The 57,652-nt window shown below is 34.1% G+C and overlaps 3 protein-coding genes and 1 pseudogene across 3 annotated transcripts; 3 read left to right on the top strand and 1 right to left on the bottom strand.

Annotated features, from left to right (window-relative positions):
* The first annotated feature begins 9,432 nt into the window (after positions 1–9,432).
* Positions 9,433–14,217, top strand: LOC114758977 (probable LRR receptor-like serine/threonine-protein kinase At3g47570). The gene is made up of 6 exons (XM_028948072.1): positions 9,433–10,117; positions 10,602–10,688; positions 11,605–11,748; positions 12,012–12,155; positions 13,371–13,413; positions 13,791–14,217. Exons 1-6 carry the CDS (start codon positions 9,433–9,435, stop codon positions 14,215–14,217), a joined length of 1,530 nt encoding a protein of 509 aa, XP_028803905.1.
* Positions 14,218–14,793: 576 nt separating this feature from the next.
* Positions 14,794–17,597, top strand: LOC114758976 (LRR receptor-like serine/threonine-protein kinase EFR). The gene is made up of 3 exons (XM_028948071.1): positions 14,794–15,376; positions 15,749–15,879; positions 17,505–17,597. Exons 1-3 carry the CDS (start codon positions 14,794–14,796, stop codon positions 17,595–17,597), a joined length of 807 nt encoding a protein of 268 aa, XP_028803904.1.
* A 554-nt stretch (positions 17,598–18,151) lies between these two features.
* On the top strand, positions 18,152–43,604 carry LOC114758974 (uncharacterized; annotated as a pseudogene).
* An 8,934-nt stretch (positions 43,605–52,538) lies between these two features.
* On the bottom strand, positions 52,539–55,167 carry LOC114758973 (uncharacterized). Its single transcript, XM_028948070.1, has 8 exons — positions 55,021–55,167; positions 54,627–54,900; positions 54,422–54,533; positions 54,222–54,330; positions 53,507–53,664; positions 53,292–53,412; positions 53,113–53,154; positions 52,539–52,814 (listed from the first exon to the last, which is right to left on the bottom strand). The coding sequence occupies exons 1-8, from the start codon at positions 55,165–55,167 to the stop codon at positions 52,539–52,541; spliced, it is 1,239 nt and encodes a 412-aa protein (XP_028803903.1).
* Positions 55,168–57,652: the final 2,485 nt, after the last annotated feature.

Genomic DNA, 57,652 nt, shown 5'->3' with positions numbered 1-57,652 from the left:
AGGTATTCTTCCTAAAGCGGTTGTTTCAATTACTGCAGCATGAATTTCAGATATTGAGGTCTTTTAATCTTAACTAGAATCACAACGTATCTAATAAAATCGTGCGTCTCAAATCGAAGGCTTTTAATAACGCGGAGAAATATGATACACGGGAATAACAAGTCGAAGATTCAAATGTGAATCAAAGCGTGTGAAGAAGCTTCCCGTTGAGTTCACTAATTAGAATAATTTCAAATTTTGTTGAAGTATCTTGAATGAAATGACTCGCAACAACCACCTAATTAATGATAAAACTTAAACAAGTATTATAATGACGTGAATAGTAACAACACAGGAATTGTGACATTATAAAAGGGCAGCGCTCGCACCTGTACTCTCTACACCAACAGATGATCAGACCAATATCTGAAGACATGAGAGCTCTAAGAAGTAAGCTGGTTGCCAAGTTGTTAGTTGTGCTTTTCATTGCTGTTGAGTTTCTGATCCCAATCTTTCTTGCTGATGCGGCGGAGCATCAGGGATTCTCCGACTGGCCACCCCGAACTCGAAGATATTATATTCGTGAGTCACAAACTGAGGCAGAAGGCGGACTTCCTGAACTTTCATGCGGACAGTATAAATCTCCACCAAGAAGTCCTGCTAATTATCACGTTATAAGAGATCAGGTCCTTCTGCTAGATCCAACCCCTGTTGGTAGGATAAATATAAATTGTTAGTTAGGATTTCATGAGTTCAAGGCGTGATTGTATTCCGTTGGACTTGCCTATATATATATATATTGTTAGTTAGGATTTCATAAGTTTAAGGCGTGATTGTATTCTGTTGGACTTGCCTATGTATAAATAGCTTAGTTTGCAAGTACGGACGTGAAGTGTAATGAATTTTTCAGCTAAGCACAGAAATCCTGTTTAAGATACGGGCACTAAATATAAGCATCTGTAATGAATTAATGAAAATTCATTCAGGAATTATTTTGGGCCTGTGCAAATTATCAAGCCCACCACCCTCACGAGCGCCAAGAAGAAAGCCACCAATCATGCTTGAGAATGAGCCTCATGACGAAAGAATAACTCCTTGCTCTTGTGTAATGGGACTGCTTATGGTTAAAGTCGTTTCACAAGTGTGCTTTTTAAGATTTTTTATCTTCTGTTTTTATTCTTAGCAAAAAGATTGTTTACCATCTCAAATAACAGTTTGTCACTGTGTAATGTTCTTCATATATAAATAAATATATATATATATATAAAAGTAGTGCGTGCTAGTTTTTTCATTTTAAAGCTATGTACATATTTATTCTCAACAAGCTAATTTGAACACACATAATAAAATTAATAGTTAGCATCATTCTAAAATTATCAATCTTGATAAGCAATTACAAGAAATTAAAGAATAAAGAAAGAGAAGAAAATTCAATTTCAAAACACCCTAATTGGCCCCAAAACCTTAATTAAAGTTGAAGTTCTTTTTCTTTCGCGTTTGCTGTGTGCTGCTTTTATCTTGCACGGGTCCACGCGACATATTTTCTATTCCTTTTTAATTATAAAATATGTACTTAACTTAATTATAAAATATGTAGTTAACTTATACGCAAGCAATCTGCATGATCAGTTGACTGAAAAGTAAACAATGATGCCTCCCGTAATTAATGTAAGAGTTAAATAATCAATTTATAAATATTAAATAAATTAGTTAAATTAGTTATTTGTAATAAATAGATATTGTCTTTCCTAAAATACCCTTATTAATCATATGTATTAGAACCACTTCTTAATAGAAACTTCTTAATATATGTAATAACCCTATGTTAATCGCGTTTGCCATGTGCTTCTTTTACCTCGCACGGGTCCACGCGACATATTTGTTCTTCCTTTTTAATTATAAAGTATGTAGTTAACTTATCTGCAAGCAGTCCGCATGATTAGTTAACCAAAAAGTAAACAATATCGCCTTCCATAATTAATATAAGAATTAAATAATTAATTTACAGATATTAAAAAATTAGTTAAATTAGTTATGTGTAATAAATAGATATTGTCTTTCTAAAATATCTTTATTAATTATGTGCATTGGAATTATGTTTTAATGGAAACTACTTAATATATGTAATAACCATATGTTAATCGTGTTTGCCATGTGCTTCTTTTATCTCGCATGGGTCCACGAGACATATTTGCTCTTCCTTTTTACCTATAAAATATGCAGTTAACTCATCCGTTAGCAAAGGAGTCCGCGTGATAAGTCAACTTAAAGGTAAACAAGATTGCCCACCCGTAATTAATATGAGTTAAATAATTAATTTACAGATATTAAAAAACTCAGTTAAATTAATTATTTGTAATAAATGGATATTATTATTTTTTTAAATATCCTTGTTATGTGTTCAAAGATTGTTAAAATAACTGGATAGTGAACTGGTTCAAGTCTTGCTAGTATACACCATCTTTAAGAGTTATTCCGCCACCATAGGTAAATGTGAATATGGCACTCTCCATGATTAAACGAATCCCTCCTGTAGCAAAAAAGGTGACAGAAGAGCATAAATATAGGTATAACTCAACAGCAAGAAAAATGAGAGGAGAAAATCGCAGGGGAGAGGATGAATGCTCAAAAGCTCAAGAGCGGTGCATTGAACACTGTATCTTGAACCTCTTTTTATAGGCCACAGAGTATTTGAATAATGGACACCAACATATGGTAATAAACATAGTTAAATCTCCAATTTCAGATGTTGGTAGAATAAACACTATTTATACGTTCAGTTATAAACATTAGAGGCACTCGAAATTGAATTTTTGTATATTGGCAAGCATTAACCCATGGAAAACGGTTTAAGGATTAATGAAGGGATAATCTCGATTTAATAAGGAAGAAAACTCTAATGTTTAGTAACCTCCAGGTAATAAAATATAAACTGACAAAACAAAGGTTTCCTAGTAAGCTCTCTCAACACAATTTAATAATTTATTTTTGCAAAAGTGTTCTGTAAAAGGTGCCCAATGTTGTCTTGTGCGCTGGGGGGGATTGCCAGTTTGGGGAATTGCCAGTTTTCAACTATGTTTTCCCCTGACAGACTGTTGTCCTGTGTGTAGGATCCTTCTTCTCCTCTAGGCCTATTTATTAGCCTAAGAATATGAGATGGTTTATATACACTTAAACCTTCTCTCTCTTGAGCAATGTGGGACTTCACTTTTGACACACCCACTTATATTCACAACAATCCTCCACATGTGTCAAAAGAGAACACCAATAGCTAAGTTACACATGGATATACCTGCTTCGAGCCTAGTGGCTTTCAGACTATGAAGCTAACCTAGACCAATAATACTTAGCATATAAAAATGTTAGTGAAGCCTGCTTCTATGAACTAACAACTCTTGGTGTGTACTAGGGGTATTAAGAGGTTCACTATTGATGGTGTTCTTGCACGTTATGACAACCATGCCCGTGCCCAGTTCTTAATGAATACTCTAGAGATTTTGCCACGATTTCATGAGAGCAGCCTCACTCCATATTTGTAGAGGTGATTTCATTAAGTATACCTGTAATAAGCACACCATCCCGTAGGATTATGATGTCATTAAGAGTTTTCAATTAGCCTTACTAAGAAATGCATCCTAGCACTTTCTCACATCATAGGAAAAGACCGTGATTTTATATTAGTGCTAGTGGAACTAATAGACGACTTGTTTTTCCCATTTAAACCTTCTTCATGAGGTCTCCAATCACAAAGATCAGGTTTCCATTATTGTTAATTTCATGTTGGCTTAAGTCACATTCCCCTTGATGCTTCAATAATATGTTTCTTCCCTAGGGGTTTCGCAAATAGATTCGCTAGATTCACTTTTGATCTCAAAAAATTGATTAAGACTACTCCATCTTTCACCTGCTGCCTCATAATATTATGTCTCAATCGTATGTGTCTACTCTTACCATTGAAGGTTCTTGCTTTTCACTATAGCCATTGCTGATTGGTTATCACAATGCAAAGACACTAATAGTAGTGGTTTTTTGCCTAATGGGATATTGGCTAAGAAGTTTTTCAACCACTCAACATCTACACCAACTAACTCCATAGCAATTAACTTAGAATCCCTTAAGGACTTAGTTAAAATATTTTGTTTGACTGACCTCCATGATATTGCACTACCGCCAAGGGTAAATATATAACCACTAGTGGATTTGATCTCCTATGAATCTGACATCCAGATAATATCACTGTACCCTTCTAATATAGTGAGAAATCCACTACCATAACTTATGGTACCTTTCAAGTATCTCAATACTCTCTTACCAAGGCCACCTAGTGTTCACTACTTGGATAGTGAGTATATCTGCTCAATCTGCACACAGCGTATTTGCTATGTCGAGCCTAGTGAAGTCTTTTAAATGCAATAGACTCTCAATGATCTATGCTTATTTAGATTGAGCAATTGGTTTTCCTTTGTTTTTGAATAAATTCACACTAGAATCATAAGGAGGACTCAACGGATCATCATCACACCCAAATTTTCTAAGAATTTTCTCAACATAGTACTCTTGAGATAGTATAATGCCATTTTCATTTTTTGTTTTCTTAACACTCAAAATTACTTTTACTTCACCCAGGTCTTTCATATCAAAATTAGAAGCAAGGAAATGTTTAGTTTCAAACACAACATCTAGGCTAGTACCAAAGATAAGCATGTCATCCACATACAAACAAAAAACCACACAGTCATTGTTCACAAGTTTGGTATAGACACATCTTTCTAGCTCAACAGTAGAGAAACCATCATTAGTTAAGACTTGTTCCAATTTTTCATCCCACTGTTTAGATGCTTGTTTCAAACCATATAAGGATTTCACAAGTTTACAAACTTTGTTTTCTTGCCCAAGAGCAATACACCCTTTAGGTTGTACCATATAAAGCTCTTCTTCTAAATCACCATTCAGAAAATTTGATTTAACATCCTTTTGGTAGATAAAAAGCTTATAAACCAAAGCTAACGCAATAAGAATTCTTATGGAAGAAATTCTCATTACTGGAGAAAAGGTATCAAAATAATTAACTTTTTTTTTTGTGTAAAAGCTTTTGCTACTAGCCTTACTTTATACTTATTGATAGAACCATTAGAAAAATATTTTTCCCCTTAAAAACCCATTTGCAATCAATTGGTTTTGCTTCTAGAGGCAAATCAACTAAAACCCAAGCTTTGTTTTATTTAAAGAATCAATTTCAGCTTGAATTAGTTCTTTCTAAAAAGATGCTTCTAGAGAAGAGGTCAGCTCATAAAAGTTTATGGGTTCATCTTATACTAAATAAGTGTCAAAATCATCCTAAAGGAGATTTCTTTTCTTTGCCTTTTACTTTTTTTGTTGGTAAGCTTTTTGCTACATTTTTATTTGAATTTTGCTCAGAAGAATTTTCAACAACTTTAGAAATATGTCCAGCTTTCAAAGGAAAAATATGTTGAAAAAACTTTGCATTTTAGTTTTAATAGTGGTGTTTTAACCCAAAACATCACTTTTTAAAACTATAAAATGACAAGCTGTACTTTGCTGGGCATATCCGATAAGCAAACAATCAGTAGTTTTAGAACCTATTTTTTGCTTTTTAGAGTCAAGTAATAAAATCTTTACAAGGAACCCCCACAATTTTAAATAATTAAGATTTGGTGCAGATCCTTTCCCTGACTCATAAGGAGTCTTATTTGTTTTCTTATGAGATATTCTATTTTGTAAAAAATAACCAGACAAAATGGCTTCACCCCATAAGTTATTTGATATAGCAGAACTTATAAGTAAATAATTCATCATTTCTTTTAAAGTTCTATTTTTTCTTTTCCACAACACCATTTGACTCTTATGAATACAAAGGGGTCACTTCATGAATAATTCCCTCTTTTTTGACAAAAATCATTTAATTGCAGAAATTCTCCTCCTCTATTAGATCTAACTCGTTTATTCTTTCTTTCTAATCAATTTTCTACTTTAGCTTTATAAGAAAGGAATTTTTCAAAAGTCTCATCTTTATTTCTTAACAAATATAATTTTGCATTCCTTGAAAAATCATGAATAAAAGTTACATAATATTTTTTTACCACCTCTAGTCTTTGTTTGTTTCAACTCACCTAAATCGATGTGTATTAAGGATAACAGTTTAGCTTCTCAAAGTAGAAAAATATGAATTTGTAGTTTGTTTTGTTTTTGCACATACTTTGCACTTATTAAAAACATTATTTTTAATTCTTGATATTAGCCCAAGATGATAAAGCCTTTTTATGTAGGATTTACTTATATATTCCTAATCTAGCATGCCACACATCAAAAGAATCAATGTAAAACATAGGCAAGAAAGTAGAATGTGTATTATCATTCATTTCAACAATGGTTAGTACAAACAATCCCTAATTATAGTAACCCTTCCCAACGAGAACATTATTCTTTATCATTATGCGCTAGATTTCCTAACAGAGCTATAGAGATCATATTAGCTCTAACGTCAGGTACATACAGAATGTATTTAGTGCTAAGGTCTTTCCACATGTGAGTTTTTGGACAACTTTTCCTTTTCCTAAGACTATGGTGGTTATGGACTTAGCTAGATAGATATGATCTCCATCTTTAAAGGAGGTGAACATGTCCTTGTTTGCACAAATGTGCCTAGTAGCATCTAAGTCTACCGCTCAATTTTTCACATCAAAGATCACAAGGGGTGGGGAGACAACAACAATAATCTCATCATTATCTCCTTCAACCAAATTCACATTTAGCTTAGGAGGATTTCCACCCTTACCATTATTGTTTTTACCAACTTTTTTCCCGCACTGAGCTGCATGGTGACTTGGCTTTCCACAAAAAACAATTTCTTTTCTTCTTGAATTTGAGGTTAGAATCATCAGGCTTGTAATCAAAGTTTTTGTTTCTAGTTTTAGGGTTATACCTCTTTTCATGCAGATTTACTTCTAACAAATTAGAGCCTTTGTTGCCAACTCTTTTTCTTTAGTTGTCTAGATTGCTTTCTAGCTTGTGTCCTTGATCATGGTGTACGTGATTAGGTCTGATAGTGATAATTGCTTTTGCTTGTGCTTTAGTTGTTGTTTATAATCATTCCATGAATTTGGCAGCTTCTCGATGAAGAACTTAACTATGAACTCATTGGCAAATTGATCTTCTCAGCTCGAAGCTCTTCCAGAAGTTTGTGGTATTCATTGATTTGAATTTTTATATCTTTATCATCATCCATCTCTTATCTGTAAAAGTTTCCCACCATAAACTTTTGCTTCCCAGCATTCTCAGTAGTATACTTCATGATCAGTGACTCTAGTACCTTATATGCCTCTTTGTACACACAATAGATATCGAACAAATCATTAGATAAAGTGCTAATGAGAGTGTGTTAGCAAACCTTATTTGCATTCATCCAAGTATTCTTTTGGGCTTGTTCAGCATCTACATGAGGCTTAGGCTAGGTTAGAGTAGTAGCAACTCCATGCATGTTAAGAATAATGTACACACGTTCCTGCCACCATCTAAAGTGCTTTCCATCAAACACATCATTTTTGGAGACATCTGGAAATGGTTTGGGAAGCAACACCATAGTGAAGAAGGAAGCATGAGCAACATTGATGTTAGGATTAGTATTCCAAGTAGCAGCATCATTATGGAACTCCATAATAATTCTTAAGATTGTTGGAAGGTCATTGAAATAACTGGATAGTGAACTAGTTCAAGTCATGGTAGTAGACACTGTCCTTAAGATTTATTCCACTGCCTTAGGTAAATGTAGATACGACACTCTCCACGATTAAACAAACCTCTCCTACAGCAAACAGGATGACATAATAGCAGAAATATAGGTATAACTTAGTAGCAAAGAAATGAGATTGGACACCACACTTGTGACAATAAACATGATTAAATCTTTGGTTTCAAATGTTGGCACAATAAAACACTATTTATACCTTCGCTTATGAATGTTAGAGGCACTTCAAATTGAATTTTTGGACGTAGGCAAGCATTAACCCATGGAAAATGGTCTAAGGACTAATGAAGGAATAATCTCAATTTAATTAGAAATAAAACTTTAACATTCAGTAACCTTCGGCTAATAAAAATAAACTAACAAAACAAAGATTTTCCTTAACTGGAGTTCCAGGTGGGGATCGCTAGTTTTCAACTATGTTTCCCCCCTATGAGCTGTTGTCATGTGTGCGAGATCCTTCTTCTCCTCTAGGCCCATCCACTAGCCCAAGAATATTTATATTCACTTGAACCTCCTCTCTCTTGAGTAATGTGGGACTTTACTTTTAACACACCCACTTATATTCATAACATCATATGCATTTCAACTACCTCTTAATAGAAACTCGCTAACATATGTAATAATCATAGAGATTCTTGGGAATAAAATGAATAAATATTGAAAATAAAATGAATTGGGATTTTATGTTTATAACTAAATTGAACCTCCAACTAATTATTATATCAAATACGGCATGTAGCAGAAAAACAAAGATACAGGAGGAGAGGAACATGAGTGGTGATATCTTACAATGAAATTGCAAAATTATAGTAAGTGAACATAATATCAATAATTACTGATAGTTTTTTTTTAAAATAAAATTTCGGCAATTTTACTCCAATTTAAAAATAAAATCATGAATCGAATCTTTTGAGAAACTTTGCGAACTATTCTTAGTCAAAAGATTACTCAAGATAATCGTGAGATTTTTTCACAAAAAGGGATGCATGGACTTAGACTTGAAAAAGTTATGTAATATGCAAAGAGCCATAAAGATAAGACGGTGTTTGTTAGGAAAGGAAAAAAAATAGGGAAAACCAAAAAAGCATCCTCGACATGGAACTACAATACTGGCCCGGATTATTCTCAGACGTTAAACTATGGAAATTTTAATGAAATTTATGGATGCAATAAAAGTAGGTGGATGGGAAGGACACGGAATTTCGTTTTCTCAATTTCTTTTGACCACTTGAATGAGATATGAAAAGATGTGGTGGTCAAAAAGAACAATGAAAAGATGTGGTGGTCAAAAAGAAATATGAAAGCATGATATGAGAACATGTTTGAATAGGATTCAAACATGTTCGATTTCTTTAAAATCTATTTTCAATAATGCCATCGCAGGCCCCCACCATCCCTTTTATAATCAATCTGTGTTTTGAATTGACTAATAAATTAAGGGGTGTTAATGTTATTTTAAAAAAATGGGTTGTCAAACAACTAACTTCCTGTTTTTTATAATCAATTTGTCTTCTTATTTCATGCCCCGTCCACTTAATATAAAAATTACTTAACTAATTTGGATTGATTGAAAAGGCAAGATAAATAAGCTACTTATAATAAATATGACATAATCTCCCTAAAATAATCCTGTCTACTAATAAATGTCACGAGGAGCATTTTGAATTATGGCTTCATTACTAGTTATCATGGGAAACCTTATCTTTCATTTCTCCTTCATGCTCTTCATGCTTTATCTCATGCTTTGCCCATCTTTATGTCACTCCAATTTTACTTGCGATGAATTGGCGCTTTTGGCTCTCAAATCTTCTGTTAGGGATCCTTACCATCGCTTGGAAAACTGGTCCAGTTCCTCTTCCATATGCAATTGGTCTGGGGTTACATGTGATTCCAAGCATAAGAGAGTTAGAATACTGAGTCTTGCTAAAATGGACCTCAACGGCACCTTACCATCGCAGATTGGCGATATGTCCTTCCTAGTAAAACTTGATCTCAACAGCAACAATTTGTATGGTAAGTTGCCAAAAGAGTTGTTTCAGTTGCAGAGGTTAGAAATTCTGAACCTAAGCTATAATGCATTCAGTGGAGAAATCCCAAGTTGGATGGGAAGCTTATTTAATCTTCAACAGTTGATTCTTGGCAATAATAGTTTTGGAAGTATCATTCCTCCAAGTATATCCAATTTGTCTATGTTGGAGACCTTGGATTTGAGCTCTAATTCTCTCCAAGGATCTATTCCGTTTCATATTGGAAGGCTTCAGCATCTCAAAACTTTGCGCCTTTCTGTGAACAAGCTTTCAGGAATCATACCTCCACCTATTTCTAATATATCCTCACTTGAGCTCATCTCTCTGCCTGTCAACGTCCTACAAGGTATGCCTTGCATAATTAATACTCATCTCGTCCTTAATGTAAAAGCTATTTAACTAATTTGATTACATTAAAGAAGTTAGATAAATTAGTCAATTATAAGAAATGTGACGTATTTTCCTAAAACACCATAATAATTGTCCTTAATATCTTCTCTCTCCTTCCTACTTGATTATGGTTGAGTGAATATCAATAATAGTTTAAAAAAAATGATAAATATGAAAAATATGTCTTATATTTAATACCAATGTTAACTCAACAATTAAATCCTATACTAAAGATAGGAAGAGTATGTGATATAAAGCATTTATTCTGTTTCAAAATTTATAGAACGTTGTCTTCTTCAACATTCATTTTACACCATTCTGTTTATTATATCAAGCACAGTTCATTCCCTTTCCTTTAAGTTACAAATGAGTTAATATGAAAGAGGGGGGGGCGGGAGTACTGTACTGTAGCAATCATGTAATTTTTTGTCCTATTGCAGGACCTATTCCCATAGAAATGAATAAGCTCACAAAGCTGAAAATTATATACTTGGAAGATAATAAGTTGACTGGCCAAATACCAAGAAGTATTGGAAGCTTGATCATCCTTCAAGAAATATATCTTTCAACCAATAACTTACAAGGTAGTGTAAAATTTTTGACTCATCATAATTTGTCACTATGGTTTTCTTTTCCTTTTAAGGATTTTCTCTATACATGTCCTTTTTCCTTTTCCTTACTTTTTTTTGCCAACAACTCTGCACATGCGTCGTTAGGAGCAAATATACATTGATCTTCTTTAATAATATGTGGGAGTTAAAATATATTTATTTAAATGACAATAAATTTTGGTGATCAGCATCCCTTGAAATACATGTCAAGTTGGATGCTAGAATGCAAGGAATTGGGGTAATTATTGACCTTCTATTAGATTTACTAGACAGAATGAGCTTGAATGCTCATCAAGATGAACATCCCAAGCTCATTAGATATTGGCCATTCATATCTGAATTGGACAGTCCAAATTTGATGACTTTTTTATTCTTGTTCTTAAAAAATAATTGTTTTGATTGGCATAGAATCTAAATAAAGGTAATCTCTTAACTATTATTTTTTTTCAAAAATAGTTATTGTTTAAAAAATAATTAATGAAAAATTTTAAATCTAGCAAATCTGATGAGTTTAGGGTGTTTATTACCTTGATAAGCACCTAAACTGGTTCTTTTAGTGGACACACCTCTGGTGACATTCCAAATTTGACTATACCTGGTTATGTATTAAGAAATTTAATAGATAATTAAACAAATTCCTCCCTCCCACAAAAAATATAAATGATAAACAATATTAAAAAGCAGTGTGCATATATATAACTAAATATCTCTTCACTATCACAAAATAGTTATTAAATTACAAGATTCACATGCCCTCACCTTTGTACAGATCATGAACTATCATAAATTTACATATAGAAACTCAATGTCTCTTATCGTGGTCATACTGCAGGAGATATTCCCAAGGAAATTAGCAATATTACAAATGCTAACAAAATATACTTGGATAACAATCAATTGTCTCGTCACATACCAAAAGGCATTGGAAAATTGACTATGCTTCAAGAGCTATCTCTTGCCAACAATAACTTTGAAGGTACGTGTGTGTGTGTTTTTGTCAAACTGAAAGCGCTCTCCAATTTTCTTCAAGAGTTAGTGCTTCTGTAACATACTTCCTCTGATCCTATATATAAGATATAAAAAACTAAATTATGTAGATAATAAAGTTGGTTAAAAATGATTGAAGATAATAAGTATGTAAAAAAATATTTTATTTTTAAGAAATATCCTTATTCATGGTGAGAGTAAAATGAGAGATAGAGAATGAGCAGAAAAATGAAGTTTTTTTTTGGCTTGCAGGAAATATTCCCATTGAAATTAGAAGCCTTACAAATCTGAAAATTATAGACCTATCAGTTAATCAACTATTTGGCCATATACCAAGAGGCATTGGAAACTTGACTGTGCTTCAAGATTTAAATCTTGAAATCAATAATTTGGAAGGTACTTTTACACCCCCAATATAATGTGCTATTATCATTTTTATATTAATATGATATTCTAGGCGTTAGCATCATATCAATAGTGCTTTTCCTTCTTTTCTTTTGTTTTTTCCCCCCATAATGCAAGAGATGTTCATTTATAAATATTTTTTGGGGACTATAATATGAGGACTACTTTTCAATAGTTACATTTCTTGTAAGAGATATAGTGGCTGCATGACTAAGACATTGATAACATATATACAGTACTACTTAAGTAATAACAAAATGAGTAGCATATTGTTCCACGAGAAAACAATTAAGTATAGTAAGCATACAAGTTGTGCATTACAAGTGGCTGGTGTAGAATATTCAATTTCTACGTCCGTTATACAAAGATCAACATGTTGGCAACATAAAAGTTTTTTTTAATTCATAAAAGGTATTATTTTTAATATGTCATCATTTGCTTTGTTATTAAACTACTCTGCAATTAACCAACAATAAAGCTAGCATTCGGAACCAGCAACAGTGAAAACAAACAATATGCATCAAACCAGCAACCAGCAACAATAAAACATATGTGTATCCCGGAAAAAAAAAAACATGTTTTTTTACAAAATCAATAACCAAAGACTAAAATAGTATGAGGTGAAGAAATCTGTAAATTATACTAAAAAAACCAATTATATTCTAAACCATATACAATATCCAGCAACTTAACTAATTGTATTTCACTAGTCGAATGCAATATTTTACTATACCAAGATCAGTTATTGTCCTCTTATACTCATGTTTGTAACGGTTGAATCCAATAGTTGTTCCCCACTTAGCAACACATATCTATCTTTAAGATGTCATTTCATTCCCAGTATTGTCAAGATGAAATATGTCAGGTTTTCTTCATCTCAGATCACTCAAACTGCTCTTTAAACCCATAACATCCTATCGAGGGTCAAATTTCTACTTCTGACATCGGACACTTAAGAGTGTTTATCCAATGCCACATTGAGCTCCACTTATTGGGTTCAGGAGCCCCACCAGGCTCACCACTAACCATACATTAACAGCTCGACATTAGTGATAACATTAGAGAACAATCACTCAATACCGATTATCGAAAATAGGAACATGACATCTTAATAGCTAGACATTTTAATTCTATTCACAGCTTTAGTTTTTTTTAACTGCTTCAAACATTATTTTCACTGGCATTTCAACTAAAATTTGTATTCAGGTTCAATATCTATGGAAATAGGCAATCTTCAACAACTTGAAACGTTATTATTATCTCAAAACAAGTTGAACAAATCTATTCCATCGGAAATTTTCAACATCTCAGCTTTGAAAGTCTTGTCTCTCTCAAACAATTCTCTATCAGGAAGTCTTCCATCAGATTTTGGATATGGCCTTCTTAATCTACAGAGTTTATATTTATCGGGCAACAAACTATCTGGAAGGATCCCAATACTATATCCAATTGTTCCAAGTTAACCATTCTAGAATTAGAGCAAAATAATTTTGAAGGGGTTTTGCCAAGCATAATTGGGCATTTAAGATGCCTAGAAAATCTCTGGGTGCACGATAACAATTTCTCCATAATAGATGATGATTCAAATTCTGAAACTGGCTTTTTTAGCTCGTTGTCAAATTGTAGACATTTGGAAACCCTAATTCTCTCAAAGAATCCATTGCAAATGAAACTTCCCAAGTCCATTGGAAATTTGTCTGATTCTCTGCAGACACTGATGATTGACTTCTGCGGGATTAATGGTAGCATACCATTAGAAATTGGGAACCTGTCTAACTTGGTTCAACTATCTTTTGCTGGAAATGTTTTAAATGGATTAATTCCAACAACAATTAGCAACTTACAGGATCTTCAGTATTTGAATCTCGTGGGCAATGAGCTAGATGGCTTGATTGTTGATGAGCTTTGTGATGTTAGAACAATTGCATACTTATATTTATCTCAAAACAAATTTTCTGGAGCAGTGCCTTCTTGCTTAGGAAATCTTATGTCCCTGCAGGAGCTTTATTTGGGCTCCAATAAGTTGATCTCCGAAATACCTTCTTCCTTTTGAAATTTAACAGGCATATTGAAAGTAAACCTATCTTCCAACAAGTTAGTTGGAAATCTTTCATCCAACATTGGGAACACGAAAGCTCTCATTCTATTAGATTTATCAAGAAATCATATTTCAGGCACCATTCCGACGACCATTGGTGGCTTGCAAAATTTGCAAGTTTTCTCCTTAGCACATAACATAATGCGAGGGACGATTCCGTAATCACTTGGGGATTTGCTAAGCTTAGTAAATCTAGACCTTTCCCAAAATAAGTTGTCTGGTGAGATTCCTAAATCACTAGGGTCAATTACGTCCCTTAAGTTTGTCAACCTCTCATATAACGAACTACAAGGTGAGATCCCAAGTGACGGGTTCTTCAAAGATTTGACAGCTGAATCTTTCATGGTGAATAAAGCACTTCGTGGTGAGCCAAAAATGCAAGTGCCTACATGCAGAAAAGAGGAAAGAAAAAGGTCAATAGCAAAACTGATTTTGCTGAAATTTATACTACCCATGGTTTTGTCAACAATTTTGGTTGTTTCAGGCATTATCCTCTTTCAATGTAAACGAATGAATTCTAGGCATACCATAATGAAACAAGAGTTATCAGCTTTAGGAATGCCTAGAAGGATTTCATATTTTGAAATTTTGGATGCAACCAACAAATTTGATGAGAGTAACTTACTGGGAAGAGGAAGTTTTGGTTCTGTATTTAAAGGAAGGCTTTCAAATGGAACAATGGTTGCTTTTAAAATATTCAATTTTGATTCAGAAGCATCGTCAAAGAGCTTTGAACTGGAATGTGACACGATGCGTAATGCACGTCACTGCAATTTGGTGAAGATCATAAGTAGTTGTTCCAATCTTGATTTCAAGTGTTTGGTAATGGAGTTCATTCCCAATGGGAGTCTTGAAAAATGGTTATATTCTCATAACTATAGTTTGGATTTTCTGCAAAGGTTAAATATAATGATAGATGTTGCATCTGCTTTGGAATATCTCCATTGTAGCTTGCCAACACCAATAGTCCACTGTGATTTGAAGCCAAGAAACATTTTGTTGGATGATAACATGGTTGCTCATGTGAGTGACTTTGGAATTGCAAAATTTCTAGACAAAGGAAAGTCTAGTAAACTCACAGAGACAATACCTACAATTGGTTATGTTGCACCAGGTAATAACCCAACACATTTGCTTCTTTTTTTCCCTTCAATATGAATAATCACGAATTCTTATATAACAAAAAATCTTGGCTCTTGGGTATTTACTTCATTTTTAGTATATGTCCTTAAGGCTTAATCTAAGATAAATATAACTTTTGATCTTTGAACTTTTTCTCAATTATTGATTCTGCCTTTAAACTTTAATCTGAAATAACTTAGAACAAGCCAATTCTTATGAATTTTTTTGACTCGAACTAGCCTAATCCTTGCAAATCTTTACAGCTCAATAAACTATAACGGCTGAATTGATTAAATTCTTATTTTGCAATTTTTTTTATGAGATAGTTGATTTTTTCTACTTGGTAGAATCAAATCATATGCAGAATATGGATCTCTTGGAATTGTCTCAACAAAAATTGATATGTACAGCTTCGGAGTAATACTAATGGAAGTATTCACAAGAAAAAGGCCAACAGAAGATATGCTTGTGGATGGATTGAACTTGAAGAGTTGGGTAAGTGAATCAATGTCGTCCCGTTCACTAACTCCAGTCATAGATTCCAATTTATTACAAGGAGATCATGATGAAAAATATATTGCCAATACTTTGACAACTACATCCACTATTCTTGAATTGGCCTTGAACTGTTGTGCCAACTTTTCACAAAGGCGTTGCAATATGTCAGGGGTTGTGGTATCATTAAACAAGATCAAGAACGTGTTTATTCAAACATGCCATTTAAAGAAATATTGAACCTATTTGCAATTAATTTGCATTATTGTCTATCTCTCATGTTTAGAAAATGCTGGATGCGATACCTAGTAAGAAATTAATGGACATACACTGAAGACAAATATATGAGCTGTAAATTTAATTTATTGTTTTTTTGGATGAGCTGTATTATATGGATTATGAGTGTTTTGATCAATGAGATGTAGGAATCCATATTCTCAAGGTCTCAGAGAAGGTATTGAAGTATTTATGTTCTCTCTCATCATTCCAGTATATTTAGTTCCCTGGCTCTTTTTTGAGGATGTTTCTTGATGCTACATTATATGGTGATTTTTTTTATATTTATAAATCCTTATTCGCATTATTATTTCATATTTTGATTATAATACTTTTTGCAAACAAATAACAAGGGTTATGGGAAAGCACTTATAAGTGAGTTTGACAATTTTGACGAGTTAAAAAATGTCATTCAACAACTTTTAAATAATGTGCTTATCCCTACATTATATATATATATATATATATATATATAAAACTTTGTAATGCACCTACGTAATTGTTCTTTTTTTTTTGTTGTGCGTGTGAATAAACAATAATAATATTATTTCTTTGAAAAAATACATGTTTTCTGTCAAACAAGATTTTTTCTATTAAAAAATTAATATAAAGGTTTATAAACCTGAAATCATTCACCATAATCAATATATTTTATCATATTATTGAGGTGATTGTAAATTTAAATTTTTTTAATGATTACTAATTATTTTTTAGTTTTGCACTACTTCTGTCTCTTTATGCAAGTAAAACGCAGTTGTCAGACTCCTGGATGCCATCAAGTTCGTAGGTGTCTGCTTCTTTTCCTTCTTCTCGTTCCCGCCCTTAATCATTTATTGGGATGTATGGGTCATATATGATCAAAAAGTTGAATGTACAAGCCTTCTAATTGTACAATATGACTTAAAATTTGGATGAGAAATGAAAGAAAACCGCTGTCCAGGAAAATCCCTCTGGTCTATTAAAAAAAGAAAAACATCATCTTGTAAATGAAAATACAATAGGTTGATTACTTCTGCTCCATGGAACCAGCTTCACGAAATAATTTCAACTACATGTAGAATTCTAACATGTAGGATTGTGTTCTCTATAGAGGCAAAGCTAAGAATATTTATTACAAAACTTATTACTTAGGCAACTATTTCGAAACAAGTCCCACATCCAGTATCATAAAAAAACAAGCCAGACGATAAAACTCATTAAGTCGACGCCGGCATGAAACTCAAATGGGGGTACGGGGATGATGGAATATGGCTTTGACAAAGAAACCAACTGCTGGAACCGTCGCTTTTTTGTTCTGGCCACCTGCAATGTTATGATTAGTGAATATTTGAAACACTGAATGTTGTTAGGAGTTTCTCAAGACATGGAGCGTTACACCATTTCATCATGGAAAACTGAAGTTGGAATATAAGAATGGTAGCCTCAAGTGTTACATGCCTTAATACAAACGAATAAACTTAAGAAGCTAATCACATCAGGTTTTAGATAGATCACCGTTTATACCACTGGCCAGTTCTCACCTCATATTCCAATTGAAGTAGTTGCTTCATCTTGTCATCAACTACTATTCGATGAATAGATGCCAAACAGTCGTTCTCAAACCCAAAAGACCCCAATTTATCACGCAGATCTTCACGTTCCATTATTATTGCGTTTGCTGGTTCTGATTTTAAAAATCTCTTAACATGTCAGCTAAGGTTTTGTATTGATCCCTCTGTCCCTTTCTGTAAACCCCAGTTTTGAAATTCATCAATGCCAATGTCCTCTTTTCTTCCTTTTTCATTCTTTCCTATCCTACCCTTGTTCATTTTGTAGGAGTTGGCAAAAAAAAAAAAATCATTCCAGAATTATGAATGGTGTTCTCTGTATTTAAGCATCAAGAACAGAGCAATAACAAGAAGCGAAAACCCAGAATCCTAAAAGTTATGAACCGACAACAGCGAAGCATTCCATGTCAGAATGTGTCGTTGAAGTTAAACTTATCTCCCCATTGATAATGACCCGTTCCTTTCTGCTTGAGGTATTACCATTGATTCTGCCAAATGAGCCATCTTGTTCGATAATAGAAGTTGCGATTGCAAAGGGACTGAATCTGGCCTCTCTGGCACAGGGAGGAGAAAAGAGAGAAGAGGAGGGGGAGGAATTCAAAGAAGAAAATGCCAAGACCGAGTCACTTACATCCGAAGGTGGTCGTTTTGGGGATGAGCTAGCAGTTGTGATCCGGCGTTGCATATTCTTCTTGCTCATGTTTTTGTTGTACTTCACTTTAATTGTAGCATCTCCCCTTCTTACTACAAAAATTAAATAACTAATTTAAGAATATTAGGGTTAATATAAGTTTTTATCTTCAAATTTACTCTTATTTTAGTTTTTATTCCCCAACCTATGATTTGAAATGTGAAGAACCAAACTAAAATGAGAATAAATTGAAAGAGAAAAGATTATATTAATGCTAAATATGATATTACTGTGGCATGCGCGAATTTCTTGGTCATTGGACTGCATGAAATGAAGGAAACTATTTACAAGATATTCATTATGTAAAGTTCTTGAATCACACCTAACCATGTATTGTATTTTTTTTTAAAATTCTTTTGATCCTATTTATAACAATCTTAAATTGCATTAACTCTTTAAAATATAATAACTTTCCAAATTAATATCTACTCAATATAGACACCTTTAAAAAATAATTATCTATATTGTAATAAATAAAGGACAAAATAATATATTCATATTAAAAACTTAATGAGGTGACATATAAATAGAACAGAAAAATATTTTTTCTCTACTTTATAAGTAGGACTAAAGGAGTTTGACCATTTGTATACAAGTAACCTGATGACCTAATGGTACTCAAGACCTTCTTTGAAAACTTAAAAATAAGAACTCCTACTTTTTTTTTTTTTGGGCCAACAGGACTCACACATGTCATTGACCAAAAAGTCCCACAATCCATATATTACAGATCATCCATATCAAAAAGCATATCCATAATTTCTCGCTAGGCGTTGCATCCATACATTTCTAAGTGACGACAACGCAAATTAATTACAAATAAGTTTAATATTTGTCTAAGTGACGTCTTTGCATAAACATGTCCTTGATCTTGTTCAATGGTGCCACAACTTGTGATATATTATATAAACATCTTATTTTTTCCGGGCCCACTAAGTAATAAACAACAACATTAAGAATAATAGAAAATTTCTCTTTGATTCATTTTTGGAGGCCAAGTTTTAAAATCTTCCCAAAAAAAAAAGAAAAATCAAGTAAGAATATCTTTTCTACCATAATGGATAATAAAAATAGAAGATGTGGTTAATTGTTGATTGACCTCTAAATTAGAAAGTATGGGGTGGACACATTAAAGAGAAAAATCAGAAAATAAAAATAAAAATAAAAATCTTTTTTTTTTAATTTGATTGGTTCCTGAATTGGAAATATTCTTTGGAGCCACAATTATGGAAAGAATAAAAACAAAAATTAAAATGAAAAATGACAAATTAATAATGATTTGGTTCTTAAATAGGAAGTAAGATTATGAGTCATAATTCAGAAAAAATAAAAAATAAAAATAAAAAAGAAAATGAGAAATCCTAGCTGAAGTTTATAAATAGGAGGGTAAAGGTTGAGGAAAAACTAACAAGGTTTATGAGAGAAAAGACAACAAGTGAGAAGGCTTCGTCTCAGTAGGATCACATCATGTGTATGGTTCTTTCTTTTCTCCTTTGATGATTTTTGTGCATTCCGTGCTATTTCCTTGCTTCTTGGGTGTTTAACAAAAATGTAAGTATTCAGAAGATAGGCAATATAACGGAAGAGAATAATTTGGTTGTGAACTTATTTGTGGCTTATGACTCACCTTTTTTTAGCAAGCCATAGTTGGGGTCCTCTCTTTTTCTATTCTATTGTCTTTGATTTAATAATTTTATGATGAATTGTTTTCAGTTGATCTTTCTTCTTCCTCTCAAAAGTGTTTCCTTTTTTCAGATCTTTACCATGTGAGGTTTTAAAAACTCTACAAGTATCCAGATTTATTAGTAAACCGTGTAAAATTATGAAAGTTTTCGCAAGTATACGAATGGAGTTGTACAAATTTTCTTTTTAAAATAAATAAAAAAGAATTAAAATAATTTTGGCCCAATGTTCATAAACCAAAATAAAATAAAAAGTCCTCTTTTCAATTAAAAAAATAACATATTTTCAAATCAATGTTTTCTTTAGAGCCATGTAAAGTTTTTAGAACCTTCATAAGCTTGAACAATTATTTTTTCCATATAAGATTGTAAGAATCTCTGTAGGAAAATCAAAAGCTCTTTCAAAATTTTTTTTCCCAAATACCAACAAAGGAATTGATTTTATCAATTAAAAGTTACAAACCAACAAGAAATATCTTTCTTAAATAAAATAAATAAATATTTTCTTAAAAGATATCAATCAAGTGACACTTATTTTTACCCCCAAATTACATAGACTTTGACTTCTCTAACAGGTACATAGGTTCTAGGCTTTTATTCTAGGTCAAGTTGGCTTTGTAAATAAATTATTTTTATTTTATTTTTTCATTTTTGTAAATAAAATTTTTTTCTTCTTATTTTTTTATTTCTTTTTTAGGGTGATTAAAATATAATAAAAAGCCATATTAATTTTGAATAGCTTCATGAATGGGTGCTGCTTAATACTTTTTAATGCACAATCGACTCTTGGACCCTCACAGCCATCCTTTTTAAATTTTGGTGGCAACTCTTTTTTCTTGTTTCAACCCCAAAATTGTCTAATCACATGTTTCAAGTGGTCTTAGCAACTTTCATTAGCATTATTTTGTTTATCTATATGATAATTCTCATTTTCTTGCAGTTGGTCATACATCTTCATCCATTATGCCCTCCTTCTTGCATATGTAGCTCGTTCTTCAGATATATTGACAAATTTTCTTGGAATTCCCTCGTATGTGTCACAATACCTTCCTTCAATTATTTCTAGATTTTGCCTGCTCTTTTGCCTCCTGTCTCTATATTCATGTGGCCAGACTTAACTTTTACATTCCGATTAAATCTAGCACACTTGCTAGAGGCTGATACTGGCATTTTGGTTGCAGATGGGAAAGTGCAACTTTTTTTTTCATTGGTTTTCGGAAGCCTATGCTTTCTTGGAAAGTTGGTGTGCATTTTATCAAACTTTTCTCTTTTCTCGTGTCAACTCATATCCGTTTGATCAGGTTTACTCATTCTCGTGTAGTTTCCATGTTAAAATTGATACCATTGTCTTGCCAATAAAAAATGATAGTGTATTATTTTTTTTTGGCCTGAGAAAATGACACCGTATCATAATTGAGTACAAATGCAAAAATTTGTCAAACTACAGTATTTGTAGTAGTTCAATCCAGTCATATTACGTCAATGGTCTCAGAACATCAACGTATATTTAATTATGAGACCCTATGACCCTTGTAGATAATCCTTTTTTCTACTGTAATTCTTTTTGGGAAGAAATTTCGGTTTCAGCTTCATATTATTCATGCTTCTGGCTAAGCAGTACATATAGGCCATAGTATAGCAGTCTTGACTGATCAAATAAGAAGAGATAAAAGAAAAAAATAAAGAGTTTTAAAACTTGAAATTAATGGGGATAAGAATAGAAAAAATAACAGAAAAGATGAGTAAAGGTCGATGTAATATTCACAAGAATATCACAAGATATTTGTCATGTTTAAATTCATAAAATATTATCAGAGGGCTTGATTAATTATCCCAGATAATAAAATTTTAGCAAGATCGGTCGAATGCATTTGGAAAAGGAACCAAAGGAAAATGAGTAGGTTCTCTGTGAATAATTACATTTCTTTTAGTAATAGTTTTTCTATTTCTAAGGGTAGCTATGTCAACCAAGAATTCTTCTCAATCCGTAGCCAGCGCTTTATTGGTGCAGTTAGCGGGATTCTTGTCTTTGGAATCATTAGTTCCTTTGCAGATCTTTTGGTAAGATTCTCAAATCAAGAACTATGAACTCATGCTTTAGTTATACAGTACTTAATCCTTCCATGTGTGAAATAAAAATCTTCTGCAAGAATATATGACTGAAAGTGACAATTGAGAATGAATATTCATTCATGTTGTGGTGGAGATTGAATTTTCATTCTTAGGCAGCGGCAAGTGGGGAACTGCACTGGATGCTCTTCTTAAGGCCAACTTCCAAGCAGCTCCTATGAGTTTACCTATTATTGCGCTTTCTTTTGTTTACCAGGTAACATCACCAATCTGAAGTTGTTGAACAACTTGAGATAATCGTAACGCTTTGGTATAACTTATCCAGAATGTGGTGCCTGTTCTTTGCACGAATCTTGCAGGGGACTTATCAAAAGTAAGGTGACAAATTTCACTGTCATGCTTTGTTTTGTTCTGTTTTGTTTTGTTTTTTTGGTATTTGCTAATACTTAAAATTTGACTCACTTTTGGGAGTCTTCAGTCATGTTAGGGAGAACTTACAATAATAGAATGGAATATGAAGCTTTGAAAACAGAGACCTTTTATCTATGAGATGGCTAAGTCCTACATTAGTAGCATGGGATGCTCAATGGAGTATCAACTTTGTGGGTTTTCCCGCCTCAATAGTTAGCTTTAGAGAGATGGTATCCATCTTACTTAGGTGCTCATTGTCTTTTTTTCTTCAGTCTGAGATCAAGTTTGAAATACAATGTATGATGTGCAAGACTGTGAAGGGCTTGAAACTTCTTGACACTGAGATATATGACGGTGTCTTGTTATCCAAATATCAAAATTATTCAAGCCCCAGTCGCATAATCGTCTGAGATTAACTGCTTACTTTTCTTTGCCTCTGACTAGACCCTTAACTTATGGGATATTCCCACTGCGTCCAACAATTGGTGGGGCCCTCTGTCTACTCAACGTTTCCATATTAGGCCAATCAACCTGGCTCATTCACCAAATCATATGATCCTGTTTATATTGCTTATTAATACACAAACTCATGATGGTCTCTGTTCCTCCATCTTGCGTCTTTTTTGGTCCGAAATTAAGTTTAAAATACAATGTATAGGAGGTTTCTGCTTTGCCTATTATTTCAGCCCAAAAGATCTTTAGTGTGAGGGAGCATATTAATTAACAAATTACAACATAACTATATATGGTCTTTTACCTACCAACTTATGCTGTTGGTTGTCTACCCTCAGGTTGTCTTGGCTTATATTTGAATTTTCTAACAATTGCGGGAGTGCAATTGTCCTAGGCACTGGTAGTCCTCTTTCTCTTTTTGGTCTGGAATGCTGTTATCCTTGGAACTTTTGGTAATAATGAAATGGGAGTGGACCCATTAGAACAATTGAGATCCACAAATGGAATAGTTGGAGTAAGTCCGTACAAAATTTCAGGCATGTTTTAGCCTGAACTATAACAAAGACACCTGAAGTTTTGGCATCTGATTGTTGAATTTTTGTTCCTCCTCACAACCTGATCCTGCAGCCTATAGTTGAAGCATTATCGCTTCTTGCAATTGTAACATCTTACATCGGATTTGTTTTGGGTTTGTCAGACTTTCTTGCAGACTGTAAGTGTCCCTTTTTTCTGGGGGGTTCGGTAATAATGTAGAGCTGAGAGTTTGATAATTTTTTTGTGATCATCTCTCTTTATGTTTCACTATATATATGTATGTATGTATGTATGTATGTATGTATGTATCACACTTTTTAATAGCCTTGAATCTATTTCTTTTTTTCCAATAGATGTCAAATAATGCTTAGGCCTTGCGGGTTGGACTTCCTGCAGCTGACATAAGATCTCAACTTTTCATAGGCAATGAAAAGGTCATTTAGGCTACGAACTTGGACAAAATAGAAACCGTCTATACCTTCTACTGAATTTTCAATTTAATTGAGTTATGATGCAACTAAGATTGACCTTTAATCTTCTGTCAATTGTTTTTAAATTAAAGAGGCAGATATTATCAGCTTGAGATTATAAATAAGATCAAACTCGTGACTTTCAAATATCCATGCCACTAGGCTATATGGCCTTTGGCATCATTTCTCCATTAGTGCATAAGACTAATGAAGAAGTATATCATTTTTCTCATGTTAATTATTTGGATTTTCAGTATTGCAGTTCCCATCTGGTCAAAACAAGCCCCTGCCATTTGTTTTTGCTTTAGTCCCATCGCTGGGCATGTCTTAGTACTTTTGTTTGTTGATTTTTTTTCCCATCAATTTAATGTTGAGCCTGAAAAATGGAACTATGTTCATTATTTATTTTTTCTATATAATTCTTAGTTTTTTTTATTGGGAATTAATTCTGGTGCAGCAAGTTTTTCTCATAGTTTCATTTCAATTTGTAGTGTTGGTCAAAATATAGCAGTTGCTCATCAAAGAGTCAGGTGGCAAAACTCGCTGAACTTGTCAACCATCATTTGAAAAATTTATGTTTAGCCTATCAATCAATTATTATTTAAATCTTGTTATTAGGGGTATGCAAAAGCCTGATAATCTAGTTCGGTCTGATTTCAACTCGAAGTGGTCTAGTCGAGTCCAGTCTAGTCCAACTAAATAATATGATAAAAATAGACCAAACTAGTTGGTCAGATTGGACTAGGTTCGCCATCAAGTGGTTAGATCACCTAAACTAGTCCATTTGGGACTAGGTGATTTTTTTCAAAAAATATTTTGTAAATTAAAATGTTGTTTTTTATTGTTGCTTAATATTGTTAGAAATTCTTATGATTTATAATTAAGTCATAATGTTTTGGGATGATTTTTATATGATTATAGGTTTTTTGTTGTCGTAATTGGGAATAATATAATTTTTAGTCCCTCAAATTTGTTTTCATTTTGGTTTTAGTCCCTCAAATTTTAAACTATAAGTTTTGGTCTCTTAATGGGTAAAATGATCCAGATTTTTACTGGATTATAAAGGTCAATGTTTTAAATTAAAATAAATTTGAGAGACCAAAACCTATGATTTAAAGCTTGAGGGACCAAAACTGAAATTTGGATAAATTTGAAGGACCAAAGATTAGGAAAAACTAATCTAACAGTCCTTATAGTTTCATCATGTTTTAAATTGGGTCCTTGTAGTTTTTTTTCTTTTTTTATTGAATCCTTAATGTTTGCACCGTTAATAATCCCACTCCTTACTATTAATAAAGCCGTTAGTCTAATTGAGGATGGATCATATGACATATGAGCCTTTCCTCTCCCTCAGTCGACCTCCTTTAGCTTCTCTCTCTCTCTTCCTCCTTCACTTAATCTACCTCCGTTCCGCACCACTATCTGCGTGCAATTATCCCTTCCACCCTCACCGCTCTTTCTCCCTCCTTATAACTTCTCCACCACCCCCAATTCTCACTTTCACTTCCTCTCAAAATAAAAAATCGGAATGAGAGAGGTTCAATGAATTCTGTCTTCCCTTCTTCCTCCCTCTGCTGCTTTTGATGATGCTTATGTAACATTGTAGAAGAAGAAGACGCCCAAAAGTCATGACAGCATTGTTCTTCTCTTTTGCTTGGCCATCACTTTTATGGGCTTATTTTTAAGGAATTCAAGTATTGCATTTCTCAGGTGTAGAAATAAATCCATACTACCACAGAGACCAAAAAAATAGACACATGTCAAGCTATGATTTGAAAGAAATCATTGTCACCATCATCATCCTAAATAAGCACAAATCGTAGAAAGTGTTTCATATAAGAAACCATAGAAACAGCAAGACTCTGACTTAACATGATGCAAAAAAATTCTCCAAGCTTTGGGCTACTGGCCTCATGGCTATCACTATCCGATTCTCATAATTCAAACATCCCAGGAGGATCATGTTCTAAATGGAACACCCGACTTTAAGAGAAATGAAAGAATCACCACGATCATAACATCATAATAGTTGTGCGGGAGCGAAGGTCGACCGAGAGGAGGAGGGAGGGAGAGAAGCTAAGAGAAGTTGACTGAAAAAGACGATGACCTCAGATGCCACGTCATCCATTAACGGTTTTATTAACAGCAAGGACTGATATTATTAACAGTCTAAAGATTAAGGATTCAATAAAAAGAAAAAAAAACTACAAGGACTCAATTCAAAACATGATCAAACTATAAGGATTGCTAGATTAGTTTTCCCTAACCTAATTGTGTTAGTTAGTATGAAATCTTGATTCATAAAGGAAAAAGTGAAAAGAAAAAAATTAAGGTTCTGGATTATTTGGACCAATCCAAGTAATCCAATAGACCAAGTCTAGTCCAACTTGACCTTGGATTACTATTGGACTAGACCATTTTACGGACTGTCTAACTCAATCTAACCAAAAATCAGATAAGATTTTAGGTTGGGTTATGATCGGGTTCGATCTATCACTTCTGCTTGTTATCAAGTTTGGACCAAAAAGGGGAAAGTTTTACTACCAACTTGCTTATTCCCCCACCAAAAAAAAAAAGCAGAAACAAATTGAGAGTAATTATTTAAAGAAAAACGTGAAATTTACCCAAAAAAAAATCAGAACTTTTATTTATTAGTATTTTTCCATTAATATTTTTTCTCCTTATTACTCATTTGCGCCTCAATCAATGGTGAGACCTAAACAGGATTGAAGATTTTAGCTAGACGAGATAGAATGATATAATATATATATATATATATATATATGTAATATCCGATTGAAGTTTATTTTGATTTAATTATTATGTTTTTTCCCCCTCCATTCTAACCATTTATTTATAGTAATCTGTAGTAAAAGAAATAACAAAGTTAGGGCTTAGGATGATAGTGGGAGGGATCTGGGTTTGAGGCATAAGAACCAAAGAACATGCAAGTATAAAATATACTACCTCCGGTTCTAATTATAAGAGCTAGTTGACTAATTTGAAGAGATCAATAAAATAAATTGGGTTAGTTATTTGTCTTAAATAGATGTTGTCTTTTCTAAAATATCCCTACTAATCAAATGTATTGGTTATAACAACTATTGTTAGAAGGATTACTTTGAAAAAAAAAATGTATAAATATGAGAGGCAAAGTAAATTAGGGTCTTATATTTAGGACAAAAATAAAAGTCAAACAAGGTCTTATATTAAGGACTAGAGGTAGTATTATTCACTGTATGATGAATGCATAGCGGTTCAAGAACAGTGATTACTACAAATATTTGAAATCCAAGGTAAGATTTAGTGAACATGATAATCTCTGTCATGTCGTTAAAAGGTCCTGGAAAGGTAAGGTATGACCAAAACGTACACACGCCACGTCAAATTTCACGCAAATAGGGTGACCCCAAAGAGTTACACGTCTCTATACAAACCATGCTTAAAGGCAAACACATCGCCAGGTTTTGAGAGATCATCCTTCACACTGGCCAAGCCAGTTCTTGCATCACTAAGTTGTTCTTCTAAGCTGCTAATTTGAGACTCCAACTGATCGAGCTGCTTCAACTTGTTATTATGTTCAGCTTGCATATCCATCACTTTTTGGCGAATAGATGCCAGCCACATCTTGTTAAAGCCAAAATATTCCAGTTCATAACATAGATCTGCAAATTCCTTCATCTTTGAATCATCCATTGTCTTTGGTGTCTCTGATTCCAAAAATGCCAACATGTCAGCCAAAGACTCGTATCCCACCTTGCAAATCCTGAGAGTCCTCTGTGAGAGTTTCCATTCCCATAAATGAGGATAATTGCCAAATGCTTCTTTGAGTAAGCAAGCCCGTGTTTCCTTAATCATAAAGAGACCATGAAAATCAACCAACTCCTCTGCGTGAGGTGAAGATGAAGTTACTGCTTCTGCAGTGAGGGGAGTGGTAGTGATGCTAGTACTTGGTGAATGCGTTGCTGATTGCCCTGGCAGAGGAAGAGACCCTGCAGATAAAATTGATGCCAATTTCGTTATATAAAATTGGAGAAAGTTGGATACTCTAGTTGTAGTTTGCAGCTTATTTGAACCTTGGAAACATTCCTACTGATATTTTGAAGTTATTACATGATGAGAAACCAGGGGAGATATATTAACACTTTTGAGCAATTCGAAAGATACCTTTGTGTTCTTGACCAGCTTGTTGTGGGTCGGTCACAATCTGTGGCTGTTTGTCAATCAACACCTGGAAATGGAACCAAAAATCATAGCATTTTAGGTTGTCCTCTTCATAATGCTATCCCATCAAGAAGCAAGTGATGACGTTACCTCTGATAAAGTTCTGACTGTTGATTCTTCTGGTGCAGAATCTTTTTGAAAACCGACCTTTGCTGTTTCCATGTTACTCTGTGCATTAAATGACAAGTGATATATATTAGTTTCGAAGTTTAACTTCAGCGACGAAATTAATTCTGTACACCTAAAATGAAAGTAATTTAATGATGTAAATGAAAGTAACAGGACTCAAAATACAACTCTCTCGAGATCAGTGAACCAATTATTATATCAAATTCTTTTGATTGAGGATGAACCCTGTAGTGTCTTGAACCTTTGCGACATTTGCATCAAGTTCAACCTGTGGTTCTTTATCGATCAACTCCTGTGTACGAACCACCAATATTAGCTTTCTACGTTATATTCTATAAAATGTCATTTCTATAATGAAGAGTCTAATGAGCCTACCTGTGTTGATGTTCCCACTTTTGATTCTTCTAGTCCGTATCTTTATGAAGGCCTCCCTTTCCTCTTTTTGTGCAACACTGCAATAATTTCTTAATGAAAAGTTTCAGTTTTTAAGTTACCTTCGTAAATGAACTTGCTTTTGTGAACCTAAAGAAAACGCTCAGGTCAAATAAGGCTAAATTTAATACCGGATTTCAATACCATGGCTAAAGCTAAATTTAATATGGCCCCTATAATTTTTAAAAAAAAATTCTTAATTGAGAAACTAACTCGAGTTACTTAAAACAGTTTGCATCACAAAGCATGTAAGGAAATTAAAGTTACCTCAATATCTGCTTTTGCTCCATTTTGGCATGAGTCAGACACAAGCATAGCATCAATATTCCATATAATTAGAGGCATCAGTAAAATTTAGATCAATTTTTGGTGTCATAAATCATACATGTTCATGTCAGGGATAAAATTAATATGTTAATGTATATGGGGGCATAGTTAACAATTGAGTGAAACTACAACAACCACAAGAATAATTTACTAAGAGAAATTCACCATTGAAGAAAGATAGTTATAGGAATCAGGATATACCTCTTGCAGGTTCATTGAGTCAACTGGACAGAATTTCTGCTTTGGAAGGTCTTCTAGAGTGACGACAATTTCAATTTCTTGTGAGTGCGGAAGAACCTCTGCGGCTGCTCGTACTTCATAGGGTAAATATTCAGGGAGCATTTATTGATAAGAAGTCGCAGTACCGTACGTAGATTTTAAAAAAAAAAAAAAAGAAGGAAAATAGGTATCCATGAAGATTACAAATGAAAATAATGATAATAATAATAATAACAATTAAGAAATTCATACCAGTACCATCCTGCTTGAGCAAGCGAAAATTTGAACTTGTTGCAATGGATCCACTTGGAATGTCATTGTTGCCCCTCTGATTCTCTTCATCTATACGATCATCTTGAATATTAGAAGGGACAATAGCGAAGCTTCTGTCTTCATTTGAATGAGTTGATTCAGTATGTGATGGTGCTTCTTTGTGTTGGAGGATGTCAACAACTTCTCTCAAACCTGAAGCCATGGTAGGTGACAAGGAATCTACAGATGAATTTCCAACAGCTGCCTCATCAAATTCTTTGCTTTCTTGACAGCTTGTGGAACTCTGCTCAATTACATTACTTTTGTCCTATAGTATTGAAGATTCCACTTCCCTGCGTTTTTCTTCTCTCCTGTCCATATCTTCACCATCATCATCATGGTAATCTTCCTCTTCCTCTTCTTCTAAATGCAATTTCAGAAATTAGAAATTAGCTTAGAAAAGAGGTCATACATGAGTCACCGCAATAAGTCAATGTATGGTTTCTTAGGTCATGTAAAATGGGTTTTTTTTTTTTTTTGCCCAAATCTTTTCCATTGAAAAATTTGAAAAGATTGTTCACCTGGGCTTTCGTATTCTTGAAGCAAGTCGTCTGGTTTTAAAACATCAGTTAATGATTGTTTCAGCTTTGGACAATCATGCACGTGACGTTGCTCACATTGCAACTTAATGCCTCAGTAGATAATGATCAGACTTGGCAGCTTCATTAAATATAAAACATTGAGCTTAGGAAGCATTTCTTCCGCATCACTTGAGAAGCTTCCTTACTCTTTCCTTTTACTACATATTCTAATCCAGAGCAGTTTATTATCTCCAAAGAGGTCAACCACATTAAGGTTTTTGCAGTTAATGCTGTGAACAACGAACTCATCCCTAGGCATGATTTTACAATCAGGCTTTGAAGATTGGATAGATTGAATGATTCTGGAAACATGACACCTTTTACAGCTTTTAATTTACCTCCTTTCCCCCATGGATGAGCTCTGGTGGATTTTTTAGACTCAGGTATGCAATACTTAGGAACAGAGAGAGAAAATCAAGAAGATTTCTTTATTACTCTGTAATATTATGAGCTTAAGCACTATTTTACAGAGACGGGACTTGCTTTTATACAAGGAAAACATTAAAACAAAACAGAACAAATCAACTGAATTAGTTACATTCTGTTTCATGATAGTGGGCCTGGCCCAAGTCTAATATACTTGTGTCTAATACTTCCCCTGCTTGTCTTTTTGTGTCCCTTATGCTTTCAACCGGAACAACACACAACTTTTGACGAAATTTTGTGAAGAGGGCAGCTGGCAAGGCTTTGGTTAACATTGACGAAATTTTGTGAAGAGGGCAGCTGGCAAGGCTTTGGTTAACACATTTGCTACTTGTTCTGAAGCAGGAATGTGACCAACTTTCAGGGTTCCATCAGCAACTTTTTCTCTGACAAAGTAAAGATCCAACTCAAAGTGTTTAGATTTATTGTGGAGAACTGAATTAGCAGATAGTGCTACGGCTCCTGAGTTGTCACACTAGACAGATGGTACTCCTGTTACTTGAATATGAAGTTCTTTGAGTACTGACAGAAGCCATAAGATATCTGAGACTGAATCTGCAATACTTCTGTATTCTGCTTCTATTGTGGACCGTGCTACAACTTGCTGTTTTCTTGAGGACCACATGAGAGGATTGGGTGCTAAATAAGAACAGTAGCCACTTGTAGACTGTTTGTCCTCTTTGGAAGAACCCCAGTCTGCATCAGTGTAGGAATGAACAGTGAAGAAAGAGATAGGTTGAAGGATGAGACCATGACTAATAGTCCCACTGAGATACTGGAGAACTCTTTTAACACCTTTCTAGTGAACCTCAAGAGGATGTTGCATGTATTGGGCTAACTTGTTAACTACAAAGGCAATGTCTGGTCTGGTTAAGCATATATACTGTAAGGCCCCAAGTATGCTTCAGTAGTTGGTTGGATCAGCATATGTTGGACTATCAGTCAAAGCAAAATTAGCATTTGTTGCCATAGGGGTTGACTTGGCATTTGATGCATCCATGTGAGTTTTGGATAGAAGCTCAGTAATATACCTTTTCTGTGACATGTGAACACCAGTACTGCTGCGATGGAATTCGATGCCAAGAAATAGAGAGAGCTCTCCAAGGTCCTTCAAGGAAAAGAAGGAACTCATATCACTGATGAGTTTCTTTAAGGTATCCTCATTCCTTCCTGTAAGTATGAGATCATCAACGTATACTAAGAGATAAAGACTCTCAGTGGTAGTAAGTCTAGTAAACAGACATACATCCAACTTTGTTTGAGTGAAGCCTAGTTTGCACAAGGTATTCGTGAGTTTAAGAAACCAGGCTCTAGGTGCTTGCTTTAAGCCATATAATGCCTTTTTTAACTTGCACACCAAGGCTGGACTATTTGGATTTGACACTCTTTGTTCAAAGCCTGGAGGCTGCTGCATGAAAACTTCCTCAGCCAGATCACCATTTAGAAATGCATTATTAAAGTCTACTTGATGAAGTTTCCAATTGTGTGAGATAGCCAAGGTAACCAGAATTCTCACCGTAGACGGTTTAACTACAGGACTGAAGGTATCATGGTAATCAGATCCAGCTTCTTGTGAGAAGCCTTTTGCAACCAATCAGGCTTTTCTTTTAACAACTTGCCCATCAGCATTAGTTTTATTCCTGAATATCCATTTGCATCCCACAATTTTTCGATTTGCAGGACAAGGAACTAGCTGCCAAGTATTAAATTTCAATAGGGCATTATATTCTTCTTCAGCTGCCATACGCCATTCAGAGTGTGACAAGGCTTCTTTGATAGTGGTAGGACAGAAAGGTTTCGTGACTTGAGTGAGATAAACCTTGGGTTTAAAGACACCAGCTTTGGATCTAGTGACATGGGGTGTTTGTTTTGTGGAAGGGTTGGAATGACAGGTGGAGAGAGTGGTAAATCTGAGGGGTGTAGAGGAGAAGACGTGTGGGATTGGTGCAGTGCAGGTGTGATGGTGGATGATGAGGGTGAATTAATGACAGGAAGAGGGTGTGGTTTTGGATGTAAGGACGGGTATGAGAGAGGAAGATGGATTATTGAAGGATCTAGAAGGTTGATTGTGGACATTATATTGGGTGAGGGTGGAAAAGAGGGATTCATCAAATCTGACATGGCGAGATATATATAGGCGTCCTGTGAGAGGATCTAGACACTTGTAGCCTCTGTGTTGTGAGCTGTACCCCAGGAAAATACAGGGAGTGGAACGGAAGGACAGTTTGTGTGATTGATAGGGGCGAAGCCATGGATAACAGATGCATCCAAACACTCTAAGTATGGAATAGTCTGGTTTTTGCTTGTAGAGTTTCTGATACGGAGTCAGTCCATTCAAAGGTTGTGAAGGCAATCTATTCATCAAGAAAACCGCAGCTGTGAAGGCATGTGGCCAGTAGTACAAGGGCAGAGAAGCTTGAGCTAACAGCGTCAGTCCTGTTTCTACAATTTGTCTATGACGTCTCTCCACTAGACCATTTTGCTCAGAAGTGTGAGGGCATGAAAATCTGTGTTCAATGCCTGATTCAGCCAGAAAACTTTTGAAGGCTAAGAATTCTCCACCATTGTCTGATTGAAACTGTTGTATTTTTGTGTGAAACCTTGTTTCAATAGTTGCTTTGAAGGTTCTGAAAGCCTGTAAGGCTTCCGACTTTTGTTTTAAGAGATAAATCCACACAAATCTACTGCAGGAATCAATAAACGCAATGTAATACATGTAACCAGATGATGTAATAGGTACAGGACCCCACAAATCAGCTATAACCAGTTGAAAAGGTTTTCATATATTGTAGCAAATGGTACAAAGCGGAGTTTATGACTTTTCCCCATTTGACAAGCCTGACAAACAGACAAGGAAATATTCTTGGGAACTGCTACATTATTCAATTGTAAAAATGTTTTTGTAAGATCACTAGAGGGATGACCAAGTCTATGGTGCCATAAAGTAAAATTGTCAGTAACTGAAATAGAGAAGCATCTGTATCTGTATGAAAGTGTATTCAATCCTGAGTGTTGTCCTTTTACTGGAAGCTCGAGATATTTGTACCTGCCCCGAGTTTCAGAACCATGCACCAAAGTCATTCGGGTCTGCAAGTCCTTAATAACACAATCATTAGGAAAAAATTCAACAGAGACCTTTTTCCTTTGTAAACCGAGCTACAGACATAAGGTTCTTTTTTATTTTAGGAACACATAAGACATTACGAAGATGTAATGGTTTGGGTGCAAGCAAGACAAAGTGGCCAATTTTGACTATAGAAAGAGGTTGTCCATTACCTACTTCGACCGTTCCAGTTCCATTATAGGGAATAGTTTGCTGCAGTTTGTTCACATTTTGAGCAACATGTTGTGTAGCTCCAGAATCAAAATACCATGCATTATCTTGATTTGCTACTGCTGATGGAGTAGCTAGAAACACTTGAGCATTAGGAGACTGCTCGGCTACAGTTGAGTTTGATCCCTGAGGAGCAGAGGTTTCAGACAGAGTAGATTGAGTGTTGGGGACAGTGTTGGCTACATGAGCTCCGGTGTTATTAGCAGCAACATGTTTATCAGTGTAAGCTCCAAGATCATTAGCAGTAACAGTGTTGTGAACACTATAGTCATCAACGACATGATTGTACATGTATGATAGGCACTAGGAGGAGCAGAAACATTAGTATTAACAGCAGCAGTTTGATTATGATAGTTTAAGTCATACCGAAAATAACATCTCTCAGCTGTATGACCAAGTTTGCTGCAAATTTGACAAGACGGTCGAGAGAAAGTGGCACGACCTCATCCTCTTCCGATTGGGGCTCTTGGTGGTGGATTGAACGCTTGCTGCGGAGGCTGTGAAGGCGGAGGAGGTCCTCCTCTGTTCATCATGGTACGAGGAGCATAAGAAGTGTTGAACACCAATTCTCCATAATCACGGTTCACAGCCACTATATTTGCTTGAGCCGAGGCATTAGAGAGGAACGATTTCTGTCTTGTTTCAGCATCAATGAGCATAGTATGAACTTCAGAGAGTGTGAATCGGCCATGAGCACTATTGATGATTGCAATTATAGATTCAAATTATGCTGAGAGTCCGTTGAGTATGTATGAGATGTGATATGTGTCAGCAACACGTTGGCCCAGCATAGTAAGATGATCACAAATCGACTTGACATTAGCAAGGTAGTCTCGCATCGGTAGTTCGTCCTTCCTCTGATTTGTTAGTTGATTCTGATAAGAAAGAATCTTGGCATCAAATTGGGCTGAGAATAGCTGTGCAAGACATGACCAAATCTGTACAGAGGAGTCATATCCAACCAGCTCAGGAAGAATTGACAGACTCACTGAGGATAACAGCCACGATGCAAGTGATGAATCTTGAACTTCAAATTCTTCATATTCAGGATTAGGAATCATCTGGCCATTGTTGTCAGTTATTGAACTCGGTGGGGCTTTTGTCGAACCATCCAGGAATCCATGAAGTCGATGTTGTTTAGCCATAAGTTGGACTTGCTGTTTCCACATGAGGTAGTTCTGATCATCTAGTTTCACCGTAATTTTCTTATTGACAAAGAATCTTGGAGCAGACGCAGCGGAGTCATCACGAGTAACACTCGTTGCATCAGATCTAGACATGTTTAGTGTTATGAATTGTCAAGGCGAGTCGATATTCAGTAGGATCTTCGCCGGTGGCAAAGCGGCGGCTTTGATACCATACGCAATACTTAGGAACAGAGAGAGAAAATCAAGAAGATTTCTTTATTACTCTGTAATATTATGAGCTTAAGCACTGTTTTATAGAGATGGGACTTGCTTTTATACAAGGAAAACATTAAAACAAATCAGAACAAATCAATTGAATTAGTTACATTATGTTTCATGATAGTGGGCCTGGCCCAAGTCTAATATACTTGTGTCTAATATCAGGAAGCTAGGACTTGGAAAGATAGCTTGTCCACCATTTTCTTCAACTATTTCATTCCTTTTATCTGCTTTAGCAGTTGATACAGTGAACAACGACCCTCACATCGGACAAGATTTTACTGCAATCTTTTGCAGATTGCAGTTATCGCTAAATGGCCCATGTAGATTCTTTTATATCAGATCTACAGAAATAATATTTATACATTAATCAATCATGCATGCATGTTCTTCTTCTTCTTCTAAAGAAAAACAAAAGAAAAAAGTTGCATGCCTAAGGTGCATGTTTAAGTGTACCTGTGTGCTGGCTATCATAATACTCATGCTCAATGATTTGCTCTAGCTGAGAACAATCTTCTATAATTAGTTCACACAATGTAGATACGTATGTCATCATCTGGAGTGAGAAAATGCATTTTACCTCTCCACATTTTTATATTTTTACTCTTCGAAGGTTGTGAACTTGTTTGTGACCCTCACTTATGTACCTCAAATTAGGTAGATTCTCCATAATCAAACTTTGGAGGCATGATAACGATAATGACTTTGATTCCATACCAATTGTAGGTTGGGTTAATTGAAAAATGCCTTCCATTTTGCAGTCTTCAAGGTCAAAGCTTTCTGCACCACTTTGCACAACCATGTCTCTGCTTTGTTTTGCTTGAAGTTCCAACTCCTATAAAATTACCCCCATGATCAATAAAATAAAAGTATCATGATGGAAAACAATAATTAACCATTTAAGGTGCATTCTTCTTAGTCCCTATATATGTGTGTCTAATAAAAAATTACATTACCTGCTCACTAGACTTGCTACCACCTTGCTGAATCGCTTCTGAATCTAAATAAGATGTGATGCTCAAATGTGGACATCTCTTTCTATATAGTTTGGCAACATCTGGCCAACTTATGTGATAATTTTGTGGACAGATGCTTGTGATATTTGGCAAGTCAATAAGTTCAATACCCGCAGAACTGGAAGATCAATCCTGCTATTAGATTTGCCTTGATTTTGACCTTCTTCATATCCATGTTTACCAAACACATTTTCCAACAGACCAGCATCTTCTACTTCGAGAGACTCTAGTTGCAAAATGCCACCGAGAAAAGATGCTGGTATGATGGATTCCAAATGTGGACATCCCTGGACGTAGACTTGTTTCAATTTTGGAAAAATAGGCCCCATTGGAGTAATATCATCATCTTCCTCCTCATCTTTTATTATATGCTTTAGGGCAATGCAATCTCGTACTTTCGAAGTTTCCAACGATAAAATAGTTTGAGCAGTAGAATATGTTAAGATAGATGTCAACTTTGGACAATCCTCCAATTGTAAATGCTTGAGATGACGAAAATTTAGCATGCTGGCAGAGTCAATACAGCGCAGCTGGCTACGTTCCACTATAAACAGCTCTTACAAATTCTCAAAAAGATTGAAAGGAGGCTGACCATGGTACAAGGCCTTGAAGCACTTCATGGTTTTAATTTTCAGCTTTAGCAACCTAGAGAAAACAGTTGTAGCCTGATATAGCGGATGATTTGTGGTGTCAATGAAGCATTCTATGTTGTCAGAATCATGAATAAAAATTCTGTTAACTCACACTCCCTATCTATTGGAATCATGTCAGGGAAGATGTTTTTGCAATCTCCTTGGACATTTTCCAAGAAAAAAGCCTCTAGATTTTGTGCCATATTCTTCATTTCTTCATTTGAGGTAGGGATGTTGAAACCATTTAAAGATATTAATTTTCTTATCCAATAACCGTCCAAAGTATCTATGGAACTTCCAATTTCAAGATGGTACCTTTTTAGCACCTGAGAGGAGCTAATACGGTGAAATAGTGTAACAACATTATGATCATTTGACGCCATTTCTGGAAGACTGTTTTCAACAAAATATAGCTCTTCAAGTTGGGAACATCTTGCAAGCACCTCAAAAGGAATGCTTCCTATTTTGCACCCTAATACTTCCAACAAACTTAACCTTCTTAGTTCTGCTAATTCTTCGGGTAGCTTCTTGATTACACAAAATAACAGTTCAACAGTGTCAAGCATCTACAGTGATCCCAAAATAGAGATGTTGTTTAAGGTCCATCCTCTGAAGCAACAAGTTTGAAGATTTTTTAACCAATCCATTGATAGAGGCAGCAGTAGACTCGGGGTTGTCAATATAGATGTATGTATTATGGCCAGAACCTTGAGCTTTATCGTCTCAATGAAGAAATCATCTGAAAACTCAGCTAAACATTCACCATCATTGGATAAAAACAGAAGCTTAAATTTGGGACAATTTAATTGACTTGGGTATTCCTTTATATCATGACAATATAATTTTGTTGTGTCTTTCATATAACCCCTCTCTGTTAAAGCTATTAAGTTCTCTTCAGGCCCTCTGATCACTTGAATTTTCTTTTCCGACATAAAGGCTGCTTACCGCACCAAGTCGTGCATGCAACAGGATTGTCTTTTTTCATCTACCAGTAGCAACAAAGAAGAGTCGGTGAGCTTATTAATCGCACATTGCGATCCTAGCAATTTCATATGAGTCAGCATAATTGAATATGTCCAATCCAATTACAAATCTGGTCAAAATTTCCACAGCGACCTTTGAATCTTCTGGAAAGAGAGCACATAAAAAGAGAAGTGATCTCGCTTCATCATTGCCCAAGTGATCGATACTTAATTTCAGAATTTTATAAACACTTTTCATATCACTTGACATATTTGTTGTTTCATATTTCTCAATCTCAAAGATGCTTCCTTCCAAACATCTTCTGGTTTGTCTTTCAAAGCTCTAGCGACAGCAGTAATTGAAAGAGGTAATCCACGACATTCGCTTGAAATCTGCCGCGCCCAATCTTTTACTGCATCTGGTATCACGGCAGCGTGCTGTTGCCTGTTGGAATAAATCCCGAGCTTCCGTTCCTGGTAGAAGTGATAAATATACCAATTTTTACAATCCATCGAGCTACGTAATTGTTGTAGCCGCGTAGTCAAAACAACCTTGTTATTTTTAACAAGGGGAATCCCTACATCCTCAAGCCTAAGCACTTCCCAAATATCATCCAAGATTATGAGAATTTTGGCACCACACTCTAATCTCATTTGTAGTCTTTGAGCCCTTCCAATCTCAGTCTCTTCTTCCATTCTCAAGCCTAAGCTGTCCGCAATTTGACCCTGAAAACTTCTAATGTCTGGAAGATGGGACGCCGCTGCTGGGGCTATCATATCAAAAAGTTCCAAGCTCTTCATTTCACGACGCACTTGTTTGATGAAGGATGTCTTTCCGCAACCCCCCATTCCACAAAGACCAATCATGTAAATCTCATCATCTTCCAATGCCGCCAAGATTTCATCGTACGGCCTTTTTCTAGACTCAAACATACTGACATTCTTATGGTGGAGATTCGGGGTGGAGATGGTACATGGATTGGTGTCATTGTCAACCTTTTATTGACCTGCCTCACTGTTTCAGTCATTTCTCCTAAATGCTTGCCGACTCTATATTGAGACAACCAATCAGGGAAAACACCATTACAACGGCTCTTGCTTGCTTCTGCTTTGTGTTCCAACTTCTTTACCACTTCTATCACAGCTCTTGCTTTTTCCACTTGCACCTGCTGCAGAGGGGGTCCCGATGTCTTAACGCCTTCTAATTTTGATGCTAACAAGGCATTTTCCTTTCTGAGATCTGCAACAAAGGTATTGACCCGATAAATATAGCGAGCTTGTCGTACTATTGCCTGCACCGAATCTTCTGCAATCTTGACCTTTGTATTGAATCTGAAGTCCTCACAACTCGACATTGAAAGCAACTGATCAGCCTGAATAGAAACCACAATGCTAAGTAGTTAGAAGGTGATTGATGCAGTTGTTAGGCTAAGTTATAATAGAGTGTGTGAGTTACCTGCTTCATAGCCTCGTCACCATCTTCATGTCTCACTTCAGAATCTAAACCAAACAAGCCATTCAACCCTGGACTTCCCATTACAACTGCTTTATCCAATGGCAGCTTGGGATCATAATTTTCTGGGCAAAAGCTGATGATATTTTCCAAGTTAATGAGCTTGAGTGTTTTCACAGCTGAAAGGTCGATGTTGATCTGCTTCTGATTTTGATTTTTTTCATTATTACCATAGCCAAATACATATTGCAACTATACAGCATCTTCTATTTCGAGACTCTCTCGCTGCGAAAGACCCCGAGCAACAGAGATCGGTAATATGCATTTCAGATTTTCACATCTTTTGACACTGATTTGTTTCAAGTTTGGGAGCAGATGCCCCACTGATATATCTTCGTCATCTTCAACTTTTATCATATGCCTCAATTTACCACAACCTCTTACTTTCAATACTTCCAACATCACCATATTTTGAGCAATGGTGGTGGTGAAGAGAGATGCCAATTGGCTGCAATTTGTTATATATAGCTCCTTTAATTTCTCAAAAAGGCCAGAAGGAGGTGGACCATGGCATAAGGCCTCCAAGCGCTCCATGGCTTCAATTTTTAACTCTTGCAAATTGGCGAAGAGGATTGTCTGATATAGTTGATCATTTGTGGTGTCAATCAGCCATTTTATGCAATGAGAATCACGAAGTAAAAATTCTTTTAACTCCTTCAAACATTCACCTTGTATTAACCCTATTCTTGAATTGGCCTTGAACTGTTGTGCCAATTTTTCACAAAGGCGTTGCAATATGTCAGACGTTGTGGTATCAATAAACAAGATCAAGGACATGGTTACTCAAACACGTCATTTAAAGAAATATTGAACCTATTCGCAATTAATTTGTTAATTTGTATTATTATTGAACCTATTCGCAATTAATTTGTATTACTGTCTATCTCTCATATTTAGAAAATGTTGGACACAATACCTAGTGAAAAATTAATGGAGATACTCTGGAGACAAATATATGAGCTGTAAATTTAATTTATTGTTTTTTTGGATGAGCTGTAATATTTGGATTATGAGCGTTTCGATCAATGATACATTGGAGTCCAAATTTTTAGGTTTTTAAAGAAGGTATTGAAGTACTCCCTCTTGTTCATGATACAAGAAGTTTGCTAGAAAAAAATTGTCATAAAAAAATATAAGACGTTGTCAGAAAAATTAATGTAATTTTTTCACTTTTGTCTATGGAGAGAGAAGGGAGAGATGAGAAATAATAAAAATGTAATATTAAAGGCAACTCGATTATTTTTGGGGGCAAAATAAGAAAACTTTATCATTTTAAGCCAAGTTAATGACTAAACTTTTATTTCTCGGTATGCCAAAAAAGTTAACAAACTTTGTACATTATGGACCGAAGAGAGTATTTATTTAGCATATTTAGTATTAAAGTATTTATCTCCCCTCTTATCATTCCAGTATATTTACTTCCCCAATTCTTTTTTGAGGATGTTTCTTGATGCCATATTTCACATTATTATTTCATATTTCGATTATATTAATTTTTTGCGAACAAATAAAGGGTCATGCGAAAGCACTTATAAGTGAGTTTGACAATTTTGATGAGCTAAAAAATGTCATTCAGCAATCTATAAGTACTGCGCTTACATGCTCGAAAATTCCTTACATTCTATATATATATATATATATATATATATATATTCATATAACTTTGTAATGCATTCATGTAATTCTTCTTTTATTTTTTTTGTGTGAATAAACAATAGATAATATTATTTCTTTGAAAAAATACATGTTTTCTGTCACACAAGAGTTTTCTATAAAAAAAAATTAATATAAATGTTTATAAACCTGAAATCATTCACCATAATCAATATATTTTGTCATATATATTATTGAGGTGATTGTAAATTTAAATTTTTTAATAATTACTAATTATTATTTTTTAAATTTTTGTACTCCCTCTCTCTTTTTGTAAGTAAAACCCATTTTTCAGACTCGGGATGCCATTAAGTTCGTATATGTCTTTGTTTCTTCTCCTTCTTCTCATTCCTACCCTTAATCATTTATTAGGATATACAGGTCATACACGGTAAAAAGGTTGGATGTACAAGCTTCCTAATGGTACATAACATAATCTACGTACAATTTGGATGACAAATGAAAGAAAACCGATGTCCACGAAAATCCCTCTGGTCTATAACAAAACCGTCATCTTGTAAATGAAAATGCAAGAGGTTGATTACTTCTGTTTCATGGAACCAGCTTTATGAAATAATTTCCAGCTACATGTAAGAATTGAACATGTTGGATTGTGTTCTCTAAAGAGACAAAACTAAGAACATTTATTGCAAAACTTATTTCTTTCTCAAGCATTTGGAAACGAGTCCCACATTGAGTATTGTAAAAACAAACTACACGATATAAAACTCCCGTAAGAGTATACGGCACATCTGGCCAGGTAATGCTAGCTTGTAACCCAAGTGGGGTTACCAAGGACCAAGGTGACGGAGCACGGCTTTGGCATTACCTGCTCAGGCAGAAGGAGGCAATTAGGTTGGCCTAACTGTCCGTTCCAAGTGAAGAGTTGAGCCATGGGTCCTAAGCGAAGGGTTGATCACAGGGCGCTGCTTCTCAAGCCCACACTGCCTGGTGAGCCTAGCTGCTTGAACCATCGCTTTTTTGTTTAGGCCTCGTTGCGGTGCTCTGTTTCTGCCTCCAGAGAGAGATGCCATTCGACCACCAATGTTATGCCCCAGGCATCATTATTTGACATCTGAAACTGTGAATCTGCTGTATTACACCATTTCAGCTTGAAAAATTGAAGTTGGAATACGAATGGTAGCCTCAAGTGTTGCATGCCTTGATACTAACCAGTAAACTTGAGAAGCCAATCACATGAGGTTTTAGATAGATCACCCTTTATACCACTGGCCAGTCCCCACCTCAGATTCCAATTGAAGTAGTTGCTTCATCTTGTCATCAGCTACTATTCGATGAATAGATGCCAAACAGTCCTTATCAAATCCAAAAGATTCCAATCCCAGACATAGATGTTCATGTTCCTCCCATTATTGCGTTTTGCTGCTTCTGATTTTAAAAAACTCTTAACATGTTAGCTGAGGTTTTATATTGATCCCTCTGTCCCTTTATATAAAGCCCTGTTTTGAAATTCATGGATGCCAATGTCTTCTTTTCTTTCCTTTTTCCTTCTTTCCTATCCTACCCTTAATCATTTAGTAGGGGTTGGCCAAAAAACAAAAATCGTTCTAGAATTGTCGTGTTCTCAACCTCTCGATCAATGGACACTGCTGAATCCATGTCAATCTTGGAGTTAATAGATGATTATTAATTCCTCATTGTACTCACTGTGCTTAGCTTATGATTTATTCTCTTGATCTTAATGCTTTTTCCATTATCATGTTTGGCTAATGGGTGTTGTAATGAGAGTCATGTTCTCCTGCAGAATGCTTATTCATTGTTACAGTTCAAAAACTCACGCTCAACTACTGAAAGAGGGAGCTCTTTTTTTTTTTTTGGAGGGGAACTATTGTATCCACTTGGATATAAATGCTGTTCCTCTGTTTCTAAGAAGGCATCAAGAACAGCCGCAATAACAAGAAGCGAAAACCCAGAATCCTAAAAGTTATGAACCGACAACGGTGAAGCATTCCCTGTCAGAATGTGATGAAGTTAAACTTATCTCCCCATTCATAATGACCCGTTCCCTTTTGCTCGAGGTATATCTATAATGAATATCTGGGCATGTCTCAGTGCTTTTGTTTGTTGATTGTTTTCATCAAGTCAATGTTCAGCCTGAAAATGGAACTATGTTCATTATTTATTTTTTCTATATAATTCGTAGTTATTTATTGGGGATTAATTCATGTGCAGCTAGTTTTTCTCATAGTTTCATTTCAATTTGTAGTGTTGGTACTCTTTGGAATTATTCCAGCTGCAATGTCCTGGTCTGGTAGCTACTCAAATTCGAATTCAGATTCATCTCCACCTGTGAAACAGCCTGAGCTAGTTCCTGGAGGGAAGATAACTGTTGCTGGTTCTTGGAGATGCTGGATATGTTGTTCTTTCTGAATTGCTTGAGAACTTGCAGAGCCTTCAAAAGATTTAATTTTCTGTTCATTTTCTGATGATTATTGAAGTACTACCTCCGGTTTTAAATATAAAAGCTAATTGACTAATTTAAGAAGATTAAGGAAATAAGTTAAGTTAGTTATTTGTAATAAATATATATTATCTTTTCTAAAACATCGTTACTAATAAAGTGTATTGGCTATAACTACTATTATTAGAAGGACTATTTTTTAAAAAACAATTGTATAAATATAAGAGACAAAATAGATTTGAGTATTATATTTAGGATCAAAATAAAAGTTTAAAGGAGATATTATATTAGGTACCGGAGGCACTACATTTTAGTTATACTCTAAAGGAGTATTCTGGGATGAATGGTTCCGTACAACCATCTGATGATTATTGAAGTACTACCTCCGGTCTTAATTATAAAAGCTAATTGACTAATTTGAGGAGATTAAAAAAATAAGTTAAGTTAGTTATTTATAATAAATATATATTATCTTTTTTAAAATATCGTTATTAATCAAGTGTATTGGTTATAACCATTATTATTAGAAGGACTATTTTTTAAAAAAATTGTATAAATATAAGAGACAAAATAGATTTGAGTATTATATTTAATACCAAAATAAAAATTAAAAAAGATCTTATATTAGACACGGGAGGCACTACATTTTTGTTATAGTGTAAAGGAGTACTTTGGAATGAATAGTTTCGTACAAATTGTATCCATCTCTGCCTATCGGCTTGCACGTCGTGTCCTTGAAGTAGAAGGATTCAGCAGGAACTCATGTTTTCATGAGTATATATTGTTCTGCTGCTTTTAAAGTAAGAGCTACTTAAATTGGGTAAACTATTTGAGGGGGGGAACTTAGGTGTGTATTTTGACATTTACAAAAAACTAGATTTACATGTAATAGCATTGATGACAATCAATAATTTTCTACATACTAAATATTTGTACTATTTACATTTGTAAATATTTCTTTGTACACAACATTTGTTGTAGTTCTCTTCAAACAACCATCTTTATCATCAACAACAATCCTCAAACCATCCATGCTCTTTACTCTGGATAACACGACATATGGCTGTCCATGACTGAAAACAGGCTTAGGCAAATATAGACCAACATGCCTTAATGATTGGCCTTGACTTTTGTTGATTGTCATTGCAAATGATAACATTATTGGGAATTGCCTCCTTTGCATTTTAAACGGCCAACGACTTTCAGAAGGATTCATATCCATTCGATGAATTAGAACTTTTTGGTTGGGTTTTGACCCATTCAATGTTATGGCTTCAATCACGCTTTGTCCCATATGAGATATTAGAAGGCGTGTCTCATTACACAGACCTGAAGCTTGATCTATGTTTCGCAATAGCATAATTGGTGCTCCTACTTTCAAGTGTAACTTGTGTGGTGGCATTCCAGAGCATGTAATACTATTTAAGAATTCTGTGGTATAGAGGCTGTCCATTGTATCACTTTCTTGACCAGATTTGCACACATAATCACAGCTGAGGAACTCAAATGATTCTCCTGGTAACAAAGAACACACGTAGTGATTTATTCGATCAACCATTTCAATTGTTGGGGCCAAGATTGCTCTATCATTGAAGTATTCACTAGAAGCTAAATTATGAAGGAGATTTGTGTATGTACTATCCACAATCGCATGAAGTGGGTTGTTATAATTTGTGAGCAACAACTCTTTAGGGATTTCAACTTCTGTAACACCATCACTTGATTCACCTAATTTTCCATCACCAATATGTAGCAACCAATTGAAAACCATTCTAACTTTTCTTTATGACTGGGAATAGCAGTTGAAGTCAATCGTATGTTCTTTGTTAACTTCAAAATTCTACAATGATTCCATAAGTATGAGGAATTAATTGAAGCATTAACAATTATAGCTCTTGTACCTTTTGGTATGACGGAAGAATTTGACGAAAATCACCACCCATGACAATGCATTTACCACCAAATGGTGCATTAGAATGCATAATATCCTTAACGTTCTATCAAATGCTTCAATACAATACCTCTGAACCATCGGTGCTTCATCCCAAATGATTAACTTTGTGGACTTAATCAGATTTGCTAGTGCTGAGTTTTGCTTTATCCCACATACAGAAGACTCTGTGATTTGAATGGGGATTGCAAACCTTGAATGTGCTGTTCTGCCAGATGGTAATAATGTTGCAGCTATTCCACTTGATGCAACTGGAAGTACAATTTCACCTTTTGCACGTAATGTTGTTATCAATGCATTCCAAAGAAATGTTTTGCTGTTCCACCATACCCATACACAAAGAAAAACCCACCGTCAGATAGATTAACTGCGGACAATATGATATTATATATAAGTAGTTGCTCATCATTCAAACTCTGGGAAAGTGTATTAGCTTCCTCTGATAAGGCTTGTCTATCATAACTCAATTCTTGCAGTATGAGATGGTTGTGTAGATCAATTGTTGCAGTTTCTGTTGGTAACGGTAATGAAGGAAATTCATGTAGACTTTTCCCATTTGCATGAAGTAGATTATCAATCTCTTTCAAAGCAGCATTCTCTTTTTCAGATAGAGAGATATGGATATCTACAAAAGACAACCAACCAGTAATATAAACATGAATATTCTCCATAGATAAACATACTTTGTATAAAATATAAATTAAAGTTATCGAACCTGATGAGACTGGATCATTATAAGATATGTAAAATAGATCTTCTGAGAGTAGCTTTGATGTTTCCTTCCATACAATGTCAGGTTGTTGTAAAGAACAACATAATAACATGCTTACAAAGAGCCTCCTTAATTGAATTCCAGATGCCCATATGGCTGCTTCCTTGATTGCAGTAATGTATTCATTATCATCTTGTAAGAGTCCCAGAGCAAAACATGCAGATTTGAAAGTATCATGAACCATACCATCAACAGTTTTGATATCATCAAATAAGGTGGGACCCCTTATAGTAGTTAGTAACAATCTAAGATAATATAATTCTCCAGATGATGGTGACACATGTGTGATCCTACCAACGGCAAAACCTCTTTCTCGCTGTTTCCATTGACGTTTATCTTTTTGGTAGATGTAATAATTAGGAAATTCAGCATATGTAAGAGTTGAAGCCAACCCGCCATCTTTATTGATTTTCATCCAAGCCAACAAATTCTTGGTTTTTCTAATAACTCCGCAACATCATCAGTATTAGAATAAATCACATATTGTTGATTTGGTAGATGAAAACTCAATCTTTCAACAGGAGGAAAACGATGATGGACATCAAATCCAAACATGCGCCATGATGCTTCACATGCAGAGATATACCTACAATTGTAATATTGTTTTATTTCATCAATCACTTCGTCTTGATTGTTGTCCTTATCAAATATAGTAGCAACAACTCTATCATTGCCTTTGCTAATATATTTAAATAAGTATTTAATCGAAGTAGATTGATTGCATTTCTCAACATTTATATGTCCTTGAAACATGCACAATAATGTAGCATTATATGGAACAACATAATGATTATCTAAAGGAACACCTTTAACTTCAATTGTTCTTCCATCATTCTTTCTTCTATATGTTGGATAACCATCATCATCAATTGTGGTATTATCATTGAATTTTTTTGGGGAAATACTTGCCACATTTCTTGTCTTTCATGCATGGTGATTTTGGGTTAACAGCTCCACATGGACCATGAATCATGTATTTCTTAACCAAATCATATAAAAGAGGTGAAGAATGCTTATCTGGAATCTCTGCTGAAATAACTTTGTCAATGGCATCCGGATCATTGATCTTATCATTTGGATCAAGAAATAATAATATATGTGCATGTGGCAACCCTCGTTTCTGGAATTCAATAGTATATACCTCTGTAAAAATTAAGATTGGTTAAAACAAATTATATAAATAAATTTTAAATTTATATAAATATTTTACATGTTTGACGACATTACAAAAATAATAAACACTAACCTGCACGTATTGTTCCAAAAATCTTCTTTTCCCTTAATGTTTTCATCAATGACCGTAACTTCATTTTGAAAACTCTAGTCAATATATCCGGACGATCTGAAGGATTTACTTTATCTTGTTGACAAAGCCTTGTGATTTCTGGCCATGCTGGATTGCAAGTGAATGTTATAAATATATCTGGATAGCCTGCCCATCTACATAATGCCATAGCATCTTGATAATTTTGCAACATATATCTTGCTCCACCAGTAAATGATGAGGGTAATATAATACGTTTCCCAGTAAGTGAAGCATTCCTCTCACCACTTAAAACAGCATCAGATAATCCTTGGTACAAATCAGCTCTAAGTTCTTTTTGATGAGTTCTAACCCAAAGCAATCTTTGTGACTCAATCATAGTGTAACCATCCACAATGAATTGTTGAAGTAATCTTGATGCATGTAACAATATTGACATCTCGTTTTCTCTTCTCATAAGTCTGTATGTGAAAAATTCTCGTATGCTTAACCTTTTTCTTGACTTTGTAACTGGAAGAGTTTCTTCTCTGTGTTCAATATCATCTCTGTATCCATCTTCACCATAAGGAAACAACAGAGGATATTGTAGAGGTAAATATGCTGGATGTAATTCATTAATTCGCTGTGGTGTCCCTGATTGCTCTTCTATAATAATGTCCCTGACATTGAACATAATATCTATGTCACCGACAATCAATGCTGCAACTTCAGAAGCACAGGGAAGATTGTAGGTTCGCCCATCATTTGCCCTTGAACTCATCAAGCATAATCTCAAATTTTGACGGTGTTCTGTACTTAAAAATTGTGAAGCAAAACGATATTGTTGTACAAATGGATTAACTTCATCCAATTGAGTCTTTATTTGTGCAACAATTCTTCTATCAATTGTTGATTCCTTTGGTGTTTACTGGAAAAAAGATAAATATGAAGTTCATAAATTTAAATTTATGAATAATAAAAATTCAAATGATAAAATAATAAAAATGTAGTAGCAAGTAATACCTGACAGCAGCAACTCTGTTTGAGATCTCATTGTCAGTATCAAATATGTATAGTTGTGAGTACACTGGTTGTGAACCTTCAATTGGTAATAAGCTGCCAATATTATGATAATTTTGTCCAGACAATATGAATGAGTAAGGACCTCCACCGGAATTTTTAGAATGATCAATCTTTCCTCCCATAGACGTGAAAGAGAACATGTTATTGTACTGCCTTATATTTGTATGAAAATTCTTTGAGTCTGCGGTATCCTTTTCTAGAAATAACTTTTGGAAGAGAACAGGCGGTGCCTTCAAAGGGGGTAGTACTATTTTGCCTTTCATACAACACATTGAAAATGTATTAACCACCCTTTTTTTTATTATCTTTCTTCACTCTTTCATTATACCAAAGTAGGGCTCCACAGAATTTGCATTTATGTATTGGATCTCCCTCATCAATGTATGCTAATAAAAGATAAGAAGTGAATTAGTTTTATGAGGAATAAATTATGGCGTGAAGATTCAAATTTAAAGGAAATAAGATTACCTTCATAATTAATGTCATTCTGGAAACATGTTCTTCTGGTACTATGATCTAAATCAGAATTACTACCTGAGTGGCACGTATCAAAATATGGTCATATTTAACAAAACTATCATATATACTATAATCCATACATGTACACACACACATATATGTGAAAATATGAAATAATAACAAATATAACAGCAAAATTACACGTAGTAACCTGCAACATTGTCAGTGTTTGGAAAATAATCTTCACAATCATCTCTATCGCTAGCATCAATCATCAGATGAATGTCCTTGTAATATTTTTCTTGTGGTGTGAAATCTACAAGAAAAAAGGAAATTACCATCTATGTACAAAACTCCCATCATGACTTTTGTAAATTGAATTAATTATAGGGAGAATGAAAAAGAACAACCAAGAGGGAGTGATATTTATGGAAAGAGATGATAACAATTAAATTTATTTAAAAGAACCAAATATTGAAGTATAAATTTAAAAGCACTATATTGTCCTTATCCAAACGTTCTACACTTTCTTCTATATTTTCTCCTACATTTTATTTTTAAAACTAATATCAATTAATAAAATTCACTAAATTAAACGGACTTTCTTTCACAATTTACAACATGTGTAAAAATCAATGAAAAGATATGCAAAAAAATTTTAGTCAAGTAAAAATCAAAGTTTTCTATTGTTTAAAAGAAAATTATTTTTAAAACCATTGTAGATTTTAATTAAAATTAAAATATTACATAAAAAATGAAAACTTTAATTTTTATATCACCGAACAATATTTATATATTTTTAATTGATTTTTACATAACTTGTAAACTTTAAAGGAAATCAGGTTGAGTTTAGTGAAATTTATTAATTTGTACGTTAATGATATTTATTCAAGTTATCTGTTATCAAATATACTTTATTGGAGAATAAACATCTGTTACATCTAAACCCATGTGCTTTATGTAATTGTTAATATTCAAACCAATAATACCTTGCTCTGTTACATACATTAGAAACGAATGTGACTCTTAATATGTTGTTTGAAATTAATTTCATTGACTAACCTTGCTGTAGATTACTTGTCTTTCTTCTTCTACATGGAGGTTTGTTGACATCATTATTTTCCAGACCTCTATTCCTAGCACTTTTTCGGGTTAGAGGTTGCACTCCAAAATGTGGTCTTTTATGGTTGACAAATTGAAAGTTGGAAATGCCTGTGTCATACAAATATAGGATTAAATAGAATTATTGGTAATAGATATTGAAACATAACACATACCTGTGAGCATATTCCTTTGAAATCTGTCTGTTAGATTGGAAGATACGTTTGTTATATCTTGCAGCATAATAGGTTTTTTTCTTTCTTTGTGTAGAACATCAGTGGATGATTGAGTATTGATATCATCTAAAACGTCGCCAAAACCCTGATTTTTTTCAACTCCCATATAAGTATGTGAGTCTTCTTTATTGTTTCCAGCAGAAGATGAACTCGAACAATGGGTTTCAGCTAAATTGATTAATCCTAATAAGAACATAGAAATTAGGACGTGATAAATAGAACATAATACAGGAAATAGGAACATATGTCTATAATTATCCTTATCATAAGAATTTCTTTTTCATGTGTAAAGATAATACTTGACGAAAAGCATCCATTAACATATGATCCATTGCCCATGGATGGTGAAGATGATGTTACGCATTTATCGCTATATCTGTGGGTAGATTTCAAATGGAGCTTGCGCTCAAATATATTACTGGAAGACATGGGTTTAGAACATACAAGCTATTCTAATATTCGAGCAATAGTAGCATCTAAAATGAGAGGCAAACAACTTTGTTTTTAATGCAATAGAAACAGGTATGTGTATGTTCTTTTATATATATATATATATATATATATAAAAGACGATGTTGATGTTGATGAATAGTAACAACTTTCTTGACATTAGTTTATAACCATTGGATAGTTTTATTTCAATCCGACTCCTTCAATCTCATTGGCTACTTCACTGTCTATCCATGCCATTCCTTTTATTAAATATTAATTTTTCATATACATATTACTAAGTGAACAGCACTAACACTGTACAAAATTGATAGCAAATGTGTGGGAAATTGATGGGAAGTAACTGTGGCAAATTGATGGCAAGTGACTGTGGAAAACTCATGGTATTCACTTCGACGTTGTATCCGTGCCGTCAAAATAAATGTTGCAGCATTATATTATCTTATAGAACAATTCTAATTATTATATATACTATATGCTTGTGCAGACCGAATAAAGATACTTTGATAGCAAAACCAAGATCTAAATTTTATTTCATTTTTATTATTCATTAGAGATACTAATTTTGGTCTTAAATATAAGACCTATTTATTATATTTATTATTTTTCTGTAAATTATCCCTATGAGTACTCTCTGAACTATAATCAAATACAAGAGCGAGGGAGGATTATGTTTAAAGAAGATGATTATGGTGTTTTAGGAAAAACATGTCATATTTTTTATAATTAACTAATTTATCTAACTTTCTTAATATAATCAAATTAGTTAAATAGGTTTTATATTAAAGATCGGAGGAGTAACAAATAAATATTTAATCCTATTACAATACCAAAAAATATGTTTCATAAGTTTTTAAGCTTTATATGAAGTTTGTGTATTTATTTTCAAATAGCTCATAAGATATGAGTTTTATTCCGCAAGCAAAAGAAATTGCATAATTCATTTCAACATTTGTTGTCAATGGATTCTGTATAACGTATCCTTAAATATAATCCTGATTGTTAAGAGGATGTGTCCTCAAGATCTGAAATATACATTTATATGTGTGTGTGTGTCATCAATATAACTTCAAACTTTTTATAATCTGGATATTCAAATAAGATAAAGTGAATGTTTAAAATTTCAAGTAAAAAAATAAAACATCATTTTTTGCCACCCAATAATTGTTTTAAGCTAAAATTAAAATATAAAAATGTAATTAGCCTATTAGTCTGAATTTTTATGGGAAAACAGTAAAGTTAAAGTGAATCCCCGTATAAATTGTATTTTATACTAATATTGTTCCCACAATAACCTATATGATGAAGTCAATCATTTCCAATATATTGTCCTAGATTCAAATAATTCATAAAGATACGAAATAAATCATTAACTTGAGATGAGAGCAACTGAACCATGAAAATACAACACAAACGTAAACTACTTTGATTAAATAGAAACTTACAAAGGTTCATAATGACACATACTAAGGTAAACCACATAAATGATACAAACACAACTTCATCACAGAACTAACTAAAAGGAAATACAAACTTCCAACGACAACAGACAGAACAGCCACACAAACAACTTTTAAGAACTGCAAAGGATAAGTAATACACTTAACACATATAATATTGGACAAGACACCCATTATCTGTTACACTACTTCTCCAACTTGATAGTTTTCACATGCTTCTGTTCATTACTTGAGCTTGATCCAGTGTTAGTACCCTCAGCAATAGCATCCTCAACATTCTTCCTCATGACGCTTCTTTTTCTCCCTTTAACTGGAGGAGCTTTAACACGGTTGACCATATTTGAAAGTGTGACATCCTCTTCAGCAACACATTGTGAAACTAAATCTTTCTCCGCAATTAGAGGAACTCCTTGAGTAACATTCATATGTTCCTGACTTTGTTCCACAGCAGGTTGTGAATACTGAATAAAGCATGATCAACATAATTTATAAATATCAGAACAATTGATGGTATTTAAACATATAAATCAGAATTTGAAGGGTCCTTAATTTCCTCAATCTGCTCACAAAATAGTGCATTTAAATGGTGAATATATCTTACAATATGTAAAAAATGATTTAATCAAATTAAACAAATACCTCAATGGATGCCTCAGTAAATTGATCCATTAAATCTTCACATAAATGATATTGCATTACACTAAATTGGATTCATTTATTGTAGTCATTCAGTTTAAGAGTCAACAACATCTTTCCAACAGGATTGTCCAGATTTTTGGGGAAATCAACTTCCTCAGGATCCTAATCCATCACAAATCCTTCAATCAGATATAAGGTTTCAATTTTAATCAGGCTAAATCAATCAACATTATTTTATATTTCAGTATACCAACAAATTAGTAAACATATCATATATCAAATTATAAGGATTGTTATACCTCATCTAGAATAACCTTCAACTCAGCGGCTGAATTTTTAATTAACTCAACTGCAAGTTTATCCCAGAATATTATTGAAGCAATTCCTGTCTCATCTTTCACAGTGTAATGAAGCTTCATCCTAAAAACATAAACAAAGTAATACATAAGGTAGTTTATATACTGAAATATCTAAGAATGCATAAACTACCATTTTTAATCAGTGCAAAATATACTTGTGGTCAATAAACTCTGGTTTCTTCTGACATGATGGGCATATCCAACTCTCATTCTCTAAACGAAGCTTTGTACCACACTTGGAGCAACCTTGATAGATCCAACCATATCTGGTCTCTAACTTTTGAATAATGCACCTAATGACAAAAGTTTCTCCCTGACATACAAATGTACAAAGTTATACTGATTAAAATAACTTATACAATATTGGATTTATAAATTATAAATTAGATTTAGATAGTATAACTATCATAAACCTTACTAACCATGGGTTGATCTTTTATGTTTGATATAGCAATCGGGCTTTGGTTGCAATTGATGCTAGTACGTGACTGTTGACTCAGTGGAGTTAGTCGGGCTGGCTAAGGAAGGACAAACTTGGAGAGCCATTGTCTTTTGAACTATAATATAATAAACAACAAATTAATTTATATAATCAATTAAGCGATTAATTGAGCAATTTGATTGAATTGATTGAGTTTATTTGTTAGTTTTGCAAACCTATCAATCATTAGTTGCACTTCCTTGATGGGTGGGTTGAAAAACACCCTTGTGGCATTAAAAGAATTGCAAACCTATGTTGTTCCTATATTTAGATAAGTGATGGAAGAAATAATAATTAGTCACATCCAATAAATCTTGAGAACAAAAAGTATTCTATATATAAGGTCATTAAAGATTATGATATATCTTACCATCTTCTGAAAAACCAACCCTAGCCAGGTTTAACAACACCACAACAGGTGTCTGTGTATTCTGGAGCTGAGACATGAAAGCATCGCTGGCACATTCATCAAATAATATACATTCTACATTGATTCCACTGAAATGCATGAACATGAATTATCAATTATCATCATTAGTATCTACATAAGTTGTTGCACAGTAAAGGGAAAAAAACCAACAAAAGTTACTGAAAGGTTCTGTACTCAATGTCACTCAGCACCATCCTTAATTTATTCTTGGTTTCATTGTCCCGCCGATATTCTTCAAGAGTGCCAATTGATTTGACAAATGCTAAAACGTCTGGAAAATACAGCAACACATGAAGTGTCAATAATTCAGTAACAACATAATGATAATACTATTATTAAAATGAATGAAAATGATGTCAAATACCTATCAAGTATTCAATATTATGCTTCTCATTAAGTTTCTCTATCTCAGCAAGTGGAAAGAAAGAGTAGGAATAAGATGGCACAATGGCAATTTTCTCAGCAACATGTGTTCGTGGAGTTATGGTGATCTTGAAAGGATTAATGGTAGCTCTATATTGGCTAACATTAGTAGAGACCTCAAAATTAGCAAAGAAATAAGTCTCTCCTTCAATAATACTGTGGCGAAACTTGTCATGTAAACTTTTGGTTAGAACACTTGCTTGTGTTTTATCCCCCTGTAAAAAAAATAATGATTTCCATTGAACTAAAGCATTAGTATTAGTAATTAGTAAATATAAGTAAAAAAACCACAAGTGACATATGCAATTTGTTAATATTTGTAAAGATAAAGAGACCTCTTTGTCTAATAGAACCATTGTCACGCAGAAGATATCAGCAGATGATCCCTTATGGAAGACATTCCATTTCCTGAAAACTCTTGCAATTATGTGCCACCTATCGGTTCCATCATTCAAATGTCTTAGGAGTGATATACGTGGCATCTTCAATAAAACTAAGAAAGTGTGATGAAAATAAAAGGTTGAAGATTGAAAGACTCTTAAAATAGAAATTCAAAGTGTTTCAATGGTGAGCATGCATGAAGGAAGTAAGTTACATTTATACACAAGCATGGCATTGTAAAAATGAAGCGGGAAAACAAACCACTAAAATTCAATCAAAAATACATGTTTTTCGGGATAATATGAGCGGGAAGATATAATGATACTAAAAATAAAAAACTGCAAGTACTTCAATGGTCAAAAATGTTTCAGAATAACTTCTACTGCTATTCATAGGTAGAGAAGGAGGTTATATTTACATAGATGTCAAGCAAGATATTGTTAGAAGCAAGAAGCTGTACGAAAGATATCTTTAGATGAGCAGGTTGAAATGATGATTCAGAAATAATAGACACAGTCCCTACTTACATCATGTTAAAATACTGCTTTCATCTCCTTTTGAGTAGGATGTCATTCAATAGATGTGTTATATAAAATTGTATTGCAGTTTGTACAAGGGAGATAAATGATACAGCTGAATAATGCAAATAGTGAGTTTGGAGGTGTGGTCCAATAACAATATAATCCGTAGCTCAAAAAGAGAAAGGCCTCAAACTTTGTATTAAATTTGTATGATGTAGCGGACAATAATAATAATGATATTCAACTTTTTGACCTTTGAGGCTCAAAGCTTATCTCTTCCCTGTGAAAATGAAACTAAGAGAGAATTTAATATTTCATGATTTGCCTCGTCATACCAAGGTCCCTGTCTTCCTCTGTTTCCTCTGTCAATTTATCCACTAGGTGCAATTTTTTTTTATCTATATTTGCCATTGTCAAAATTATTTTTTTTAAAAAAAAGTACAATCCCTTCAAAGTCCAATCTCAAATCGTCCAACAATATTCTCAACTCACTACATTTTAACTCAGGATGTTTACAAAAGTTTACAAAACTATTCGAGACTTGTCTCACAAATTGCGAAAATCTGACATCTATCAGCTATAATGATGCTTTTCTTAGCTGTTCTTCATGTGTTTGATTGTTTAAAAAGGTTAGTATCTCACGACCTTTTCCCCCATTGAATTGATTCTGCATTTACATCCTCTACATTTTACTTCAACTTTACTTTTCTTTTTTTTTTATATAGAAAAAAGAAAGAAGAGTGTGAGAAGCAGACTAATCAGGGATTATACAGTCCAAGAAAATCAATCGTACTCTGTACAGAAAAATGAGCAGGCAGAAATGGTTATCAGTGAAGATCTATGAGAGAAGATTTTTTACAAGCAAAAGGCCATACCGACGATATGTTGAGGTATGCAACTTTAAATGGTTCAGAAAGAACAAAGACTCACCTCCCACTGATAGTAGCTGAAATACTACTTTCATCTTGGAATGAGCAGCATGTCAACTCAATTGATATGGTAAATAAGTAACCCATTAAGTAAAAAAGATATTATTATAGGTTGGCATGCGTAGTTTGAGAACTGAATAGATACAAATGTGAAAGTAAAGGACAACTAAGCACAAAGAGTACTAAATAAATACAATGAAACAACTTTAAAGCAGTTTGTTGAATTGAGGACTAAGCACAAAGAGTAACTAATGATTTATGTCGGATAATAAAACATAAGATCATATATATGAAACATAATGTTCATTTAAACTAAAATGATAATGATTTATATGAAATATAATGTTAATTTAAACTAAAATGATAATTTCAAGATCATATATATCTTCAAATGTAAATGTAGATAACATAAATATACCTGTCAAGTACATTCGCATCAGTCATCTAGATAGTTGAATCAAAAGCAATCCGTTGGTTTTCAGTCAAGATCTTTCACAAAGATCTTGTAACTGTTTGGTATAAAATTTAGTCTGTGAGAAGCATATACACAACTAAATAAATATACATGATAAAAACCTTCTTGAGATGAAAGTTAAGCAATACCATACATACTCAGTAAGGATACAGATAGTACAATCACTAAGAAAGTATGGGCATGATTTGTAATGTAGAAAGTACTATAAACATAGAAGGAGAATAGTTAGTGCCATAGTCAGAATACTGTTGCCAAATATCATGACATATATTAGCCCACAAAAAAGATATTGAGTGCAACATAAACAAATAAAAAGATATGAAACAAAAGATCAATAAAGTAATCAACTAATCAACTAAATAGAAAATACATCTCAATTTCTCGGACCACACCACAATATACATAACCCACTGCATTTCATGTTCGGATCTCTTTATATAGGACTTATTCATTCCTCTTTCTGATATGCTTAGTTTGCAAAAAAAAATAGTGATCACTAGTGTCATCGATCTGTGATCATGGCCCTGTTCACAGCATTTCAAGAGGACTTATTATACAATATACTTGAGAACTGGAGGAAGTGTGGAATTAGGTTCGTTCGAATCATTTGCGGCCCTCTGGAAATAGCAGCAAGAGTTAATATGGCAAATCTCAGCCTTAC

Source organism: Neltuma alba, unplaced genomic scaffold (assembly GCF_004799145.2).
Source record: "Neltuma alba isolate B1F8T4 unplaced genomic scaffold, ASM479914v2 tig00010779_pilon, whole genome shotgun sequence".
NCBI classification, from domain to species: Eukaryota; Viridiplantae; Streptophyta; class Magnoliopsida; order Fabales; family Fabaceae; genus Neltuma; species Neltuma alba.
This window is presented reverse-complemented; position numbering and strand designations above follow the sequence as displayed.

Bases quoted from the DNA above. Each gene is read 5' to 3' on its own strand.
- LOC114758977 (XM_028948072.1), top strand. From the start codon at position 9,433: ATGGGAAACCTTATCTTTCATTTCTCCTTCATGCTCTTCATGCTTTAT. The intron at 11,749-12,011 runs GTACGTGTGTGT...TTTGGCTTGCAG, and splicing joins TGCCAACAATAACTTTGAAG to GAAATATTCCCATTGAAATT. The intron at 12,156-13,370 runs GTACTTTTACAC...ATTTGTATTCAG, and splicing joins TGAAATCAATAATTTGGAAG to GTTCAATATCTATGGAAATA.
- LOC114758976 (XM_028948071.1), top strand. From the start codon at position 14,794: ATGAAACAAGAGTTATCAGCTTTAGGAATGCCTAGAAGGATTTCATAT. The intron at 15,377-15,748 runs GTAATAACCCAA...AATCATATGCAG, and splicing joins AATTGGTTATGTTGCACCAG to AATATGGATCTCTTGGAATT. The intron at 15,880-17,504 runs GTAAGTGAATCA...GAATGTTGTTAG, and splicing joins GATTGAACTTGAAGAGTTGG to GAGTTTCTCAAGACATGGAG.
- LOC114758973 (XM_028948070.1), bottom strand. From the start codon at position 55,167: ATGCCACGTATATCACTCCTAAGACATTTGAATGATGGAACCGATAGG. The intron at 54,534-54,626 runs GTATTTGACATC...TGTATTTTCCAG, and splicing joins TAATATTGAATACTTGATAG to ACGTTTTAGCATTTGTCAAA. The intron at 52,815-53,112 runs GTTGGAAAGATG...TGCTTTATTCAG, and splicing joins CCAAAAATCTGGACAATCCT to TATTCACAACCTGCTGTGGA.